Genomic DNA, 61,604 nt, shown 5'->3' on the forward strand with positions numbered 1-61,604 from the left:
ATGTACGTTATGATTTACATGACACGATCTTAGTGCTCTCGCGGTCGTTTTCTTAGGTTGATATCTAGCAACATTGGGATGGCATGAGTGTGACAAACAAAAATGACAGGACATGCCTCGTATAGACCAGAATATAAGTTTCATTAGCTTGATATACACCAGAACATACGTGCATTTACGCATGAAAAACATGTGATAGTGAACGACATGTCATGACATGAATGGCTTGATTTATCTCGAAGCAAAACAGTGCGGTGTAAGCAGCGCCTCGCTGACTGCTTCGCATTACGTCGATTCCCACAGTGCGTGGGATCAGCCGGATTTTTCAAAAAGTTCATTAATGGCGTTAGAGTATCATACGCACAAATTTCTAACTACGACTTGGTGTTAAATTTATGTAACCTATGCACTTCAAAGTGGAGGAGTGACGTGAGGGTGAGGAAGAGGGAAAGGAGGTAAAGGATAGCATAGCTGTGTATAGTATTGTATAGCAAGATAGTACGAAAGGGAAGTGAAGGTGAGGAGAAGAGAAATGATGAGAGGGAAAAGGGGGAGAGTAGAGGGCGCAAAGGGTACCACTGCATCACAAATGAACGTTTCCTTTGTCACCACGGGCGCCAAGCAGGCTGCACGCTTGGAACCCAGCGTGTGCTCGTGCGTGAATGCACGTGAACGGCAGGCGAATCGCTGCTACGCACTACCTACAGCTTTCGCGTTCAATGAAACTGCATAATTTTTATATATATTTTTAAATTTTTGACCCCCACCCCCGATATAATTTCAAGTGCTGTTCATTTTATAGCCAGTTATTGATCATATCCACAGCCCTAAAAATGAATTTTGCCACGTAACAGTCGATGCTCGTAAGTATACTTGGAATACAAAAAAAGCCGGCAGATCCCACGCATTGTGGGAATCGATGTAATGCGAAGCAGCCAGCAAAGAGCTGCATACATCGTCTTGTATGTCATTGAGGAAAATGCGTGTCATGGTTTTCATGTTAACTCCTATTATTTATGTTCGTCACACAGTAACGTCGCCCAATACCAACTTGGGGGTCGATGAACTTAGAGAAACGGCCGCCAGGGCACCATGAGCGTGGCACGTAAGTCATACTGTACATGACATGTGTGTCATGACTTTCATGTTAACTCGTGTTATTTATGTTCGTCACACAGTCACGTCGCAAGATACCAATTTTGGTGTATATCAAGCTAGCGAAACGGCCGCCAGCGCAACATGAGCGTGGCACGTAAGTCATGCTGTACATGACATGCGTGTCATGATTTTCATGATAACTCGTGTTATTTATGTTCGTCACACGGTCACGTCGCAAGATACCAATTTTGGTGTATATCAAGCTAGCGAAACGGCCGCCAACGCACCATGAGCGTGGTACGTAAGTCACGCTGTACATGAAACGCGTGTCATGATTTTCATGGTAACTCGTGTTTTATGTTTGTCACACAGTCCCGTCGCCCAAGACCAATTCCGGGGTAGATCAAGCTAGCGAAACGGCCACCAGCGCGCCATGAGCGTGGCACGTAAGTCATGCTGCACATGACATGAGTGTCATGATTTTCATGATAACTCGTGTTATTTATGTTCGTCACACGGTCACGTCGCAAGATACCAATTTCGGTGCATATCAAGCTAGCGAAACGGCCGCCAAAGCACCATGAGCGTGGTACTTAGTCACGCTGTACATGAAACGCGTGTCATGATTTCATGTTAACTCGTGTTTTTATGTTTGTCACACAGTCACGTCGCCCAAGACCAATTCCGGGGTAGATCAAGCTAGCGAAACGGCCGCCAGCGCACCATGAGCGTGGCTCGTAAGTCATGCTGTACATGACATGCGTGTCATGATTTTCATGATAACTCGTGTTATTTATGTTCGTTACACGGTCACGTCGCAAGATACCAATTTCGGTGCATATCAATCTAGCGAAACGGCCGCCAGCGCACCATGAGCGTGGCATGTAAGTCATGCTGTACATGACATGCGTGTCATGATTTTCATGTTAACTCGTGTTATTTATGTTCGTCACACAGTCACGTCACAAGATACCAATTTCGGTGCATATCAAGCTAGCGAAACGGCCGCCAACGCACCATGAGCGTGGTACGTAAGTCACGCTGTACATGAAACGCGTGTCATGATTTTCATGTTAACTCGTGTTTTTATGTTTGTCACACAGTCACGTCGCCCAAGACCAATTCCGGGGTAGATCAAGCTAGCGAAACGGCCACCAGCGCGCCATGAGCGTGGCACGTAAGTCATGCTGCACATGACATGAGTGTCATGATTTTCATGATAACTCGTGTTATTTATGTTCGTCACACGGTCACGTCGGAAGAGACCAATATTGGTGCATATCAAGCTAGCGAAACGGCCGCCAACGCACCATGAGCGTGGTACGTAAGTCACGCTGTACATGAAACGCGTGTCATGATTTTCATGTTAACTCGTGTTATTTATGTTCGTCACACAGTCACGTCACAAGATACCAATTTTGGTGTATATCAAGCTAGCGTAACGGCCGCCAGCGCACCATGAGCGTAGCATGTAAATCATGCTGTACATGACATTCGTGTCATGACTTTCATGTTATGACTTGTCATTTATGTTCGTCAGACAGTCATGTTACGCCATACCAATTTTGGTGCACATTCGATTAACCAAGCGACCAGGAGAGCACGAAGTCGTAGGCGGCTAGATAGATAGATAGATAGATAGATAGATAGATAGATAGATAGATAGATAGATAGATAGATAGATAGATAGATAGATAGATAGATAGATAGATAGATAGATAGATAGATACGGTCAAAGTCGCAGAAGTTCGCTAAGAAATGCTTCGCATTTAAAAGTAAGTAGTAAGGTGACCCTTCTCTTTGTCGAATAATGTTGATGTAAATACGTTACCTGCTACAGTTACGAAGAGGTGATGCGTACGTTACTATGGTATTAATGAGTAGCGCTTTACCGTTAACATTTACTTGTGTTACCCCCAAAACTGGTTCTACGACGCCTCGCCCTGGCGTTGACCCTCTTCTTGTTTATACCTGGTTCAATATTCGGCATTGGATGCCTGGGGTGGAAGCTACCACGTAATACCGTACAGAATTGAACTGATTTTCTATGCAGAAACATCTATTGATGTACCCGCCTTCCAGGGATACAGCAATACATACTACCAGATACAGCCCTATACACGGCAAATCTCGCTCATATGGGCAGATCAAAAACCTCTGGAACGTGCCGTCAACGCGAAGGATAAGGTGGCTTTTGCGGTACCGTTATGATTTTTTCTTTTTGCGAGCTGCAACTGAACGGAAACAAAATTGGAGTGCGTTGAACCGCAACCGAAGTGGTATATTTTGCAGATCGAGGCGCTAGATTAGTGATGCCAAAACAAATCATAGTTACCTAAGCAATGTTGAATGCCGGAATAAGGGATTCTTGTGCAGCTGCGGCTCCGATGGCGCAACCCGCAGCTTTCACGCCAGTGCACGGTCACTGATACGGAGTGTATACAAGACTTAAATTTCGGAGCGAAAGATCGAATCCAACGTTTGATTGAAGCTGCTTTCTCGCAAAAACCATCCCCTCTGTGCTAGAGCCTTAAAAGGGGCCAACGGAAAAAATTAACGCAGCTTCGCACAAGTGGTGCCAAGCCTGAAGGAAATGCGGAGCGGGGTGGCCTTCTTTGTTGCTCTTCGGTTTTCTCTTTCTTTCCTCCTCTCTTTCCTTCTTTTTCTCTTTTCCAATTTTCTGTCTTTTTCTCTCTTTCTTTATATTTATTTCTGTTTTTCTTCCTATTTTTTCCGTGTCTTTCTCCCTCTTTCTATTTCTCGCTTGCTTGCTCTTTTTTTTCTATTTTTATACGTGGTTTTGCCTGCGTAACGCCAAGCGACGACAGCATGCGACAGCCCGGGCGCCTATAGTGCTCCGCGTTTATCATCAAGGCGCTCGAAGAACAAGAAAAAGATTCCTCCTTGGCGCGAGCGCGCGCTCAATATGCTTCAGATCGCTATGCTATATGTGGTTGTGCCAGCGTTACGTCAAGCTACATGAGACGACGACAGCATACGAAGCAAGCACTGGAATACTCTGACTATTCGCGTCCCGCGTGCAATCTTACCAAAACAATCTACTACACTCGCGAAGCTTCTCGAACACTGCGGTGCGGTGAGCGTCGAGCGTTGATAACCGCCCTTACTGGTCAAACCCGAATATAACAAAATAAAAGAAGAAGCGGGCGTGACAATATATTCAATCAGATCGGTTGCCGGTGCTGCTTAGCATGGAACAATGCTAAGTAGAATGGAAGCGGGAAGTTGAAAACTTGGTTGACCGCGCCGCTGCGATCTGTAGTGATTCAGATGTTTAATGTCTTGTAATACCTTACACAGTTGACCCAGATAGTTTAAATTGGTCTGCAAATGATCCTAGGGACTTGCTTTACCGGCTTAATTGGTTTATACAAAATCGTCGAAACCATATCAGAATTCCTTGAATTACAACACAGGGGTCGTCTATTGCTTCCTCCTTTCATGTGGCAAATGCTTATAGGAACAATGGGAACTGCAACGCCACGCTACCAAGACGGACTCCCTATATCTGCACTGCATTACGCGCGTCACGCAATGCATTCCCGCCCGTCACCATGGGCAAGCCGCGGGTGTAGCGCACAGCAGAAGAGGCTGCCGTACGCGATCGTAAGCGCGAGCGCGATCGTGCCCGCAGCTAGGTCATGCTAGATCACTCTTCATGCTAGATCATGCTACCTCATGCTTGATCACTACTTGTTGAAACTGAAAACGCTACAGAGAACCACGACGCAACACCGTTCCTGCATTGTTCTCACCTTTGCAAGCAGCATCTACCACCGCGACCACAAGGCAACACTCTGCAAGTGTAACGTCGTCTGTGAAAGTGTGAGTGCGTGTGTCAAGCCCGTAGCCAGCCCCCCCCCCCCCCCCCCCCCCCCCGAAGTTTTTGTGATGTAGGTGTTGTTACCAAAAATAAATATTGAGAATAGGTCTTTTTCTCAAATAGTTAAGGTGTTCAGCAAGTGCCCCCCCTCCCCCCCCCCCCCCTCTCGAAAAAAATTTCTGGCTGCGGGCCCAGTGTGTGTAATCCTATTATCTAGAATAAGGGCTATGCAACTTAACGAAATGTGTCTTCATTCAATTTCAACGTACAAAAATACATTCCTAAACAATAAATCAAATCACATATGCATCACATCGCGTCGCTCAACATTTCTTGGGTTCATTGCGTGGTCGTTTGGCTTTGGACTTTCGATTCAGTTTCACGGGAGAAACCTTCGCGTTCAACCATCTTTCTTTAAGAAAGGAGCTTTGAGTTCTTTTTCCGTACTCACCTGATCAGGTGACGTTCGCGTTGCTGTTTCACCATTTTAGCTGCTTCTTAGACGCCGTACAGATGCGAATGAATGGCACACAAGGAATTTCAATAAGACTGTTGTCGTTCACCGTCATTTCAGTAAGGTAACTAGGTAAATTGTAGAAGCGTCTGAAATGGCCAGGGCAAGTAATAAATGCGTCTGTATGATGTCTGTAGTTTTCCGTAAGAGCTTGACTTTTTTTTTTTCGATCGACGACACGTGGCTGTTTACCTTCTTTCTGTCGGTTTTTCCTTTTGAAGTTTCAGATATGTGCTTATGTAGGCTCGCACTCTGCAATAAAGCCTTAGGTGAAAGTTAGCGCTCGTCCTGTCTTGACCTTGCCTTGATCCTTTCTTGACCCTGCCCGATCTTCATCTTTTTTTTTTTTTTTGCGCTATGGTTGTGCAGTACGACGAACAACCAACGCGCAAAACACTTCCCCCAAAGAAACGACTGCTTATTCAATTGGAGTGAACGAAAAAACTTATTACAGGCAAATGCAAAGGAATGTGAACACATATAGCAAGCATTGCCTTCGAACAAGAAAACAGTTGAGTGCGATGTCTAATGAATGCGCCAAACCTCAAGAATAAACAAGGCTTCTCATGTAACAACGTCGTATCGGTTCCCGCAGAAATACCCATAACTAGAAAAAAACATGGTCGTACAGTCCAGCGTCGATCCACAAGCACCAACAGCTGCCCTAATCCCCATCCAAAAGCTGCTACCCAGCTGCCAGTAATTCCTGTTTTCGAGAACACTTCAGAAAAAAGAACAAACGCACAGGGTTGCTTCAACGTAAGACCACTGGCACCATAGTTGGTGCAACTTCAAGCTAGCAGTAAGCTGCTGAAGATGAGGGAAACACAGAAACACAGGTTATGGGCATCGCGTAGTGGTTCTTCCATATGGCAGACATAATGTCAGTTGAAGACATCGTTACCAGACTCCAGGCTTCCTTTCAGGACAAACATGAAAGTGTAACATCATACGAGCAAGGGAAGCATACGAACGCAGACGCCCAAATGCGTTGAATTCACTGAAATGACGCTGCTTCTCCTTTAACTTGTTTCCGAACGGGGAGAATTCACAATAACGAAAGCACTCCGACAAGGTGCACGCTTTTCGTGGCTATAACTTGTATCTGAGGTCTCGTACATTTCGTGCGACCGAACCCACTCGTTCTCACTATTTGTCATGCTTGCATTTCGCCATGATAGGTTCATGGGAACGGAAGCTACAGGACATTCACAATAATCGAGTGCAACTCGTACCTCTCCAGTGTTATTCGAGCCTTTTAGGAAGGTTCAGGAACGAGCAGTTAGACATATAAAAAAAATTGACGCCTGATCACCCATTTTTACGAATGCAATAATGGTTGAAGGAACATACGGATATCGTAGATATCGTTTTGTCGCTAAATATTTCCAAAATGCAGTGCTAGTATTATGCTGCGGAGAAATTTCGCCGGGTATTAAGAACATTTTCCAGCCTCAAAAGCAGCAGCTAAAAACACAAGTAAGCACAGATTTTCTTATAGCCGCAGCAATTAGGACACAAAGCTTCAAAGAAGCATTTTTGTTATTGCTCCATGTAGTGGTACAACCTGTTACGCCTAACCATCCAGGTACATCAATGCCTCGAACTTCCACGAAATATGTGGGAAAATCAATAAATTGTTACACAAAAATTTAACATAAGCATTCATTGAACAAGTACGATTTTGTAGAAAATATACAATTGTAAATAAGTAACAGTACCTACATTTCGAGACGACTGAATTATTATCACGTTGTTGCTTGAATGAAACTTACACTTTACCCCAGTCGAACGTCGCGATTAGCTATATTTCCGCTGACAAGGACAGTCCACAGCCGAGAAAAGAAGAAAAACGTAATTAGAGGCTAAGAAAATGTGCCAAAATATATATGAATGAAAGTGCCAGCTTTCACCCCACATTTTTTTTATTTGTCACGGGACGTATCTCCAAATATTTTTGTAATAGTTAACTTGAGCAATGTCAATGCTTAGTATGAACGTAGACAGCACCTTCTGTGCTTTCTTGATCAACGGCGATCGTAACGCCTTTGTGTGAAACTCGAGTAACACGAACAACCTTGATAAGGTACATAAATGCGGCTACGCTCGAACTCTTACACGTAGCAATAATTTTTTTCTATATTTTTCAGAATGTAAATCAAAAGTACAATACGAAACCGCGACGCTTCTGATGATAAATTGGCCACTTTGAGACTCGGCGTCCTTTTAAACCTATGGTGTTCTCTGACTAGGAGTTTCTGTGCTTTTTAACTCATTGTCAAACGTTTGTCAAACCACTTCCAATGGCAAAGTCAAGATCGGAATTTGTCTTCTAACATTATACTTCCGCGTCACTTGACCCTTAAAAACGTAAGCAAGCGCCATGATGTGGCGTATCGTCTTTCTTGCGTTCTTGCTGAGACGAATCTGAAGCTTAGTATGCCTGTGCCGAAAGGTTCTTCTTTGTTCAAGCGAGTTATGCGAAAAACAACTTCCACGTGATGGTAAAAGGGCATCAACGTGACTCGGTGGCTAATAGCTTGTAGACGTCATGTACGCCTATGTAAGGGACCGGTCTATTCACGCTGTTTCGTAAAGTGGAGGTCTTGCGTTCAATAACATACTTACCCACAAAAGTAAACTAAAATGAATCGATACCTTAAACAAAGTAAACTGCAACAGCTTAACGCCGATAGAACCCTTCATTTGGCAAGGGCCAGTTATCATAGCTTTTTTTCAGAGCCTCATCTATCACAGGCAAAGTCACGTTAAAGGGAAGTGAAAAGAAAGCTTTTCAAATGTTCATTTGATGAGCGCAGCACTTGACTGTACTGTGTCTGAGCTCTACAAACAAGAAACGACAAAACGCTGCCTCATGAAATATATTGTACTTAATGAGCGATTGAAAGAGAGATCATGCAGCACAACCTGATGGCGTATAGCCGAGACCTAAAAATGACCATGCGTGATTGGTCAAACAGTCCTCCAGTGTACATTTTGGAGAAAGAAGCACCCCTATGAACAATGACAGGCTCTTATCACGTGCTCGTACACAACTGCGAAGATGCCGACATAACACTCCAAGTACATTTATCGTAAGTACGCCAAAGTTAACTCATCTGTCCAACGCTCCGGCTGTGCGTGTACCATTCCACTGGTGCGTGCGAAGACAGTTAATTTGCCCAGTCAACCCCCCTTTTTTTAAAACAAAGGTTTCAATTGACTTCACCTTCGAGAAGGCATGCAATAAATAATGATAATCAATGTTTTCGGAAAAACAAAGCACCACTCGTGTTTTTTTCTGCATTGCAAGCTTCCTTTGATTCGGAGACAGCAACTACTACTTCTCACAAAAATAAATATAAAAACTCACCGGGAAATGTTTTCGGAAACATCATCAAACAAAAAACTTATCACTATCAAATGAACAGGGAATTTCATCGCATGCGAGACTTTCCGCTCTACTTGAAGTCTTAAGTCAGTCACGTAAATATCCTGTTACAAATTCGAGAAACGTGTTTTCCTTTCTTCGGTATACAACAGTGATGACAATTAACAATACGCGCTAAATGAAGCAACGCGCTTAAAGTAAAAACAAATCTCTTCGTCAATGATTCGACAGGTTTCCTGGTCAAACAATCTTGGATATCTGACCTGTTGCTACAGCGCAGGTGGTATCCCTAACATCCAGCACCAATACGTCTTACGCTAAGCGTCTCAAACTGCACGTGCGCATCTGCACGTAGTTCGTTGGGCCTGACCGAGGCGGCGAACGCCACGCTGCAAGCGTTAAACAGAAGTTAACCGTCCAAGTTGATGTCGCCATTCCCGCCATGCTTCCAATTTGTATCCTGGCATGCAACTCTCGACATCAAATAGTCCGGCCAGTGTGGCGCCTGCCGTGTGGGCTAGGATGCTGTAAACGTGTCTTGCGGGATTAAGATCTAGCCTACATAGACATTTTTATAGCGCGCCAAAAGTAAGGTATGCTTGAACAGACACTAGCTCTGGACACAAAACGCCAAAGTCCAACAAAAAGAAGCTACGCGTCTTGGTGCTCAGTGAGAGTTGAAGGTACATACATAGTAACCTCAACGTTAGAAGGACATTAGACTACTGCGGCAAGACTTAACAGTGCACAATGATCAACGTCGAGGATAAATGAAAAGATAAAGTGCGAGGCGCGCGACAGACCCTAGGAGAGAGAGTGAGAAGGTCGAGGTGCTAACGGTGGCCGCTAGGGCTTCGAGTCTAGACTTCGGTACCGACGGTGTCCTCGGGTCGGTAGCTTCTAGGGGAATCCCGGACAGGGCTGCGGGTAAAGAATACAAGAAAAAGCTTCGTCATTCAAATTGTATCTTGTGTCTTCCGTAGGAACAGCTGCACTAGATTAGGCGAAATGCTAAACAAGAGTTCGTACTGAGATTTAATTTGCAATACCGTACCTCTGCAGCAAGAAAAAAATATATTCCAGAGATTTAAAGTGCACACATTTCGTCATCTTGCGGGCAAATTTGATGTGTGAATTTTCAACTTAAGTGGATTTTTATGAAGTTTTGCAGGGTTTCTGCAAAAGTTGTGCTATCGTATTAGGAATATACTTCAAAGTGGTCTATAATACATCGATGTTGCCCGCTCGGAATGTATAACGAGAACTTTCAAAGAAATGGTTATCGACATCTGTTACGTAAATGGACAAACACGTTACCCTGCTCGCTCCATAGATAGAGAAATTTGCCAAAATTGGAAATTATTTTCAAAGTTTCAGGTCAATCGGTAGAGCTAACCAATTTTAAATGAATGAAATCTAGAAGCCTGTAATTTGTCAGTGCCGCTTAATATGAATTCGGGGTATGAAAGAACAAAAAATTCAGCGACGATTGCGATACCGCCTAATGCGAATTCTGAGCGCAGCTTCCTATTTGGGCAAGGCCAACTGTGTTTGAAGTTTTGGCTTTCCGCAAGGTATCGACTACGCCATAAATAATAATTTTCGTGAAGTAGGACATCACCCACTACGCTATTATTCGTCTTTCTGCGGATACGTGAGGTACCCGCTACACATCTGTAAAGTATTATGTGAACTTTGTTGATGGTGCATGTGGTTGATGACGATGAAGAATTATGGCTGAGCACTTTGCAGTGGGTGGGAAGTATTAAACCACACATTCGTTGCGCAATTAGCATTGTGTGATCACTGGTTGTTATCTTACCCTTCTACCACGCTATGTTACACAGGTTCACGCGACTCCTTGCCCGACATGACGCCTGTATAGGGTCTTTTTGCAAGTGAGTTTAAAGCACCAGCTCTGTGGTAGAACCGCAGCACCAGCTCTGTGGCTCTGTGGTAGAATACTCGACTGCCACGCAGAGCGCCCAAGTTCAAATTCCATTCGATCCTTGGTATTTTTTTCTCGTTTTATTTTTCCATGTCTGTCGGTTTACGCCACCGACGGCGATGGAACGCAGGAACGGGGGCCTAAGGCTGCGCTCTAAAAGAGTAGTAGCAAACTCGCACCATGCACCTCACCAAGCAGCACTCTCTCTATCACATTAAGACGGAACCACTTTGTACAATGAATTCTCACCCATACCAATACGTGCATGCGATCGCAACCTTTACAATACCTCATATCTTACCCCGTCTGTTCCTCTTCAAGCATTGTCAACGCACCAGTTGTAAGCGAGCCCTGCCGATTTCGCACTCTGATACACGGCGCCATTTAGCAAGAACACTTTGAAACCTTTCTCTATTTGTATTGTTGCGTGCATTCAACGAATTCATTGTGAACCTTTTGATACGCTCTGCTCCGTTCTCTCGCAGTTGTGCGTACGCCTCGGATCCTAAGCATCGGTAAGTCAATGAGGGAGATTCGTGAATTCTGTATGCATTGTGTTTCCTTATAAGCGCCTACACCATCTTTCACACTATTTCGCAATGCCATGACACTTCCTTGTGCGCATGTGTGCCTTCGTCATTTGCCATCTCTGCTATGCATGCCGTATATTCATACTTTGTGCGAGTGTGTGCGTACGCTATTCCTTGAAAAGTTTGTACAGCAGTCAGAAAATTTTACGTTAACAATTTTGTGGCTGCGCCTATTCCCAACGTTTGTATGCTAACGATGACTTCAAGTTCAAATTTTGGCTCTCTCTGAGCGCTTCTGGACAGCTAACGCCACCCAAAGGATAAAACAGCATGTTTTTTTATCACTTTCGCTTGTGAGTTTCTGTTTTCCCCCGCGGGGAGATTTTTAAAGCTCGTTCGCAGTCGGGTAGGCGAGCGCTAGTTGCTTCGGACATGGCGTCGACGTCGTTCGCGGGTGCTCCACGGAAACGGCGAACTTTGACAGATTCCGAGGAATCTGAGCGGGAATTTCTGGATGATGGTAGTAGCACAGACACGGAAGACGACTTCGATTCGTCATATTTCAGTACAGTCGGCGAAAGCGCGTGAAACTGCGCCCGAACAATAATAATTGTGATTGAAGGAAGAATGAGACGCCTAATTTCTGCAGCCCTATAGGGAGCACGGCGCAGCGTCTTGCGGTGGGGGAGGATGGGAGAAAAGGGGATAGAAGTGTTATGGATCACGTATCCGCCGGTAAGTTTCCCCCTCTCATCGGGCTGTTTTATCGTTGCCGCGCGTCGATATAAACGGATCCGGTACGTTCCATAGGTGTCAACTTCATTCAGGCGGGGGCATTGGGCGCCGGCTGCAGAAAGAGCGGAGTTCTCTCCGCGAAGACGGCGCGGAGTGGACCTTGACCTAGCGCTCCGCAGTGCCGTGCGGCGGCTTCCTCGTGTTGTTTTTCACCGCAGAAGTCTTCAGAGTGATATGAAACCACACAGATAAGTATGCGTGGACGCATATTTTCGAAAAGAAAACGCACAGTGACCTTTGTTTCACCGCGTCGACAAACTGCTTGGCGCGATGGCATGAGAGGCACTAGTGCTTATATTTTTGTATGTATGTGAATAACCTTTGTACTTACAGAGCTTATATTTGCACTATTATTCTGTAAGGACTTTGCGTTCAATGTATATTTCGAGTTTTCTTTATGTTTACCCTGTGCAGTGTAGCATTGATGTGTTCATGAATTTTTTCTTCTTTTTTGATGCATTTCGTGTTTGATAATTTTTGATAATATTTGAAATAAACTTGGTTTTTCAAATTAATACTGTTAGAAAGACCAATTCTTCTTCTATTTGATACCCTGCACTTAAGCTTCATAGTAAGTTCTGTGGCAGGAAAAAAAATGTTTCCTGGACTACCCAAAAACAACCGATTTTTCATCGGTCATGAAAGTGTTGAAGACCCCGTGTCGCAGAAATTTCGGCGTCGGCATCGGTGTCGTTGCTGGTGAACGAAAAATCGTGATTATCCGTGACCTAAAAATTGCCATGAAGGTGGAATCGAACCGGGGCCTGCGGCGTGGCAAGCAGGTGTTCCACCACAGAGCCACTCTAATGCTTGGAACTGCACTGAAACAAACTTTCGTGCTACACAAACATACGCGTCCTGTGTACAGGCGTCACAGCACGAGATGTAATATCGCAGTAAAACGTGGTACACGCGTACATTGCCATCGGGCGTGGCACCATGTGAATTACATAACGAGTTGGTGGTTTAAAGCCGGCCACCCATTCCAAAAGGCACACAGTTAATGCGCGCATTCTCTTCACACACTTAGTGGGTACATTGTTGTCATAAAAGTGATGTTTAAGAGAGCGAAAACCTTTATCTTTAAAATAGGTATGTCGTGTCTGTGCGTGCGCCTGTGTATGCGTGTGGCTGGCTGGGCGACTGAACGTAGTTACAAGCGAAACGGAGCGCGATGAGGATGGGGCAGAATATCGCTATCGCGTTCAACTCAGCGTCCCCCAATTATCGATCTAATCTTCGCAATTGTCTTCGAACTTTAAACACCTGTATGAGGGAACCAACACAGATTTTTTAATATATTCCTTTCTGCATTATAAGTTATAAGAGTCTGCGGCTGCCTTGACTATGACTGGTACGTTTGTGCTGCTCCTCCCGAGTTTCTATTCCTCAAACGGCCAAACTGCCGTCAAAACAATATGGTAGATCTTGAGGCTCTCGAAAAAAAAAAAGAAGAAAACGTGAGCCACGGGAACCCAGGGACGTTGAGTGGCCAGTAGTGACCTCACCGGTAGCAGGTGCTGAGCTTGTCTTCGGGCGCGCCCCGGGGCTCGTCCTGTCAGGAGAAGCTGTCCTTGGAGACGACGGCGCCGTAGCCCGTCAAAGGCATGAACGGCAGCCCGTTCTCGCCGCTGCCAGCACCCGGAGGCACCCGGTCGTCGCCCTTGGTGCGCACGGGCTTCTTACCGCCGCAGGTCAGCGTGAACCGCAGCTCGCGGCACAGTTCCATACACACGGGTTCCTGCGAAAACAGTACAGTATGTGCGGGGTGACTGAAGCTTATGACATGGTCGACAAGAAACAATGCCGTACTCTTGTGGTAGTATTGATGATGACCTCACTCTGTTTCTCTTTCTGTTGCGACACACCGAAGACTATGACGCAACTTTCTGAAAGTCGTGCATATTTTTATGCATGCACACTGCAGCCTCAGCGAGGCTGGATAAGTTCATAAACGACAGATCTTTCTCACATTCTGCTTTACGCATTGAGCGACCATTACCTGTTTCCTTTTATAGAGGGCGTACTTGCTATATTATCGTGATTGTATTTTCGCAAATAACCATAGTTAATCCTAGACTATCACAAAGGAAGCTAAAATTTATTCAAGATATGCCAAAGCAGAAGGCGTCAGAGAAGCGAGTCGTTTGTCGGTCTATTGGCTGATAAAGACGGACGAAACTACGAAAGTCTGACGTGCCACACTGTCAGGTCAAGCATGTTCGCTATCATTATCGTTGTCAGTTCATATACGCACAAGCGATCAATATCTATCTATCTATCTATCTATCTTCTATATATCTATCTATTCTTATCTATCTATCTATCTATCTATCTATCTATCTATCTATCTATCTATCTATCTATCTATCTATCTATCTATCTATCTATCTATCTATTATCTATCTATCTATCTATCTATCTATCTATCTATCTATTATCTATCTATCTATCTATCTATCTGCTTCTGTCCTGTCTGTCTGTCTGTCTGTCTGTCTGTCTGTCTGTCTGTCTGTCTGTCTGTCTGTCTGTCTGTCTGTCTGTCTGTCTGTCTGTTAGTGGTGTTGCATAGCCTTTTTATCCCTTCATGCAGTTTCCCCAACTAAAATGATTTTTGAGACTGACATATTAACTATCACGGCAGCAGTGTTCCTCTACGTACCCTTTCTTCGGGCAGCGCCTTGCGAGAGCGCCATATGAACTCGACGACTGCCGTGATGCAGGCGATGCAGGAGCCGGTCAACAGGACGACGAAGACGCCGCCCACGTTGGCCAGGCCCAGGGCCGAGGTGCCCTTGGACGCGCTTGCCTCCTCCTTTGGGCACTTCTTGACGATGTGCCGCTTCTTCCACCAACGCTCCTTGAGCACGTGCAGGGTGCCACTCTCCTGTAGCTGCAGGATCGCCTGGGACAGCATCGTACGGTACGGGGACCCTGCGCGATAGACGCAATACACGCCTCACTGCAGGACGCCTATCAGTGTTTTTCAGGAATAATTGTCAGAAACTGTAAGGCCGATGTTCAAATCATTTCTAAAAGAAGCACATGATGTTATAAGGAAGCCAGGAAATATTGTATACAGATTTCGTGAAAGAGTGAACACAAGACTACAAATATCTAGCTTTTACTCAAACCAAATTATTTGGCAGCAGATGCCTCCCCATGCTACCACTTCAACGAAGCTACTGTAAAAAGAACCACCTCAAAGGCACCCTAGAATCTTTGAAAGCAATGAAAGTGGTGTTCGCAGCATAAATAAGAAAACGCGCTCTTGCACCCATCTGACAAAAAAAAAAGAGACAACCTGGAACGAATGAAAATGCCCAATTCGGAAATTGTTTGCAAGGATGCACTTACAAAATAACTAGAATGAGGCAACCACCAAAAAAATTATGGAACTAGAAATCTGCAGCAGATAATGAATGTGGCATTGCATTTATACGAGCAATAAGAAGGGTGTAGAACTCTCGTTTTCATGAATGCCGAGGTTTTGGAAACGCATGAAGCTGGCTACGTGGAACCATTCTCTAGGAAAAAGCTTTTCTTGGGCTAAAGAACGGCGAGGACCTACGAGAGCACCCTCCGTTTTTTTTCCGGCTGAAATAATTGAGGCGTAAAGCCTACGTTATTTCTCCAAACTCCCGTGAGCATGCTGGGATCACCAGAAGCACCATGTGTTTTTTTAAATCTGTACTATAAATGTCATATTTGTGACGTGCTCTCTACTTCTCTTCCTTCGTACTTCCTGCAGTTTGCGATTCGCTACTGTCGCTGTTTTATGCCAGTACTTCTTTACTTCGCGGTGATACGATCTCGTCTGTAGCTGGGGTAGGTTTCACCACTCAAAGTAAGAAACTACGCTAAAAGAGGGTTTCCTAACAACAGAAAAAAAAAGCAATAACCTTTTAAAATTTGCAAGTTGCTCATTTTTGTGGTCTCTTTCATAAATTTGTCACACATCATCATAACGGTCTCAAAGCCATTTGCTTGCATGCAGAACGCACTTCTTACACGAGAGAGCGTTCCTTTATTTTAAGGCTTCGGCCCTTTTTCAATTAAGGATGAACGCCAAGGGAGAAAGCCGCGAAATCAAGAAACATTGTCGTGTGCAAGAGGGTGCACTTCATCATGAGCGGGTGTCATACACGGCTGTTGGTTCTTGGATTAGAGTAATATATTTGCACACATGTGCTATAAAAACAAGGTCCGCTGCTGTAAACCAGAAAGGGTGCGAATGGAAACTGTTAGGAAGCGGGACAATATAAACTAAAAGAATAAAATTCAACCAGCTCCGCTTCATCGACGAAACAGCGAAGCTGGTGGCGTTCCCTTCGTCAGGCAAACGCATTTATACGTTTTGCAAGTCTTTCAGATATATGCTCTTTAATAAACACTCTTGTTAAGCTTTGAGGTGGTAGTATAGCCACCATCATTTATAACCACAAAGTAGCACGTGACAGTGGTGTGACTGTGGTAACGCGCACGCCCTTTGTAGGGCTAATCGTTGCCTTCTTCCTTTTTAGTGAAAGTTGTGTGTAGTGGGATTTGCCCAATTTCTGTGGCACATACGCGTTTATGATTATGATAGTTTTCTGATAGGCCACACAGATTTCTGTAGCACATATTCGTTTGTTGGGCTAACTGTTGCCTTCATTTTTAGTGCACCAATGGTGAACAGTGGGATTTACCCAATGTCTGTGGCGCATACCCGCTTATGATGCCCACGAACGTTACCACGAATCCCGGACATGAAAGGCTCGACCAAAACCATGTTTCGCCGTTAAGTGAACGATGCCCAGAAGTGGTGGCCCAGTCTGGATGGAGTGCCGAGAATTGGTTTCAATGCCTAACATTTCAGAGCCACATGGGGCTGACGACACGCGGTGGGTATGCTCACCAGGCGGCGTGGCAATGCCGTAGCCCTTGTTGTCCAGAAGCGAGCCGATCTGGGTGAGATCGCAGTTCCTCTCGATGGCGTACTCGATGGAGGTTGACTCCATCAGGTAGGCGTACTTTCCGCGGCGCACTCGTTCGATGCCCTTGTAGTTGGATTCGGTAAACACGCTGGGCCGTGCGGCCTGCATCACGTGCCACATTTTCTTGTAGGTGGGAAACTCGGATTCCTGCAAAGAAAAAGAAAAGGAGAATGCGTGTTAAATATTTGTATCGGCCATCCAGCGAGCCGAGGAAGCCGCCAAGGGCCGGCAACCCTTGGCCGATGCCTAGGCGGGATCCAGGCCTATTCCACCAATTCGCAGGGCAATCAATAAAGTTAATTGATTTGATCTGAGTACATGACTTCGCGCTATGTATGTGGAAAGCGGGATTGGGGTTTGATAAATACATTAGATATATTGTCCAGTAACATGTGGTCTTACAAATGCTTGGCTTTGGGAAAACGGTATTTTGGCCACGACCTGCTGGACTAGACAAACAAAGTCATTGACTTAGCAACATGAACCGGAGGTACTCATGAGTATCAGCGTGACGTCCGCAACAGTCCATACATGTGTACTGATTCTAGTGAGGTTGCCTCTATACGATCGCCATTCGTCAGCAGTGCGTCCCCTCGACAGTTTAACTTTGATTTTATAGGTAGAAGCCCATTCCTTAAAGACGTGGGCCGTTTTTTAAACATGCAACTTCAGCAGGTTAAACCAGCTAGAGTGCATGTAGAGCTGAGATCAAGGTCGGTGCCCAAAAAGGCTAAAGGGCATTGAGCAGGAGCCTTGATAATGCAAAAAAATTATTTATTGAATAAACACGAGCAAATTGAATATGTGAGCAGCGTTAGTAAGATAACATTAACTGACCATGCTACGATAAAACCGCGGAGGTAACAGGTTTAATATAGAGCACACAACAAAAGAAAGAAAGAAAAACAAAAAGGAGAAATGAAATTGTATGCATGCGTGAGTAACATTTAAAAAGTACGTAACTAACAGCGACTGCAAAGTGTACATATACGTACCTTAAAGAAGGCCTGGGTGGATCCAGACTGCAGGCACCCATACTGGATGCTGGTCTGCTTAGCCAGGTCCTCGACGCTTTCGATCGGAGACACGAGTCGTTCGACGGTCAGGAAGGCGGCCAAATTGGCCGTGTACGATGATACCATGATGAGCGTAAAGAACCACCACATGCCGGCCGCGACTCTGGTCGACAGCGCACGTGGGGTCACGTCGCACCCTTGCTGCATCAGGCAGCCGATGGTGAACCACAGGGTGTTCCATATGGTGAACCGGTTCTCTAGCTCGGCGGGCCTAGGGTCGCACGGGTGTGGGTTCACCCACTCGTACGGGCTGAACCGCGCCACCACAAAGAGAAAGAGGGAGACGCCCAGAAAGGCCGTGGACATGTATATCCACACCTCCAGGGACAGCGGTGCCAGGAAGGAAAAGAGCCAGGGAGGCTTCTTGTCCGCTTTCTTGTAGAGGATGCTGATGCCCAGGTTCATGAACGGCATCGTGAAGTCTACCACTTCCTCGCGTACGTACGTGATGGTCAAGTCGGCGATGGCCAGGTCTGCTTTCTGCGAAAGGGCAAGCGTCGGGGGACGTTACACAAGTAAAATGTAAGGCATATTCAACAGCTTCATGCTGAAGGTAGAGCCATACGCGTTCCAGTGTATTCACTGCAGAGCAATGCATTACAGTGTATTTTGACTGTCGTATTGCAGCTTATCCGCTCACGTGCATCATCAGCGCGCTAACGAGAACCACAGCAAAATAAAAAGATGCCGGGAAAGCTTACACTCGACATAATCCCGTTCCTTTTTTTCTAGCAGCTGTTATTGGAGGATGACGAATGAAACATTTGCAGTCGACTGTGTTAGTAGCAATGAAAAGAAACATTAAACGCCAGAAATTCGTCGGGAGGCGAGCTAGACAACCGTAACGGGAGGAGTTCGAAAACGCGTGAGGATAAAGCCCTTAGGTAACCACTGATAGCCTTCGCAATTGATGACATTACTCTCAGTTATATCCTTTTCTGGTAGTGCCCTTCCGCATATTTTCCTTTACTATTGTACACCTACCAAGAGTGCGCTCTTCATTTACTTATTATATTTTTAGAAGCACAGCACGCGATAAACATATGGCTTGTCATTTGTCATGTTATTTTTTTCTTTTCTTATTTGGTCCAGAGCTTCATCTGAAGATCTATGACCTATCCCCTCGTAGCTAGTGCGAAACAGTTTTTGCGAATGTGCTAAGTACGCTCGGAGAATACAGTCAAAACACTCATATAAACACGGTCATCGTGTGACATATAGGAAGCAATAAGCATCCGTAAGCCGGTGGGAGAGCAGAACGTGAATTTGGTGGCCAGAATGTACACATTTCACTAACCCCTTGCAGAAGCTCCCCGATCATGCCGTTCCACTCGTTCTTGTCATCACGCCTGCCGTGTGCCTTGTCGGCCACCTCACGTATCTTGTACTTGATGTTGATGTCCGGCAGCTTGGCGATCTCCTCGAGCAGGTCAATGCAATAGCCCTCGTACTTTGCATTGCCTTCCAGCTCTTGGTGGTTCTCTTTCAGCATTGTGTACGGAGGTTGCTAGGCACAGGAAAGAAAGCTGGTCTTAACTCATCTCTTATGGTACGTACAGCCTTGGACAGGTAGGAGACTATATGAGTAAAATATATGAAAAACGCTTCAGCGTCCGCAAACACGTAGTGACTTTTTATAAAGGGTGACAGCCTGTTTCTAGAGCAGGACGATGAGGTTGCCTGGACGTACGTTGAAACATGTTTAATAGCTATACAGTTTTTCAGTGCGAGTGCTGCAGGAAGCAGCACGAAGACACGTTTGAATGTAAATTACACCGCAAAATCCTCACGGGTGAGAAATTGTTGACCACACTGGCGTCGTCCAATTAGCAAATTATGCGAAATGGCATGCACATTTGCCATATATGGCAGAGAATTCACACTGTGATGTTATGGAATGTCTGTGTTGTTATTTATGAGGCGTACGGGACTGCAACATTACGCTGATACATTGCACTGAAATGACTATCGACCGGCGCAACTTCGCTTATGAGCTCAATTTATCTGTTTTTGAGCAAGAATGAAAAAAAGGGATCCATATGGAAAATAAGTTAGAGCGCAGCACGAATTGGTTTCATATAAAGAGATAAAATGAAGATATCCAGCGTAGGTGCTAAAGGCTTTTTTTAAACCTCAACGCCAATTACCGGATATGTTATTGGATCTCTTCTTGGCGTTATAACTGAAGCCATTCACCGATTTCCAATGAATAAACCAAACTATCACATATCGCACCACGACTGTCAAATGATATATGATGTACTTAATTTCCACAATGCAAGAAACGATGTCCAACTTCTATTCAAAGCGGAGAATAGCAATACGAATACTCTGACATAACGTTACAAACACGCACGGTTGCTTCACTTTTGTGCGTATGTGTGCTGCAGGTTTGCTGGACCTTCTATTGAATTTCCGAATTGGCAGAAATATTTCAAATCTCATATTCGCTTTAAAGGACGCCCTATGACGCGGAGCATGGTTCCGTGTAGTCCGATGAACGACAAGTGAAATTTACACAATCATGCGTTTTCTTTCCGAGGTTCACTAACTGTCATTATGTTTCCAAACAAATTTTCAAGTAGTAGGAAGCGGTCCAATGCATTATTTGCTTTTAGGTAAAATGAAGAAACCATAACGGCAGTCCAGAAACAGAAGGCACCGATGGCCAGAGACATGGCAACATGAGCACGTATGTTTTTTTCAAAAAATGTTTAATAGAAAAATATGATGCGCTCATACAAATGTAAACAGAAGGAAACGTACCACGAGCGTGGTGACTATAAGCGTCTTGTTCATGAGGTGCAGGCGGGCCTCTTCCAGCTGTCTTGAGTAGTCTTGTGGTGATGTTGATGCCGCCATGCATTGTCCACTCGCCTGCCTAGACATTGGCACAGAGATGGATAGAAAACTAGAGAGGTGAGGGCTGGAGGTAAGCATCGCCCAGAATAGAATCGGTTTTAAAAAATAGTCGAGACACTCTTGGTTCGTGATCTCCATGCTATTGGCGGCAGAGCAATGCCATGACAATAGATTCGGCATGTGTCGACCAGTCCCAGGATTAAAGTGACTTCCCAAAAGGCTCTATAGTACATTCCACAGTTCTCTCCGTGTTTATGCCTAGTGAAATGAAACTTACTTCTCGGAGAGTCATTGTGAGTGATCTCCATGACTGTAGCCTCAATCTCTGTCCGGTGGCCATTGGGGTTGAATCTGATGTTACCAGTCAGACCTTGACATGTTAATCTGGAATAAAAGTGAACACATTCACGTCGATGTCAGCTAAACAGGGGCGTAGCCAGAAATTTTTTTCGGGGGGGGGGGGGGTTTCAACCATACTTCATATAGGTTCGTGTCGTGCGTTTTGTAGTGTGTGTGCATATATACGTTGAGAAGTGGGTAGGTAGTGGGTACGATTATCACTAATGATGCGCACAACAGGTATGGCTATGTTCAGCCTGTCTAAACCCATGGCGTGAGCCATTGTACATTCCCCAGGTCAATGGCCTGGGATGGCCCCAGGTCAATGGTTATATGACACTCTGATGTTTATTTAGGACATTCCGTGCTGCATCCGCGGTGAACTTTACTTTCGCAAAGTAGCTAAGCAAGAGTCCATAAATAACGACCGGAACAGAGTCGATACGACTCCGTTGGATAACCGTGGAATCGTAACGTACAGTGGCTAGCAAACGTTCGAAGACCATGGCGCCAGCAAAGAATGTATATTTCTTGCGGCACAGTTTGGCATTGTCTCAGTGTATCGTATTGGTCGAATGAGCAAGCTTAGGATGAGCCACTCGATTTTAATTAACAAGGGTAGCGATGCGGGCTTGTTGGTCTGTCATAGTTCTTGGATGTGGGCGCGAAAAGACAAGGACGAAGGGAAGAAGACACACACACTGGCGCTGCGGACAACAAAAAACGTTTATTTTCAATCACCAAGCCTACTTATATACCTGTTTTTTGCACACGACATTCACGTGACCACTAGCATATACCATGAAAAACCAGCAATACAATGAACAACATGACAGGGTTGAAAACCTCCTATGACGAAATTGGCCGCTTCTGTATCACGGCAATCGGACAGACCTTAACACATGCGCAGGTAGTCTAATTCCTTTTTGCTCAAGGATAGTGACGTTTTGCTAACACAACTTTCGCCAGAATAGTCTATGTGTTCGGTTTCGATAACTAATCTAGTGATTTCGGACTTGTTCTTGTCAACTACAACAGTCTGTTCAAAATGGGTCGGCACGTGCATTTATAGCAGTTGTAGCGCTAAAAACCCGTCAGGGGGCGTCTTGCCCACTTTGTTGCTGTGCTCTCTGAGTCTTTCATTGAGGCAGCGGCCGGTCTGCCCAATGTAAAACCGGCCGCATGACAAAGGAATCCGGTAAACGACGCATGTTTTGCATTGAGCAAAAGGCTTACTGTGCTTCTTCGGGCATATTATAATAACCTTCTTATCGGGGTTAGTTTTCTTGCACAAGTTACCCAGTTTGTATGGGGCGGAAAACAGAACACGAGTGTTTAGATTAGCCTGCCTGTGTAGTGGAGCAGATGCACTCTCCCGCTCGCGAATAACACCAGATGTGGCTTCTCTGTCACCCCACGTTACCACCTTGTCACCACTCAGCACCAATGACATGCTTTCGGCAGCAGCGTAAAGACCCACACCTTGCCTTGTTGCTCGACTACCTTACCGATTCGTCTGCTGTCCCTTCGACGAGAGCGCTACACCGTCAAGCAGTCCACTTTTCCGTGCGAGACAACATTCTGTACCGCCGCAACTACATGCCAGATGGTCGGAAGTGGCTCTTTGCTGTCCCTAGTCATATGCGCTCTGACATCTGCTCGAATTTCCACGCGGATCCCCAAAGTGCTCACACCGGCGCCCTGAAAACCTACGAAAGGCTGCGTCAGCGATATTACTGGCGAGGAATGTATCGCTTTGTGCAGAAATATGTTCAGTCTTGCACTACATGCCAACAAAGCAAGACACCTCCGCGACACCTTACTGGCGCGTTGCAGCCGCTCCCGTGCCCGGCTCGCCCCTTTGACCGCGTGGGTATCGACCTCTACGGCCCCCTACCCGTACAGTGGCTCTGGAAACCGATGGATTATTGTCGGCGTCGATCATCTCACGCGCTGCGCTGAGACTGCAGCTCTCCCGGCAGCGACCGCCCGCGAAGTTGCACTTTTCATTCTTCGCAGCTTCATTCTACGCCATGGTGTTCCGCGGGAACTACTCAGTGATAGGGGTCGCGTGTTCCTGTCGGAGGTCATCCAAGCCCTCCTCGCTGAATCCAACATCATTCACCGGAAATCCACTGCCTACCATCCACAGACAAATGGTCTCACTGAACGGTTCAACCGCACACTCGGCGACATGTTGAGGATGTATACCTCCTCCGACCACACCAACTGGGATACTGTACTACTTTTGTTACGTTCGCTTACAACACCGCGACGCAAGCGACTACCGGCTTTTCCCCGTTCTTTCTCTTGTACGGCCGCGAACCTTCCCACCCACGGACACCATACTCCCGTACCGACCTGATGCCTCTGAGTGCACTCAGTTTCTGAAGTCGCCATATACGCCGAAGACTGCCGTCAGTTGGCTCGTTCCCTGACAGGTGAAGCACAAGGTCGACAAAAGACGCGACATGACGACGTTCATCACCCAGCCCCTACGTTTCCTGCTGGCTCTCTTGTTTGGCTTGTTCTTGTTCACCTGCAACTTTGGCTCACACCCACTGTGGGGATTGCCTTTGCAAACTGCCCACTACTTCGTCTTTGCGAACATCCCACTACGATCCATCACCGATCCATTATTTCACCGGCCATAAAGCCGTTATAATGAAGGGGGAACGGAAGCCATCTTTGCAAACTGCCCCACTACTTCGTCTTTGCAAACATCCCACTACTACCCCTTACCGATCCATTACTTCACCGACCATAAAGCAGTTATAATGAAGGGGGAACGGAAGCCACGTCTAGCTACCACTTACGATTAATAAAATTTCTTGTATAAATATATACAGTGTTTTGTCACCTCTTTGATGATATGCTGGGCTATCGCTTTGATTACTGCTGGGCGAAACCACTGAATATTTCACGGTGTAACCATGATTGCTTCAGGAGCTTCGCCCAAGCTCTTCATCATTCACCCGTGGATACGCTGTGAATTTTTTTTTTTTTTGCGTTCTCCCATTACCGTGTGAGAACGCGATTCGTCTCCACCGCGTAAATTGGGATAAGTTAACGCATTGCATCTGTTTAGAAGTTTACACCATGCGCGGCAGCGGAAAGATGAGCCGTGCGATGTGGCGTGCCAACATATTAGTGTTCATGTGCATATTTAGTAAGAAATCATTTCATTTTAACCTGTAGAAATAGAGAGAGAGAAACTTTTATTTGTGAAGGCCTCAAGGATTATCCTCGTTGGGTGGAGCCCTTAGTTCAGGGCCCCATTGGCTCGCGCCTTTTTTTAACCTGGGCTAGTTCTTTACGGTTTTTGAGCACCTTTAACACAGCGCGAATGAGACAAGGACACCAGAAGAGAGAAGTGCCCACATACACACACGCACACACGTTGTAACGTTACTTAGCTCCTTAATGTTCTGTGGCACTGTCATGCACGAATTCGAACGTCAGCCCTTCACACATATGATGCACCACAGTAGAGCAGTACGATATTTTTGGCTTCACAACGGTTCGTGTAATGAACACTCCATCAAAAATCGTAATGTGACTTGTATAATATGAATCAGCTGCTTGGAGAACTGGCAGCGAACAATCATCATATCTTAAGGGGCGAAAATAGTATTGATACTGACGTAGTTCGTGGCGTTGAGTACTTGCTAGCTATGAAATAAATATTTCGTCCGAGAAGACGACAACCTCGAGCATTCTGTCACATCTCTTGTAGAATATGCAGAAGCTATGAAACTTGCGTATAAGCTTTATAAGCGAGAAGATCCAGAATCTAAGCTCATTACTGTATTTCGTTATTGGTTCAAAAGCTAGAGAGCCCAATGCACCGCTGTTTATGTTTGCGCGAATTCATGGCAAGTGGTTTGGAAATTATTGGTGTGTGCATATTTTAAAATTGAAGCATTGGCCACTTTCGGTATCTTGTCGGATCACGATATCATTCCCCGCCTGCCACGGCGTCACCACCAACAGTGCAGCACCATCCAATATCATCACAAGCTCTAGCCACGGGCACGAGCCACTCACCATTCGCATGTACTTGACGAAAGAGTTTCCCTGAGACCAGGGTTCCTCGGTTTCGCACGAAAGTGGTCGCACTTGAATCTTGGGTCCATTGTTCGGTTGCAGGTCTCGAAGTGCCGTGGCGAACAACCTCACGGCGTCGTACATGAGAGCAACTTTCGTCTGTTGAGAAGAATCATGCGAGAACAAAGATACCATTAAGACTGAAACGCTTTTAACATAGAAACTCACCTTCTATACGCGTATACCCTTTACGCAAACATTCGCGTGAAATTATCTGTCTTACAACGCAGCTTATTGGTCTTAATCACTTCACTTATAATCCAAAATTAGTAAAGTCCAATGATAACGGTTACTCCAGATGAAATGCTTAGAGACTAGGCATTTCACCAGACGTTTATTCTATAGCAACTGCCTTTCAAATGTAGGTTATTGTTACCCTAGATGAAAAGAATGAACAAATGAAAAGGGCAAAGCCATGAACGCGATAGCAGCAAATTGCAATGTTATACGAAGTAAGGCTACCATCCAACACCTTTAGCATCTAGCCTAACGTAACTCAAGAAAACTATGGCGTAAGAGACGCTGCTGCTGCTGCTGCTGCTGCTGCTGCTGCTGCTGCTGCTGCTGCTGCTGCTGCTGCTGCTGCTGCTGCTGCGAGTGAAGCGAACTTCGTGCTCTCTATGGCTTCAGCGCAGACTTAGCGATTGGAAAAACTTGGAGGACGCTTGAGCTTCGCCTTCAAGAGTAGAACGCGGTAGCGAGATCGGACCCCGTCCGCATTAAATTATCAATTACTAGCCTAGCTTCGGTTCTCGGTGCATGCCTTAACCGTACCGTAAGGAAAGGAACGAATGTGCGCGTACATTGGCCGTTCATAGTATTCTAGGCCTACTGCAAGTACAGTTGTTAAGTGTCCATTGCGCCGTAATTCTTCATAATGCGAATTAGCGAAGGGCCCACTATACGCCTCCTTAAAGCCAACTCCGGCGATCTTTTGGCCATGTCAAAGTAATGGTGCTTTTATGTTCCTGAGACGCTCCTGTTACGAGCCCGACAGCACAAATACTCGGCAAATTGGAGAATAATTTTAAATAAGCAAAAAAGCGCAACACCGAAAGCGAAACCCAACCGAGTGTCCTGTCTACGTATGACGTAGACGTTGTTACGAACGAACCGGAAGTCGTGCAAGGCATGCCGGTCATGCCGGCGCGGAGTATGAAAACTGTGACAGCCGGGACGACCAGCGAAGCGCCGGCCAAACTAACGGTGTCTGTCGCCTTGTGCACAGCAGACGCTCGCTGTAGCGGCCCAAGCGCCGAAGTTAGCGGTGCCCTCGGCTGCGTCACTTCCGCCGCCTTCCCAATACTGACGTCACAGACGCAATGTTGCCAATAATTGTGGGAAGCCAGGAGGGCGTTTGCAGACAATCTTTAAAATTCATTTGCAAACAATCTGCGCGTGTCTCAAGCCTGTAATTTGGCATAAATGACGGAAACGTGCAAAGGAACGTATCCAGCGAATTTCATTGAGATCCATCGACCTCGAAAAATTGCCGGAGTTGGCCTTTAAGGCAACACGCGAACCTACGCAGCTGCTCACTTTGTTGATGCTTTTGCTGCTGATAATGATTAAATATGTCCGAGCGCTTTGTAATGGGTGGGCCTTTAAAACCCCCACTCGTTGCGCAATTCACATATTTTGACGCCTGACGCGATTTCACGCTTCTGCCACGCAATAATCATGCGTTAAGGGGACTCGTTCTACTACATGACAATCATACAGTGTTTTTTTCCAAGGCAGTTTCAAGCAATAGCGCGGGTCTGTGGTAGAACACCTGCTTGCCACGCAGACGGCCTGGGTTCGATTGTCACTCGACCCTAAGGTTTTTCTTATTTACCTTATTTTCATCTTGATTTTTCGGTCACTGACAAGATGATGACTTTTCGCTCACAACCAACGACACCGACGCCGACACCAGAATTCCTGCGGAATGAGCTCTTTAACGCTATCGCTTTAATACAGCTCCTACAAAGATATGAGCCGGCTGTTGATCCCTGTCAAGATAAAGGCGACCGCGACCGGATCAAAGTACGGAGGTTCTGCCGAAGCCACGCACCCCCACCCCTTCGCGCGACAAAATACGGCGGGCATGTTTGCTTCCTGCTTGAGCCGCGATCGCCGGTTGCCCTGGCACGCTTTCACTAGCACACAAAACATACGACGTGCGCTGAGATGTCATCAGTTTTGACTTTATACGAAACCTCACGGCAGCAGCAACGGCAACGGGAAAAGTTCGACGGGAGTGTTTATATAATTGCTATCACAATAAAACAACTGAAGAGCAAATGTATTCAATAGATTTAAGGAACACCGTTTAGCAATGCCGCAGAACACCTTGCTAGCTATATATTTCAAAAGCACACTAGTAACGCAAGCTCAGCTTAACGTAGGCGGTGCAGTTAAATATACAAAAGGAGAGATTTTGGTTCCTCAGAAATCAAATTTGTACGTACCGTTAAATTCTTCGCATAGTTCCAGGCACAAAGAAGGCGGGAAGAAAAGAAAATATTTCTTGTTAGAGACTTAACTAATAGCGTGACTTACACCAATCCTTCACTGAGTGGGAAGTTATAACAACTTTCATATCAGCGTTACCCAATAACTTCGCTGGACACCGCTTAAGCTTCTTTTCTGACCGGTGTATACGTACTCTGCACACGCGTGAATCCCAACAATATCTACAAAATGCATCTGCTTATAGAGTTGGTAAGCTTATCATGCCTTAAGGGCCTCATCTAACGATGGCCTTAAAAACGCGGTGTGCTTTTAAACGTTCACGTGACTTTGCTAAAAACGTTAAGGCTGTTAATCGGATATGGCAACTTAAAAAACCATCCTTTGCGGCCGTTTGATTTGTTCTCATTTAGGCATACTTAATGTGGCCTGATTTTGTAATTTGTGCTCGAATGAAACATGGATGCAGATTAGTATTGAGTGAAGTAAGCTGCAAACAAAAAGGTAAAACGATTAGAAGTACACCTCAGACAAAAGAGTTCTCAAATGGTCTTTGAGGGATTATTCCTCAAAGTTGTTAAGGTCTGCTACGTGGAATCCTACGCTCCTGTAGCTGAGTACTATGTCAGTCTAAAAGATGAAGAAATTGGGATCAGGCATTCTGACCACTGTACCGCGTGTGACTATTGTCATCATTTTTATGGAGCACTCATACGCTCATCTAGAGCTTCCGCATGTAGAGAGAGAACATGATTATGGCGCTATTTTCTGCAGCCCTTTGGAGAACACGTCTCAGCTCTCAGCGCGCATTCGATAACTATACATATATTCTTGACTAGATGCGTGTACGTGTTTACTACTTGCAGATTGCATTGCTAAGGTGCAGTGTTCTTAAGAAATGATTAATAAATATTGACGAGGACGCATTTATGTAACTATATAGCATTAATTAGAACTAACAGACAAGAAAGCCAAGGAAAGTATAGGGGATGTTATTTGTAGCAATTATGACGCAAAATGTGAAGAAAGTAAGCCAGTAGCCAGAAAAAGAGTGTTCCACACTTGCTGTCATGGCTACTAGCGGCGCTGAGTAACACTCCTAGATTTAAATGTACATATACACCCGATAAAGTGAACGGGAGGATGACCGCCGCCGTAGCTCGGTGGTAGAGCATCGGACGCGTTATTCGAAGGTCGCAGGTTTGTTCCCTGCTCGCGGCAGGTTCTCTTTTCTTCCAATTTACTGTCTTTAAATTTTACATCGCAATTACTACAAATAACATCCCCTACACTTTCCCTGGCCTTCTTGTCTGTTAGGTCTAATTAATGTTGTGTCCAGCAAAGAAACACGAGCCCTTAAAATTTCCCTTCTTTCGTTACTATATTAAGCAATCCTCCCGAATTTTGCTGAGCTGCCGCCACAGCATGCAATTTCTTCTTCTAGATATTTGTACGAGGGTGTATTCTACGAGGCAGACTTTTGCATAAATGAACTAATGAGAATTATGTGCGGCGCATCTGGAAACATTCGATACGAGAAGGAATCTTGGCACTATAAGAAGTGACTCAAGCGCTGACGTAAAAGAAGTTGTGCGGCAACTTTTACGGGGAATTCCCTAACAGTGTGTATGAGCATACAGAGAGAGAAAGGTAGAGGAAAGAGAGGGAGGTTAACCAGGAATATACTCCGGTTGGCTACCCTGTACTGGGCAAGGGGGGTACGAAAGAATGAAAGAGAAGGATGGAGTCGGTAACAACACTACAAAGTCCCTGTCTAAAAGCATTGTGTGAGGCCAGTAACAACTTTTCGTTCAGTCTGGTTTGCCGAAGGAACCGCAGCAACGCCCTTATAGCCGCTCGCGCTGAAGACCAGGTAGGCCAGTGCCCTAGGATTTTGCGCTCTGTTAGAGGCCGGTTGTCTAGCTGGCCCAATGCGGCTGAGAGGGCTGCTCTTTGGGTGTCGAAACGGGTGCATTCGCAGAGAAGGTGCACGATGATTTCGCTGCACCCTCAGAGTTCACACAATGGGCTATCAGCCATTCCAATGGTGAATGAGCATTGTGGCTGCATTGGTCACAGTCCTAGAAGCGTTTTCAGAGCGGAGCTCTTAGGAGTTCGTTTCCGGAGTTGAGCGTCGTCCCTTGGCCTTAGTGACAACAGAGCGAGCGAGCACAGAAAGATCTGGCTCGGGCGGCTTGATCAGTCACGCTACGCTCTTATTTTGCCGATGCCAGACGGATTGCTCTAAAACATTCGCTCCTGAAACAGAAAACAATCCGAAGCCGGAAATAAATAAGAAATGGGGATGGCTTGTAAGCTGTAACATATAGAAGCAGCTGCAGCCAAGATTGCGGAACAGCAACGACACGAGCGCGATTGCATTCGTCGTCTTCACTTAATCGCCTTTCTGGAGCATTCTTGTTCCTGATAGCTTCTAACAATATATTGAAAATAAAAATGAAAAAATTAAGGAATGGTCTATAACAGTACGTAGTACATGCCTGTCTCTCTCGCACTGTTTGCCTGAACGGATCGCCAAACGAGAACACCTGTAAAGCTGCTCTAACATTTCGCATCCGTGATTATCGTATTGTTTGTGGAACAGCGTGGTGGTGAAACAGCGACTGTGGGCCCCGAAAACAGCTGCTTATTACCCGGTACAAGTTTCCTTCGCCTTTCTGTCCATGGCGTAGTCGCCGCGTCATCCAGTCCCGGGCCACTTCATCGAACTCCTTGGCGTTGGTGTCGACCAGGCGGAAGGCCGATATATTGGTTCCGCCATACTGGAAGTCTTCCATATCCACTGTGTGGGCATCCTGGGCGACAAGAGCAACGAAGTGCTTGAAAATTGCGCAACCATGGCGATTCTTAATGTGCGTGTTTAAAAAAAAGAAAAAGATTTAGAGTATACAATGCATTCTATGGGAGATGTAAAATGCCCAAAGACGTTTCCTTCGATAAAAGTTACGTTTTCCAAAAGAGATATTAACTAGTAATGGTCCGTAGGTACAGGACTTTACGACTTCTACTACTTTAGCAAGGCGTTTAGCCACATTTCTACCAATGCTTTACAGTGAAATCCCCAAGGAACTGTAGCGTGCACGAAATATTAGGGCATGAGGCGACTTCTTTTACGCTTTCATTTTACAAAGCACACTCGTAAATTATGTCAAACGATCTCTACGTCAACGACGGCTACCACAGTCATTGCGTGTGCCAAACCTCCTTGGTGCTACAGGTTTAATGCCGGCCATGTAATGAAAGCGTCTAAAACGAGCGCACTCATGGTCTGTGGAAGAAATAAGTGGTCATTCATTTACATTGATCAGAAGATGACACTCACCAATGACGTGATGAAGTAGTTGTGGTACTCGGACATCATGTCAACCTGCTGGGCCTGTAAGTTTCCAAATGCGTGGAAATAATCATAATCAAAGCACGTACATACATAATATTGGGACAAAAATAAGCTATCTCAACGACACTGCGATCACAATGCAGTTCGTCATCTTAGAGCATCCTGCTTTACATGGCTTCTTCTCCGTGAACGTGTACGCAAGAATGCTTCTAACCGAATTCATACACAAGAATACAGCAAGGTCCTGAAAGGTTTGCTGGCGGTCACTCTTCATTAGTACTGCATATAATAATGACTGTAACTCGATTTTCTGATATTATTAAGCATCACGTCCCGTATTCACAAAAGTATCTAACTATAAAATTATTCACGAGAAAGTTTCAGCCACTCCTACTGAGAGACGTATCATTTTGGAGCCTTCTGGCCAATGCCAAGGGTATTTTGCGAATGAAAGCTTTGTGAATTCGACCCCAGAAAGCAGATAAGCTAAGGGGAGAGGAAAGGATTAAAGGGATCAAAGTGGGCCGCATACAACTCTCAGCAAGTGACCACGTATGTAACGCATACAATATATGCGCATGGTATTGGGACCGAGCGTGAACTATGCTGAACGTATAAGACATGCCCCCATGTATTCAAGAACAAAGCTCGGCTCTAACCTCTTCGTCCAGTGAGCACATATTGCAAGTGAGCTTACTAGACAGTTCATGCACAAAGAGTGTTGAGGCTCACGTGTTTGAGCGCCGTGTGGACGTGCTCGATGGGCACGTCGAGCACGATGTTCTTGATGCCGCTCTTGCCGACGTCCTTGAGCACCTTGCGGTACTCGACGCCCGGCTCGAACTGCCGGACGACAACCTTGCGCTCGCGCATCAGCGGGTCCTTCAAGATCTCCTGCAGCCGGATCAGCGCTGCACCGAGATTATTGAAGAACGTCATGTAAAATGCAGCACGTTACAGTAAGGTCCGCGCAGCACTTGATGGGATCAAAAGTGGTTGAATAAAATGTTTGTCAAACTGGAGACAACGTTTTGACAAAACGACATCTATAGCGCAGTATCTCAGCATCTACTACCGCCAGCAGTTGTCAATGGTCTTACAGATGTTCTTTTGTCTGACCTTTGGTCCTAGCCTGATGCGTCTTCTTGGACCCGTCACATCAAGTATTTAATAATATGCGATCTGCTGTCTTTTTGGGTGCAGCATTTAGTGGCGTCAACTCGCGCAAATGTCTGACCTTTGGTCCTAGCCTGATGCGTCTTCTTGGACCCGTCACATCAAGTATTTATTAATATGCGATCTGCTGTCTTTTTGGGTGCAGCATTTAGTGGCGTCAACTCGCGCCAGTGAAGCAGTACCGAGGTGCGACAAAGCTGCGCAAAAATAGGTGCCCGAGCACGCGCCAGGTTGACAAGGCTTCAGTGAATGCGGAGTACGACACTTAAGCCAAACGTTGGCCCACTACTGCAAGAGCGACCACAGTTATATCAGTTTAAGGCAGTATTCTGTCATACTCATCGATGGCCTTCGAATTCCAGAGTACCCCCTCCATATTTTGTAAAACGCCTATGGTTCCGTTATACCTGTGCAGTGAGCTCTGGTTCAAATGACTCACGTAAACTTCACTGTAGACGGCACAAGCACGTTTTCCTATACTCAACGCATAAACGAGATTTCTTAGTTGTGCAGGGAGACGGCTGCTGGCATCATCTGTAACTCTTCCTTCAGTAGCAGCGAATGCTTACCGTCGTTCTCCTCGTAAAGGACGGCGAAGGTGCGCCAGTCCTTGTGCTTAATGAAGTCCAGGTACGCCTTTCCCAGGGCGGCCGGGTGCGGGAACAGGTTGACCGAGTGGTTGTCGGGCCTCACGCGGTAGTCCCAACGGGTCTCCATGTGCGGAACGTCGAGCACGGCACATGCCGACCGAACCGCAGCGCTGGCCTCGCCCGACTGCGGTCCGAACACGGCCGCCACGCCTTCCTCGAGCAAAGCGCACACCTTGCGCGATGCCTGCGAGACACGGTGGCACGTCACATGTGATTCCCTATCACCTATCAGAGATGCGGCGATGCGCCACATGTACCTTCCCTATCAGAGATGCCGCGAGGTCAGTTGACTGTCTTAATGGACTAAGTAAACAAAGAAAGTTCGGAATACTCCCACGGAACGGAATCAAATGAAGTACAGCTGCTCAGCTGTGTTTGCCCGTCGATACACGCCACTGAACTATAGTACCTACTATATATATATATATATATATATATATATATATATATATATATATATATATTATATATATATATATATATATATATATATATATATATATATATATATATATATATATATATATATATATATATATATATATATATATATATATATAGATTTAGCCAGCTGGCCCAAGGAGAGCTAATCCCAATACCTATAGGTGTAAAGCGACAATTGTTTTCTAATGATAAGCTCGCTAGTGTGAAGAAATTCACAATTTCCACACAGGGCCAAATTTGAACTGTCTGAGTAACTTAACAAAGGAATTCTCGACAACAAATATGAGAACCACAGCAAAATTTCGCAAATGTCAATTGTCGTCGGTCCCTAATTTTGTGTTGGTGCTCGGCCTACATGTGCAACGACACGTACAAAAGCCGAGCAACCCATAATCTTCAAATGAACGTTTAATCATAATTGTCAACGGATAAAGGCATCTTCTAGTCACTTCCCCTTACTGTTGTCTTGAGCTAGCTGATACCGAGTTATGCCTTCAAATTGTTTAATTTCATCATATCGCTTGATTATCTGCCGTTTTTAACTGCGCGTTCCTTCTCTTGGCACACAATCTTTCACTTTTAAATCAACGGTTATCTGCCCAGCCGGAGGCATGGTCTATGACACTCCTTTTTCTTCTATTAATGGCAACAACAATGCCGGTTACCTTCATTCGTTCTTTAATTCACACAGGTGCCCTCCTGTATCTTAGGGTCAATGGCATGTTAATCACGGCACTATTTTTTCGAGGACTGTGTGCAATAGCCGGGTTCACCGTGTACGCGTAACGCGCTTGACCAATGGGGACAGTATGCACTCCAAGAATGAGCCGCGGAACTTCCGCGGCAGTCAGTAACGCTCTTACGGTACTGTTTGTCTGTTAGCCACTTTCTGACTCGGCTAGATTGCACCATTACTGAAATCGTTCTCTCCGTATTCGCATATCAGTTGTCTGTCAAAGCTTTACGTGAGCCTGCATCGAAAGGACATGGTGCCTTATGTGCGGGTGGCATGGGAGACTCCACATCCAGGCCACCCTCTGGCCGCCCTCGAGGACTTTTCAGGCGCGCAGGCGTAAGTTGGCGGCAAGAACGATGTCGTGGTAGCTGTTGGGTGTAGCCACGTTACCATTTTAAACTTCGAAGGCCCGAAAAATCCCTTTCTCGATTTTATGAGCTACCCGATGTAACGAAATAATTCGGGCGTGGTTATCACTTCTTTAAATCCAGTTTCAACTGTAGTAGCCTGGCCAATACCAAATTTCTTTGTGAGGTAAGAATGGAAAGGGGGCTCGGACCCCCCCCCACGTACTTGGAAGGAGTCGAGGCGCTCAGTATGCTCGACGCGGGCTAGCAGGCGTGAACCCGGGGTGACAAACTGGGCGCCGGGTTCTCCCAGGCCCATGGTGTTGATCCGGTCCACGGCCGAGCTGAAGGCCATTTCGAGCACATCGTCACCTGTCTCGAAGATGCCGCCTGTGGTAGAGATCACAGACATACCAAGGTTGAATTGCCCCCTGTTTTATGGCAACGTCTCGTCAAATCGTCCCGTTACGTGTTTTCTCAACAATAATATAGCAATACACGTGATCTGTCAATGGTGTTACCATAATATTTATTTACAAAAACACAACCTTGCGTATGTCTCTAAGAAGGACGCAATGAAAACAACCACAACTCAGTCTCATATAAACTTGATACGAACAGACTAGAACTAAGCATACCAGAATCTCCCCCTGTATGCATATGAATAATTGGAAGTAGCTTGGAACAGGCTACCAGGCAAATTGTATAGTGTCGAAGTTAAGGTTAAAACTTCACAAAGCCACGTGATTTTTAAACCCTTGCGGTGAATTACAGACTGCAACGCTACGATGAGCCAAACTACAGTGAAACACTTAGAGGACGCTTACGCTTCGCCTTCAAGAGTAGAACGCGATAACGTAATCGGGCCCGTGCCTTTTTTTATTTTCATTATTTATTTATTTGCATCTATCTTGAATTTTCACTCACAGCCAACGCGTATTTTTCGGAATTTCTGCTCAACAAGCTTTTTAACGCTCTCGCGTTCAAAATAAGTTTGCAAGTGCCAGCAATAATTATTCCTTATAGTATACAAGAATCCATCTTCGGTACAATATATATGCATGTATACTGAAGGTCATATTAGTCCTCTATCCTGAGGCGTTCGTTCAGCGTAGGCTGAGGTAATATTGACCCGCACTTAAAGGGCAATTTTTTTTGGCATGTAACGTGTTAGAAATGATTTTCAGACGATTTGACTTCGTAGCACTGAAAAAAAGGACGAGACAAAAAAGAAGCCACATTTCCCTTTTTTCTTTGTTTATGCGCTATGCATTTACGTCATAGAATACCAACTGGGCCAATCTTTAGGAATGTTTGAGGACATGTTCCACTGCAAACATAAGTAGCAGTCTTTTGCAAAGGCTTTGTTAAAGCAAACCGTAAATCACGTAATATTCTGTCTGTATTCTACTCTTTATTATATATTATCCAACGATTTGCAGCAGCTATTACAGTTCATGGCGTTTTATTGCGTTTTACTGCGGTCCTGGGTTCGGTTGAAGGAGGGCTGCTCCTTCAACTACTAAATTTTCCACTTTAGAATTCCTTCAGGCTTTGTTTCATAGCTTCATGTCATAAAAACAGGCAGGCAGACGACATTCTTCCCCATTCGATGGAGGCCAAATGTTTGAGGCCCGTGTACATAGATTTAGGTGCGCGCTAAGAACACCAGATGGTCAAAATTTTCGGAGCCATCCACTACGGTGTCCCTCATAATGATATTGCGGTGTTGGGACGTAAAACCCCAAGCCATAGTATTATTAATTTTTTTTTCTCTCCACCTCGCTGATTTTAGTAAATTCGATATCTCTTTAATTCGTTGTAAAACATTCCACTAAAAGAGCCTTTACGACTATGCAGCGAATCAAATGCTGCTGAATTAGACGGAATTGAAAATTTCCGAGGTGGCTGAATCTTCAACAATTTTAAGGCGCCTAGTACTCCTAAAGATGTCATATTAACGGAACATAGTGCACTGGCATATTTCATTGATAGGCTTTTGCCCACCTCTCGCTTGCACTATCCAAGATGGCCGCGTTCCCGCTGAAATCCTTATTTATAAAGCCTGCGTGGCGACAGGAGTTGAAAGGAGCAGGAATAGTGCCGCCAGTCAGCATGTTAACATCTTAATTAGAGTTCTAACTCTAGGTCTGCCATTTCCGTTGCGTGAAATCACAGATGGAGGCACCTGCCTTTTTTTGTTTTGTCGCTGAAAAGCTGGGAGCGTGATTAGAGGTGCGTGGATGAAGGCAGAGAATTATGAACATTAAGTTCTGTTAGTAGTAAACAACCAATTCCGTAAAATACTACTGCATTTTCTGCAAGTAGCAGGTCTGCGCCAAATAATTTGAACTTTACCGCGCTGGGGACAACAAATAATGTATACAGATGCTGGACGAAGCCCTTACCAATCTTGATGTCAGCCATGGCTGACCAGCTGCCTAGAAACGGCAGCAGCAGCAGCAGCAGCACCGGGATGTGTTTGTGCTGCCGCATGGTGGCGTCCTGAGCGTTGAGCGTCGCTCAGCCAAGCGGGGTCGTCATGGCAAGCCTGCAACATACAGAGAAATAATTTTGTCACAAGAATGTGCATATCGCTGCCCGTGATTAGCAAGATTTAGCGCAGTACCTCGCCACGATAATGCCTCGCAGAAATTTGGGCTGACCAGTTAAGTCAACATGAAGTTTTATGTTAACAACGTTGCTTCATTGTAGTGAAGCACTATCAGAAAGTCGAAGATTGGATTAACGAAGCACTGTTCCTCCTTTACTCGGCAAGTAAGACGTAATAATTCACCACCCTCGCTAAACCATCCTGACTACCGTCATCATCAGCACCGCCACCGTATTTCTGCGCACAAGGAAGGCGTAAGGAAAATACTTTGCTTGTTGCTCGTGCAATGTTCTTGCTGTTGAGCAACCGTGGCGCCATTTTCTGCAGCACTTTCTTGGTTACTTATGTGTGCTAGAACTAATCCATGGAGTGTTTATTAAACTTGCATGCACATAAAATATATGTCAGGAAACTAACGCAGAAACGAACGAAAAGAATACGGGACGTGCCACATTAATCTGACATCCATAGTTTTTTCGGCCGACTGAGTCCAGTGTCGATAATAAAGACACGGTCTGCGCACCTGCGTTCGAAGTCGCTGTAGGAAAATTTCCCGTAGAAGTGCAATGTTTGTTTAAGTAGGTCTGGAGCGAAAGCTTGCATGCGACGTAATAAGTGGGTAGGTTCGCGATCACCGAGCACCTCCAATTTAAGAGGTCGCTGTAATCGGTGTTGCTCCGTTTCGGTAGCGCGCCTGATCAGCGCCTCCTTCAGGTGGGTATAGGGGCTTTCGGCAGGCAGGGAGGCTAGAACATCCCAAACAGTCGCAGCAGTATGAGGCGGAAGCGCTCCGACGACATGGTCGTACACGGTCAACTGTGAAGTGAGGCGGTGACAACGGAACAAGAATTTTATGGTGAAGCACCAAAGTTCCGAATCCGACGACCACTACTCGGGTAGCTTGAGGATGGATACCTAGGGCTCGCGGGGTTGTCGCGATAATGACGGTACCCGACAAGCGACTATGGCTTACTAGATCGAAGACGGACTGCAGACAGCAGCGGACCCGACATGAAGTGGTATTTTCTTGACTAGGTTGAAAGTAACACTCCGGACTCACCTACAGACCTTCAACATGCGTAAAGTACTCAAGTCACCACGCACTATCCTTCATCACCGAAGTCGTGACCGAGTCGCATAGTTTCCAAATAGAAAAAAAAGCAGTGGTTGTTGCGAAAGGATGCATGACGACGGAAGACGGTTGATAACCATCGGCAGGATTGTGTCCCGATTTGGCCTCATGGCAACCTTTCCTTGTTATGAAGGTGCCCATGGTGATGCGCGCCTTCCATCCTTCGTGGAAGGAGCGAAGGAAGGATCGTAGAGGAATCGTACGAAACACAGCGTGGACGCACGTGGACCAAGTCTCAGGCGTTTCTATCATTCGTACCAAACCTCACTGTCACTCATCGATGAATCACTCCCGACGTTTACATCACTGGATCATGCTAGAAGACCGGTGCTCCTCCTTATTCAGGTATTCTTTTTACCGCACCGTAACACCGTGGACTACTCAGATCGGGGGAAAGCATCAGATTTAGTGCAACACCGCGAGCAGGTAAGGGTACGCCACTTTCCAACATCCGCTTTGGTCCTTGGTGCTGGAAGGTGCGAGACAATTCCGCTCATTGTCTTTTGATTGGCATACTGTCACTGCGGCGTCACGATTTAGACACTAAGGGTTCAAAACTGGTGGTTCGTTTACATGCAGGGTGTTTTCAGAAAATGTGATTTTTTTTTTTTAAATTGAGGAGGCGCCATAAACAAGAAACGTCCTACAGGCTGACTTTGCAACACACACACACACACAAACACACACACACACAGAGAGAGAGAGAGAGAGGCGATTTCATCGGATCAATGTTGCAGTGTTACTGCAGGATAAATCAAACAAAATTAAGAACTGTTTCTATGAAGCAAAACCTTGATACGGCGGTTAAGCAACGCTGCTCTTCCGCTGAAATAGCTTTAATCACATCGACAACTGTTGCATGCAATAGGAAGCGTGGAAAACAGTTTAGCGGAATTATCGTGTTACAGAAACGAAATTATTTCCCACCTTAAGCGTAGAAAAGCAATTTTTCTAAGTTAAAGCTGGAAAGTTTAGTGAACGTTCAAGATTTTGTTTCAGACAATGACATGCCATATTTGACGTTTCTGTCATATTTTGCTTCCTTTTCGTTCATTCACGTCAGACTCTTTCATTGGTAATAAACTTCAGAATATGTTCGCAGTGTTGTAGCCTTCGTTATCGGGACCACTTGGTGAGGAGTCCTCTTGTTCAACAGCAGGGAGCCACATCACCTCTTACGTGCCGATATCACTGTTGCTTGTTTCTTCTTCGTTTTACTGCACCTCATCAGCCCCTTTCTTCTAAGACACTTCTGTACTCAAACCCGGGTCTTATCCAAAGGCGTAATCAGTTACACCCACTAGCGCAAATCAAAGAGTTGTATTTATGCCCTTCCTCGCGATATTGGTGGGCGAAAACAAGAGTATCGGTGCCTGGCAGAGTAAGCAAGTTTACCCTGGACATCGGTGACGACAAGGCCGCATTAACCTCCCGACTTAGAGCACGTGTGAGTCTGTACACTCACTGGTAACGTCATCACGACGGGGGTTATTGGTCAGCGAGCAAAAGCCTCCATGCGCTGCATTGGTCCTTGCAAGACAGTGTACTCTAGGGCTGTGTGCAACGCAACCGGACTTCGACACGTAGTTTGGGAAACGTTCCAATCGTTTTTTCATTTGCACTGAACTGCACGCAACACGCCGGACAATCCCAGAACGCGCGAAGCAGCTATATATACGTCATCCCAAGGTCCACGTCCCACAAAAAAAAGAAAGAAAAAGAGTAAAGCAAGGAAAGAAAGAGAAAAAAAAACACGACGAAAACCGAACATAAGGCCTAACTCTCTCCATGCAGCGAAGTAAAAGTTCGCGACACAGGTGGTGATCCTTTTACTAACAGTGAAGCACAAAATACGCGACGAAAGAAAATCAAAGTAGACGGTAGAAGCGGCTATATATTCTAATGGGTTTCACGTTGTTAAACATATGCTTCACCAACTAGCCCAGGAGTGTCCTGTTCTAAAGTGTTCATTTTTATTTATTACTTCGTAATCGTGCCACCGCGAAAACAATTAATATTTCGTATTTCGGAGCATCATCCCTGTGACGTGTATATATGTAGTACGAAAACAAAGAACAAGAAGAGAGGAATATTCAAGTAAGTTGATCTGGCAACTTATACTTCGCTTCGAGAAGCACGCTTGAAAAGTCGCTTGTACAATGGCGTTCTTATTTTACGTAATGACTTGAAATAATGATTTTCGCTGCTATGAAGTCTGCCTTCTGGCTGCAATATTTTATAACGAAGCATGTGGCTCATAACGGCCTACATTTATAATGCGCATGGTTCCGTCTTATGCTCTTGCCGCCCATTTCCTCACGTAGCTGCTTTTTGCGTAACCGACATTTTGAAGATGATCAATAAACTTGGAGCAGCCGCATATGGCGGTCGACTCCCCTGCGCCTGGCCAGTGCTCAATTTACATAATATCGAGCGTGCTTTGAGTAATGATTTGAGTAATGGGGAAAAAAAAGAACGACACGAGAGAAAAGGCGACGTATGTTTATTTATTTATTTATTTATTTATTTATTTATTTATTTATTTATTTATTTATTTATTTAGTAATTTAGTTAGTTAGTTAGTTAGTTAGTTAGTTAGTTAGTTAGTTAGTTAGTTAGTTAGTTAGTTAGTTAGTTAGTTAGTTAGTTAGTTAGTTAGTTAGTTAGTTAGTTAGTTAGTTAGTTAGTTAGTTAGTTAGTTAGTTAGTTTAGTTAGTTAGTTAGTTAAATACCTTCATTTATTAAAAGCAAGCAAGCTTAAGATTCTCTAAGTATCGATGGTCGTGGTCGGCGCATTAATCCTGACAACCTGGGGGTCGGCAGCGTGTACCTAAACTGCGCAGTGCGCGTGCGTTTTGCGACTGCCGCTGCCAGTCAACCTTCTTTAAACTAGCATAACCAGTAACGCCATATGATAATGCTAATAGGTATACGATATTCTGTCGCTACACTTATTCCTCCCATTCTGAGTGGCCGTCATGAACGAGCGACGAGGCTGGAACTTTAGTGGGCAGAGTAGCATATGTAATGTCTCGAACTGAAAATTTGACAACCACAGTAAATGTCCCGCACTTGGCAGAAACATATGTCGAAGTTGGAGTATGTTCGTACACAGACAAGAGACGCGGAACTGATGTGTGCGCCGCCATCCATGAATTTGCGAGTGAGCCCCACCGATTCGCCTCACAAATATGCCCCGTTGTGATTATTTTAACAGCGGAGCTTGTTTATGCCAGCCGTTCACTCTTAAAAAAAAGTTAGGAAACAGCTTGTAACCACGAGCAAATAATTCGTAACAGCAGCTGTTACTAGCTTTCTTGGACCACTACTAACTTCTTGCTACCTTTTTCCTACCCACGTTAGTAGAGACTTAAAGGTTGCAACGGTTACTACCTCTTGCGTAACGTTACTAACTTTTTGTCATGCACCTGTTAAACGAACTTGTTAAACGAATCTTAGAAGTTATTATTATGAGCTTTTTACAACCTATTCACTAACACGGGGATCCATTCAAATTCATTGAGGCGATATTAGTAAGCTTAGTACCCCCTTCTTGGGTCTTGTATATTAGGCCATGTTGAGGAGATATTACGCAAAATAGACATAACATCTTGTTTGTCTTAATATGCTTGATTAAAAGTCCTACGCTACGTTACCTTGCGTACCTAATAAAATTGTACGCTATATAAATATAGGCGCATAACTTAAACTATTCATCCTAAAGCTTAGGTGCTCACTGGCACCAGCTGCGTACTCCAGAGGTAGGCCTATAAATAGTCCTGGAACCGCGTATGAATTATACGTGTCGCGTAGCCTTGCTGTGTGTGTGTGCTGTTCTGATTCATGACATACTGTGCATAATTACCTAATGATATATAGCAATGTTGATGCTCGCGAATTGGACCTTTATAAAAACAAGTGACCCGTGAGGCGAATGGATCACGGTTACGAATTTTTTTGGTAGTAACCATTACTACCTATTTTACTAGTTAGCAACGAGAAGGGTAGTAACCTCTACTAAGTGCGTTTGTAACAGCGAGGGTAGTAACGGTTACTAACCTCCCCGTTACTAACCGCACTTACTAACGGTGTAGTAATATATGTGACAAATAGTTAGTAAACCGAAGTTAGTGAGTACTGCAACCTTTTTTTTTAAGAGTGTTGGTTGTAATCCGTCAACAGATAACTACCACCATCAGGAACCGGCACGCGCTATGTTCGTCCTCTTCCTCATCTTCTGCTTCCCTCACAGAACTCGTGCGCCGATTTGTCCGGCGTGGGATGCAATAACTCTGATGGGCGAGAGAACGAGTACGAAGTGAGAGAAAGAAAGAGACGCAAAGAAAGAGAAAGAGGAACATTCTTGGCGAAAATGATTTCTTGACGAGGCGGGATTCGAACTAGCGTACCCGCGATCCGAAGGCGAGCATCTAACCATTCGGACACCCATAGCCTTGTATAGTATAGCATACCGAGGCGGCGGGAAACAGAAGTTAGGGTGAGGAGAGAGGTAAGGGTGAGGAAGAAGGAAAGGAGAAGGGGCAAGAGTAAAAAGCATAGCATAGAAAAAATAGAAAGAGAGAAACACAGAGAAATAAAGCTAAGAATAACAGAAAGAGAGAGAAATATATATACAGAAAGTGAAAGAGATAGAAAGGAAGAGGAAGCGAGAAATAGAGAGAAATATATGGAGAGACAAAGAAAGAAATAGAAATAAACAGAGACAAAGAAGACATAGAAAAATTAGAGAGAAGAGAGAAAAACAAAGAGATGAAGAAAGAAAGAGAAGAATAAAGAGAAACAAAGATGGCTGCCCAGCTGCGCACTTCCTTCAGGCTTGGCACCACTAGGGCGAAGCTGACTTAATTCTTTTCTTTTGCTTTTCTAACAACGATCGCTGATTCTTACAACTGGCGTTCTTCGTGCTGTGGCATTTATCACCATTTCACATAGTTTTGTCCTGTTCTAGTATACGCTGCAGTGGTTTGGAGTCCCTGTCAAAAAGGTCTAATCACTAAACAAGAAATAATTCAAACTCTCGCGGCCCGATTTCTATGTTCTAGGCACAAAAAAAACCTTACTCAGTCACCGAAATGCTAAGTTCTTGTAATTTGGAACTATAGGAAATTAGGCGACAGAAGACCAGCATAAATTTATAATTTTTGATTCTCAAAGATCATATAAATATGTATAAAAGCATGTACAGCACTCACGGGTTGAAACGGGACAATATAGGGCTGAGTAACGCGCACACTTTTATTTCCATCGTCTTCATTTTGTGTCATATCGGCGTAATTTCGACTCGAACGCGTACATTAGAGGCCACATTATATTTAGAGACCAGATTGGTCGCGACTTGACGTGGTTATCTCGAGCAATAGCGAATGTCAGTCGTTATACTAAAAAAATTTGATGTCGCGTTTGAATTTGTGAGTTCTGTGCATACGAGTACCTGGTATACTCAGTAAGAGGATAAATCAAGGTGCAACCATCCGATATTATGGCGCCCGCACAAACGTCTTTCGGTATTCGCGGTTTTCTGATGTTAACGAAAGATGGAATGGACTGCCTGCACGTATAGCTGAGTGCACCCGTGTGTAGGCGTTTGAAACCTTTCGCCTTTCTTGATAGTTATGTTCCCCGAAATTCATTCGATAGTCTCTTGATGTTCTACGTTGCTTGTCATGCCACTTTTTTACAATTTTCATATCTTCCAATGCTGTTTTGTTAAAGTTTGACGTCCCCTAAAAGTTCCTTCGATATCAATTGTTATTTGATGTTGCGTCCCTGTAATTATTAAATGCGAAGCATTTCTTAGCGAACCTCAGGCACTTTGGGCGTTTCTATCTACGTATCTATCTATCTATCTATCTATCTAGCCGCCTACGTCTGGGCGCTCTCCTGGTCGTCTCCATAACTTGTAATATACCAAGCTTGGCATAGCAGGGGATCAGTGTATGACGAACACGATTCTCTGGTCATGACATGAATAACGCAAAATACCTGTCGCGTACGTCATGAAACCCTTTCTCTCAGTCACGTGTGGCACATACCCGCATACCAGAGTTCATGTTATACGGGAATGTGCCACTAGTGATACGAAGCCTCAACCAACACAGTAACCGCGAACACACACATTGACACGCAAGGAAAGTGAAAATAACAATAATTGTTGGCGTTTTATGTCCCAGAACCACGATATGATGATGAGAGGCGCCGTAGCGAAGGGCTGCGGAATTTTAACCATCTGGTATTCTTTAACGTGCACCGTGATCGCACAGTACACGGGCATCTAGCATTTTGCCTCCATCGAATTGCAACCGCCGCGACCGGGATCGAACCCGCGACCTTCGGGTCACCAGCCGAGCACCGTAACCGCTACGCTACCGCGGCGGACGCAAGGAAAGTGAGGAAGCTGAAGACAGAACACCTCTGGAAGACGCTCAACTACCATGCACTCATCACGTCGTCCGCAACATGGACCATGTCGATTACGCGAAAACCGGGGTCAAGGCTTCCTACAACAAGTCTGCCGAGAGAACCAGGCGTCTCATCATTACGGGTAACTTCAACATTGATTTATGAAAACCCAAGAACGCCTGGTCTTTATACTGCGTCACAGACGGCTTGAATGTGGACAGGGCATCAAAAGACCTCGCTGCCACGTCCAGGACAGGAGGCGTCATAGATCATTTCATCGTAAGAGGCATCCAGGATTTCCATCAGCTGTGCTTTACCTTGCACTTCACTACACACCCCTCGTAGCTGCGATCACGAACGGATCCGATTAGCAAGCCCGGTCCAGCTGCTGGTGCTCACTGATCACGGTGATGATGACCTTGTTCAAGAACTGTCAAGAACCCCTTCTACACATACACAAGGGTTCGTGAAACCTGCGTGCGTTCTCCGTCATAATGAACAAGTATAAGCATAACAACTGTAATGCAACTGTAATAACTGCAACGGTGACTGTAACGTACGTGCAGTGCGCCTGCGCGTGCCACTCGGCTGTGTGTATGTCCAGGGGAAATTTCCTGAATGAAGCTTCGTTGCGAGTAACGCCTGTCCTGTGCATCTTCGTATTCGCGTTATGCAGTATTGAAGAATATCAGCACTATGTATCAGCTAGCTTACGACGTCTAGTGCTGGTAACACCAATGTTGCTCTTGTCATCGTTACGCAACTGTAAACAACTCGTTATATAATACATATGCGACTCTTCAGCATATGAGTGTGTGTATACCACCTCCACATTTCTCTAGCGTCATTCCGTAACGTTTCGCTCAATATGAAAAATTACGACACAGTCACCATCCCGCGCATGCTTCGCATAACATTGATTCCCACGGTACGTGGGATCTGCCGAATTTTCTAAAATGAGGGTTAAGAGTATGCTCTGAGAAATAAATAAATTATTGAGTTCAAACGCTTCGCTACAAAATAAATAAATAAATAAATAAATAAATAAATAATAGATTCTGCATCACTCCTGAAAATTTACATTCTAACATCGTATAAACCATCCCATTGCCCCCTTCCCGTTAACCAGGGGAAAATAAAGTTGTGCATTCATTCATTCATCCATATATTGGTCAATCCCTGATAATGGATAAGAGTTAAATTTCCAAATAATAACAATGGCGAATATAACAACGCACGAGAGCTTCGTAGAAAACAAAGTAAAGACACAGTACTACGCAGCAGCAGCTCTTTAGAAGAGAAGATGTCGTCTTCAAGCCGACTGCTTATCGCAGCAAATAGCGGAACCTCGCGAAGCCTCTCTGTCTGTCGGTTTCTTTTCTTGCACGTAAGTTAGAGATAGCGATGCTTTAACGAAATACGAAGGAAGCACTTGCCGAGCTCCTGTGACGCGAGTAACACCCATCGTTTCGGATCACGCCGCGTTGCCCAGCCACGCGTGGCTGGAAGAGAGCAGCAAAAATTGCGTGACACAGTTCCGTAGCAGCTTTCTTTCACGAGTCCCCGCCGCTTCGGCTTTGTCGTGAATAATAGCAGGTGTGCGAGCTTCCAAAAGAGGCGTGCGCATAGCTCGGACCTCGGCTCGTTCGTCACGCGCACAGCATCTCTGAGACAAGTGCGCTTTTGTGCAGCGAGACAGACGAGATGCAAGACGAACACAATTCGGATCTATAGCGCTGCATCAAGGCTTTCTGTTCCTTGTTACAATGTTGGTGGCAACGCGACCACGTAAAAAACTGGCAGCTTCCTCCACAGTACCGAGTAAGTCAACTATGGTACTTTGATTTCTATTTACCTATTGGTGCACCTATACTTCACTCATGCCGGTATACAGGGAAGAGACAAGAAAGCATGTACTGCACACATGAATGAGCATAAAATAAGTAACTGCATCTTGCAAGTAATGAAAGTGAGAGCACAGTAAATGTAACACAAGCACAAATATGCTTTTCAATAAACAGAGAACAAAATAGAACATATGAATCAAACATAGAATTCAGAACCCATTCTGTGACACGTTTCCCTCTCGAGGAAAAAAACACCGAACGTATAAAAATAAATCATATCTATCTATCTATCTATCTATCTATCTATCTATCTATCTATCTATCTATCTATCTATCTATCTATCTATCTATCTATCTATCTATCTATCTATCTATCTATCTATCTATCTATCTATCTATCTATCTATCTATCTATCTATCTATCTATCTATCTATCGAGCAAAGATGCGTCGGATGTTCTATGTCACATTGCGAACAGAAGTGTTAAGCGCTGTGTAACTATTAGTAGTGCAAGTTAGAGTCCTGCACAGTGAATGCTTGTCCATGTGGCGTTTGAACTTTGAGTCAGCGCAGTCATTTTCTTGGGCAGCAACCTGGTGCTCTTAAAATTGCGCATTTGATGAAACATTTTTTTAAAGTAAGAAACTAAAAAGAATGTTCGTGTCATACATTCTTGCCATCACGTACTCAGTATAATTTCGCAATGTCACGGCTGACATGTATGGCGCAGTCAGTCAACGTTAAGCGGGTGTCTCTCCTGTGTGTTCTGTCAATGTTGCACAAACCCCCACACCATACGTTGTACCAACAAGGCCACTCTTCAACCCTAGCTTACAGCACAGCTGGTATTCTTTCTTGGACATACGCACTGTCGTTTCAGGTGCAGACCACCTTTATCTTCTTTCTTCGTTTATTTTTAAAACCTCCATTCACAGCTGCGTGCGTTGCAAGTAACGTTGCTAGCACTACAATTTCCAATAATTGTTCACAATGCGCTCTCAAATTCGAAGGTCAAGACAAAATTCCGAGTTAAACAACAATTAAATGGTTTTCGTAATTTTCATAGATGCATGATATACAGTATCATCCTAAATTGGTGCGCAGCCATTTCAAGGGAAACATCTTTCTCTGTAAAAAAAAAAAAAAACTTTTTTTTTCAATGTCGCATAACGTACTACCGTGAGCAATATGAGCTGAAACACCAAATTCATGCTTATTCAACGATTAATTGTAATGTACTGGTATGAATGTGGCGTATTGTATAGCCACTGCATAGATACATTTCCGCTTGATCATTCAGTGTCAGGAACACTTTCACGCTTGCCAACAGCGTTTACTCGCTGTGACCCTTAAAAGGTAATTTAAGTGTTCGATCTCATATTGCTGGCGACTATAGATGATTTTCTCAAGAGCTCACGCTCTCTGATATCTCAAGCGTATTGGTTCGAACGACGTCGTACGCTACAGTAAACGGCCTGATGTGGGAACACCTGCACTGAGGGACAACGCGAACCAAGCGTCTAGACGGAGACCGCAGATCATTAAGTACGCGCGTGCGTGCGACACAAGCTCATCACTGCAAGCAGATGGGAACGGAAGGGAAAGGGGGATGCACAGCGATCTCGACGAATCGCGGCCTTCTACAACGCCGCAGAAATGCACATATCTGCTTTCGCTTTGGGATGTTCGCCCAAGCGGGTTCTATAGTTTCCAGGTACGCATCTGCGTCACATTGGCGATCGCGAAGACGACGTGAAGGAAGGCTTACCTGTCGGCCGGCGCGTCCGTGTCCCCGGGAGACTTCACCACCGGAGCACGGGGAGACTATACGGTTGGGTGCAGATGCAGCCCGCCGGCGATCCAAGATGGCGCCGCATCGATCGGTGCTGCCGCAGCATCCCGTCTCCCACCGCTCCTTTTGCTCTCCTCTCCCAACCCTCCCTGACGCGCCGCCAGGGAAGGAAAGGGTGCAGAGGTCGAAGCCTCGGCATACACTCTGCAGGCGTCGCGTCTTTGCTCGGGAGCCGCGCAAAGAGAGCGCAGTGTCCAGTGCGCTATTGTGAGGTCTGGTTTCACGCCAGTTCGGGTTCATAACAACGTTGCTAAGTCATGCAAAGCGGACGCTCTGAGAAAACGTCCTGATGGAACCGCTGCAATGCCAATTTATCATATATTAAATGGGACGCGTGAGGGATGAGTGAGTGAGTGAGTGAGTGAGTGTGAGGAGTGAGTGAGTGAGTGAGTGATGTGAGTAGGAGTTGAGGGGTGGAGTGAGTGGGTGAGTGAGTGAGTGAGTGAGTGAGTGGGTGAGTGAGTGAGTGAGTGAGTGAGTGAGTGAGGGGTGAGTGAGTGAGTGAGTGAGTGAGTGGGTGAGTGAGTGAGTGAGTGAGTGAGGAGTGAGTGAGTGAGTGAGTGAGTGAGTGAGTGAGGTGAGTGAGTGAGTGAGTGAGTGAGTGGGTGAGTGAGTGAGTGAGTGTGAGTGAGTGGGCGAGTGAGTGGGTGAGTGAGTGAGTGGGTGAGTGAGTGAGTGGGTGAGTGAGTGAGTGGGTGAGAGAGTGAGTGGGTGAGTGAGTGAGTGGGTGAGTGAGTGGGTGAGTGAGTGAGTGGGTGAGTGAGTGAGTGAGTGAGTGGGTGAGTGAGTGAGTGTGTGAATGAGTGGGTGAGTGAGTGAGTGGGTGAGTGAGTGGGTGGGTGGGTGAGTGAGTGAGAGAGAGTGGGTGAGTGAGTGGGTGGGTGGGTGAGTGGGTGTGTGAGTGAGTGAGTGAGTGAGTGGGTGAGTGAGTGAGTGAGTGAGTGAGTGGGTGAGTGAGTGAGTGAGTGAGTGAGTGAGTGGGTGAGTGAGTGAGTGAGTGAGTGAGTGAGTGGGTGAGTGAGTGAGTGAGTGAGTGAGTGGGCGAGTGAGTGGGTGAGTGAGTGAGTGGGTGAGTGAGTGAGTGGGTGAGAGAGTGAGTGGGTGAGTGAGTGAGTGGGTGAGTGAGTGGGAGTGAGTGAGTGGGTGAGTGATGAGTGAGTGAGTGGGTGAGTGAGTGAGTGTGTGAATGAGTGGGGAGTGAGTGAGTGGGTGAGTGAGGGGGGGGGGGTGAGTGAGTGAGAGAGAGTGGGTGAGTGAGTGGGTGGGTGGGTGAGTGGGGAGTGAGTGGGTGAGTGAGTGAGTGAGTGAGTGGGTGAGTGAGTGAGTGGGTGAGTGAGTAGTGAGTGGGTGGGTGAGTGAGTGAGTGGGTGGGTGGGTGAGTGAGTAGTGAGTGGTGAGTGAGTGAGGGTGAGTGAGGAGTGGGTCAGTGAGTGGGTCAGTGAGTGAGTGGGTCAGTGAGTGAGTGGGTGAGTGAGTGAGTGAGTGGGTCAGTGAGTGGGTGAGTGAGTGAGTGGGTGAGCGAGTGACTGAGTGGTGAGTGTGTGAGTGAGTGGATGAGTGAGTGGGGTGAGTGAGTGAGTGAGTGGGTGAGTGAGTGAGTGAGTGAGTGAGTGGGTGGGTGAGTGAGTGAGTGAGCGAGCGGGTGAGTGAGTGAGTGGGTGAGTGAGTGAGTGAGTGGGTGAGTGAGTGAGTGCGTGAGTGAGTGAGTGAGTGAGTGAGTGAGTGAGTGAGTGAGTGAGTGAGTGAGTGAGTGAGTGAGTGAGTGAGTGAGACACAGGCGTCGGGCTAATATAAACGTTGCGACACGCCTAGCTAAAACTTTTCTCGCCATACAAGGGGCAGTCTCGCTTCTTGATATTTTTGTTCGGATTCATAGAAGTTAGAAATATTACATATTCATAGTGGTGGGTGACACAATCTGTTCTAAAACTAAACCATAATGCGCATCACTTGCTCTCTGTTCGCTAATCTCTACCCTCTGAATTATTTACTCAATTTTTATGTGTCTGTTCCAGTCGGATAGGGAACGCCTAGTTAGTATTCCAACACTGATTGCAGGATAGTTCAGATGTTAAACAACGGCAACATATTGGTTATTAATAAGTATCTACCTAAAAAACCGCAAGAAGCATATACAATCGATAAAGTTAATTAAATATTGAAATCCCGACGTCTTCAACTACGCGGTCTCTGTTCCCCTTAAACCGTAGGCAACACAACTTTTGGAGCACCGCATAAGACTTCAGCTTTGAGACAGCGCCTGCATCGTCTCGTCGTATTCAGTATACCGAAGTAATACTGCTACTCGGCATAGATGGAAAATAATGTGTTAAGAGAAATTTATTATATCATAGACGGTTAACATATCAATAACAATTCAACATAACATTTCTGTGCTATAGATATGCGTTTACGAGAATCACAATACAGACTTCAGTGACATTGGCATAAATCAACACATGAAATGACGTGGAGGCAACAAGTACAATTCATGTGTCACACATTTACACACATATACGAATAATTTGTCGAAAAAAATCTGCGTACACATATGCACATTACATGGTCAAACAGAAAGCACAGATAAGGCGTGAATATGTACATTTTGCGTATTTACATGGCGTTTCTGTCGATACAAACCGACACATCAGCCTACCAAAACAAGGCAGGCCGAAGGACAACTTAACACAAAGAATAGCTCATTCGACAGAACAGATAGAAGCTCCGAGTGCAGTCGTTCTAGGAACGGGAACAGAGTGCGACGGCGACGGAATGCTGCAACGGTCACACCAAACACAGAAAGCTTAACATTTGCCCAAGAGCACAGCGACAGAGAGGAACAACACAAGGTTCATGTCTGGATTAGGAGAACGAAGGCTAGGAAGGAAGGACAAGACCAAACAGAAGAACAGACAAAGTTCATAGTTCCCCTGTTTTTTTCCCTAGTTTTTTCACTGGTTCATGTGCGCTTTTGATGATTTATTTTGACAAGGTCGGCAGATCGGTGGGTTCCTAAGTGAATGTTTTCAAAAGAAATAAACCTGTTGATAGATTGCGCCCGTCCTTGCGTTGCTCCTCTTTGTCCCCATGTTCTTGTGCAAATATCGTTAAGATGCATTATACCCTCAGCCCTTTCGTATTAGGTTCGGTTGTTGCGCCCGTCGCCGTGGCCCCCGAAGACTTTTTTGTGCTTTCAGAAAGATCCGAAGGGTTATAGCGTAAAAGCTATTGGGGGCAAGGAGTTACGGAGTCGCCCTCTATCGGACGCGCCTCGATTGTGTGCTAGGTAGGATACCGCCGGCGCGCTCCCCATAGGTTTTGCTGTCGGCGCTCTACAAGAACACCTCGCGGAAGCCCTCCAGGACATTTCTGTAAGTACTTTCGAAACGAAATGTATTCTTTACTGTCAAAATAATAATTTTCGACGAACAGATCGAAATCACAACATAGTTTACAGTCGCGGTCTCTTTGCGGAAAACCGTGCACCCGCTTCACGCGGTCACCCTGAACTGGCTTCTTGAGTGAAAGGTAGACAATCGCTGAGTGCAAATTATGTGAAATATCACGTTAGAGTAGAGTGCCTGTATAACCAAAAGGAGCATAACAGAAAGAAGCCTCAAGCTAGCGATCGCACGGGTTCGCGGCGACTGACGGTGCCTCTGCATGTATGAGCGTCAGCATGCATGTCCGTACTCATGGTTTCTCTTTTGCTACGAGCGCGTTTTGGCACCGTACTGTCAACTTTTCTCCACAAGATATGAGAATGTGTGAGTACACAAACAACTACTGCTGCGCGGACGCAATCAGAGCAGTTGACAATTTCGTTACAACTACGACTTTGGTGCGCCTATGGCAACTTTGTGATGTGCCGTCACGACGATTCAGTGTTTTTTTTTTTTTTCTGTCTAAAATCGTGTACGTTTCAATGTCGTTTCACAAGCTCCCTCGCACTGCATATTGATCGGTCTTCTCAGCGGGCAAATGCCGATGCTTGTGTTTTTTTATTCAGTGCATTCGTTTCGTTTGGTGCCAGTTATGTTTTTCCTTGTTCGTTTTCTCCTTGACGGGACTTTTCTCCTTGATGTGGGTTGAAGTCCCGTCAAGGAGATGATCGACGTCGATAAAGCAGGAGGCAGGTTGGAGGTCATAAAAACTTGAAGGTATATGCAGCGAAATATTTACAGTCATATGTACATCTTGCCGAAGCACACTGATGATAACATAGACATCAACAGCGTCTTACTCTTCTACTTAACTTTTCTTAAGTTAGAGCCTAGAACACCGTTACTACATACGAAGAACCGAGTCTCACTGTTCGACCACCAAGTGGTTACGGCCCAGACAAAAGTTGCATCGTACGGAGTCTTACTGATCGATCAGTTAAGTTATTACAGCCTAGACTGAAGGGAAATGAATTCCGTCCAGTCTTAAGTACCTTGCGGTAAACAAAGAAAAGGGGAGGTGGCCACTGGTGGTCCACCCCAACATTGCCTTATCCAATCCGTTTATTCTCAGAATAAGCCACTCCCTACTGGGCTGTCCCTAATCTCGACGGCAGTGTCTTTACAGTGCAGACAGGCGTTTTGGCACTCTTTCCCATCATGGCTCTCCCTCTCCTTATCCCACGCTTTCAGGGATTCTCACGGTCGAAATACATCGGTATGTAGCCCTGGTGCATTCACGCCATTTTCCCACACTCATCGAGCTGAACCCGCGGGGCCAGTCGTTAAACGGTTCCGGGAAAGAAAAAGGCGTTTGCGTGTCCCTGCCGCCCACGCATTCGGACCTTGCATTGTTGCGAAAGCACATGTTGGTCGTAAAGTGTCCCCTCGAGCGACGGCGGAGCGCAGGAGATGTTTGCCCGCCTCATCTTCCCACGCGTTCGGGCCGCTCTTCTCTAAGCCGGCCTCTGAGAAGAGAACGTCGCTTAACCGCAACCCTTGCTGGCCATCGGGGCAGACAAGCTGCTCAAAGGAAGCCGTTTGCTTTCCATTGATAATTGTACAGCCAAAGACCAGGCAGAGAGAGAGAGCCGAGAAAGAAGCTTTGTACGACGTACAGTGCCGCGCCGTCCCTTCTGCACGATCGACTTATGAGCGGCAAAACCTAACACGTCCCCCCTAAAGAGTACGCTGGGCTGTTTTACGCTCAGTGATACGATAAAGCACTGCCGCGATTAGGTCGCTGGACTTTCTAACCATACAACAGTCTACAGAAACATCAAACACAATTGCAAGACAACAAGATAGGAGAATACAAGAAACGTAAACAAGTACATGCTAAAAAATCAAGCACACCATTGTTGTTTCACGCAGTATGATCACTAATGTCTGTTTCTTGAATTGACAATCACACAGTCCACAATATACAGCAGCAAGTGGGCAGGAACATTCACGTCCCCCCCAATTGGCATGGCACTGTTATTCTGATGGCTTCCATAAACTATTCTGGAGCCTAGATAACGCATCCGCATTACCGTTACATACGCCCTTCCGATGTTGTACTGACACCTGATATCGCTGTAAAGCCAGCACCCATCTTGTCAATTTCCCCTGTGCGGAGTCGAAGTTGTAAGGTACGACAGCGGATTGTGGTCGGAAACGACGTTTACTATGGCACCGAAAAGCCAGTAGTCAAACTTCTTTAAGGCCCATATTATTGCGAACGCTTCCCTCTCAATAGTCGACCAACGCATCTGGGTCGGTGAGAAGCGGTGGCTTGCAAAGGCGATAGGCTTCTCTTCCCCCTCGGCTGACATTTGCGCCAAACATGCTCCCGCCGCCGTAGCTGATGCGTCTACAAGAAGACAGGTAAAAGACAAGAAAAGACAGGCAAAAGTAGAGGAAATGAGTTTGGCCATGGGACTAAGCACATTTCAATGCGAGGAAAACTCACAGGGTACCTTATGCATTCGCCTAAGACGACTCGAAGGTGAAAGCCATGTTCTCTTCTGAGTCGATGTAATGACCCCCTCACCCTCCACTCTTAAAAGCTTCCTGCCCCTAACGTGGCTTTGCACTTCCGCCAGGATCGGAGGCATTGCAAGCCTTCTGCACCTCACCTGGTTTTGCACGGCCTCCCTGATCGGCCAAATTTAGACGAAGCGACGACGTCATGTGTGACGTCGTCACGTGACATCACGTGGTGTGACGTCACAGTGATGGCGTGATATCGTGACGTCATCACATGATTTTTTTTTCATCAATCGTGTTGACGCCGCCGACGCGGGACGCCGACACCGCTGACGGTCAATTTTCGCGTTTGATGAGGCGTTTAATGCTTTCGCCTTAATCATTCGAAGTCAAAAGCTTAGAAATACTGCGTACTGCTTTCAACAAACTTAGGCACGTCTACGCTGATACGGTTCTTTCATTGCGTACAAAAAGCACCTTGGACTATTACGATGACCCAACAATTGCGCCCAGGTGCCCAAGCGACTCATTTAGAAGGATTTAGATCATCATCATAACACAGCGCACACACACGAACCCAAAAGAATAAGGAACACACGGCACAAGCGCTTACTGTCAACTGAAATTTTTATTCACCACACACATATATATATACACATTGAAGAGTCACATGATGAAACATATGACAGTAGGCGCGAGTTAGGCAAGACACACATCCTAAGCGGCCTCTAAAAAGCTAATCTCCTTTTCCAGAAGATTAATTGAGGCCTGGCTAATACAACCCCTTCCCCCCTTCTTGATGTGGAATGCTTCCTTACTCAAGGATTTAGAGCTACACCACCGCTTCTGTCTCGAGAAGTGGCTTAGATATGGATTCTATTTCGCAATCTATGCGTCGTTTAACTTTTCCTGTGACTCTTCGTTATGAGGTGGTGACAAAGAATCGTCAAGAGAGAAAATAGGAATTGGGGCCGCGAGTGGCGAACGACATTTTTAGACGGACAGCTTTGGGTTCCCCATTCGGTTTACAATGTTGTAGAAGTTTTGTTTGTTCACTCCGCTTCATTATTTTAAAAACAGCTCCACCAACAGTGCGAGTCCATGTAGTTTCCCGTCAACAATTCCCGTTTCTTTCTTTTTTATCTTGTCGCACATTGGAGCGCCAGCGTGAAACGCGCACAGAGAGTTCAAGATGCACTATATAGTTTCAGTGGCCAACGTCGTCTTCAAGCGCCGTAAAGGTGACGTCGGTGCTCAGCTCGCACGATACGTAATATTGCGTCAATCTCATGCATGATCTGTGTCAGTCCAAGCTCTGATCAACGAAAACAACCTTCAAATTGATGACAGGCCGTCAAGAGGCACTATGGAAAATGTGTAACGGAGCTTCTCTTCCTAAAATTAAACCAACAATTCCGTTAATGCGACATTCACTTATTAAAAGTTTACGCCAATGAAGATATCACACGCAGACATGTAGAATCGCTGAGTTGTTTATTGTGACACTGAAACTCGCGAACCGCTGCTGCAGTTTCGAACGCATAGGCGGTTTCCTTCAGTTGTCACGCTACGTATGAATTCCGACTCGTCAGACTTCATCCAATGCAGCCGTTGGCCTTTCTTTTTTTTTCTTCTTTTTTCTTCTTTTTTGCCGACAGTGATGCCCAGCAATGTTCGTTGTCAGTCAGACCTGTGCTCCTGGTGTCCCAACTCCTGCACAAGTATCGGCAGAATTTGTGCATCAAGACTATATAACAGACGATTGCGAAATAAGGATTCGCCTCTGATTATGAAAAGTGGACACTAACAAAGCTCCCAGTTAGAACAGGTGGTCGCGCCACAGTGGTCTAGTGGTTATGGCACTCGACTGCTGACCCGTAGGTCGCGGGATCGAATCCCGGAAGCGGCGGTTGCATTTTCGATGGAGGCGAAAATGTTTCAGGCCCGTGTACTTAGATTTAGGTGCACGTTAAAGAACCCCAGATGGTTGAAATTTTCCGGAGCCCTCCACTACGGCGTCTCTCATAATCATATCGTGCTTTTGGGACGTTAAACCCCAGATATCATTATTAACAGAATTTCAGGATGCGCTGCTTCAGTAAAAAACAGACATTTGCCAACACTGGTGACTTCCCTAACGACATAAATGTGATACAGCATTTTTTTTTCTTTTTTATAGGACTCGTGCGTATGCCCCATTGTAGTATCCGAAGCGATTTTCGTAACTTCGCTATGTTTGACATTTTTGGCGAGACCAGTATATATATATTTTTTCTTTCTATGATTACTGTGTGGGAATAGCTATAAGCCCTTCTCTTAATTACGTACATCGTCCATGTCAATTCTATACAAATATTATGGAATATTGCGAATGTACGCGAATGAATTTTTGTCAGCGTGGCGCATCAAAACAAAATTTTCTTTACATTGGCTTAACGTATGACAGAAGCTACACGTGCTTCACTTCAAAAACGAAAACGAATTTTTAAAATAAAAATAAGACGCCAGGTCTATGATGGCATGAAGTCGCCGATGTGCTACTCGAAAGCGAAACTCAGTGGCGGAAAGTGCGTGCTCCGCTTTATGTCCCCAAGCAGCGCCATTTAAAAAAAAATAAACGAATAACTAAAGCTGTGTTCCAAGGGAGATGACATATTTGTCAGACTTGCCAAGGGTATTATTTTGAAGCATTGCTAAACAGGCACAAATTGCGTGTAATCAAACCAGCTGAGACTGCTAAAGTGTCTAAGCCTACTTCGTGCGAAGTGTTTGCTAGAAGCAAATAAAGTGCAGGCCGAACTTCACTTTCTAAGTTTGAAGACCCTCTGCTGGAGCTTAGTGGTTGCGGCGTAGCGCTGCTGAACTCGAGGTAGCGGGTGCGCTTGCCCGACACGACGGCTGCAATTCTCGATGGAGCTAGGGTGCGAGAAAATATCGCGCATTTGGATTTAAGTGCACGTTAAATAACCCCCTAGTCCTTTCAGCCCCAAGAAAATCCTAACTTGGTCCCTGCAGCGCCGATACGTCATTGTGACGTCACCAATATCACAGCCTAGCTTGACAAGTCCAATATTTCGCTTCTTTAGAAGACAACGCAGCGCTTGCAAGCCATTAAAAAAAAGGCTAGGCGTGAGAAATCAACGTCAGAATACATGACGCCGCAGCAATCCTGTTGGGGATTTTCATTGGCGGTGTCTCAGCTAAGTCTTTCCTTACCGAGTCTAATCTTACTCATCAACTTTTTTTTAGAACTCGTAATCATCATCAGCCTACTTATGTCCGCTGCAAGACGAAGGCCCCTCTCAATGATCTCCAATTTATCATGTCCTGCGCGAGCTAATTCCATTTTATGCCTGAATGCATGCGAATCTCTGAATTTCGTCACACCGCCTAACCCTCATGCAGTCCTCGGCTACGTCTTTCATCTCTTGGAATCCATCCGTCGTTTCAAATGACCATCGACCTTCTGTCCTATGCATTACGTGGCCCGCCCAGGCCCAACTCTTCTGTTAATGTCAACTATAGGATAGCTGCTACTCCCGTTAGGTCTCTGCTCCACTCTGCTGTTTTCTTGTCTCTTACTGTAAAAAAATACGCCCATTATTTTCAGTTCCATCGCATTCGATTGCACGCATAAAGCATATAATAAATATTGCTCCAGCCTTTTTTACCTTGAAGCGAAGGGGAAAACGCTACGAACGGAATCCACGGAGTTATCTTTAATAACAGGAAGGAGGGCTTAAAGAGCCTGGATATATGGCTGTGATGTAGGCATTCATCTTGTTACGTATATGCGAACAAGCTCACTGTCTGCAGTTCGCTTAATTCCATACGCACATCCGAGAAGACACGCTTGTCTGAGATTTTGCACACAAACCCACAAAACTCACCTTTGACGCGGAAAGTTGAGGTAGCCAGTCTGTGGCAAAAGTCGGCGGGTAAACAGCGCTCGGTGATTGGATCAGCCTGAAAAACAAACTTGATATTTCTTTCGAGAACATTTCAAATGGATAAGCTCAGTATGTCCAGTTGCCACACACCATCATGAAGAGGTACATCGTGACTCTGCTGGCTACTTACCTTGAGATTAATTCTATGTTAGCTCACCCTACGTTGCTGGGCTAGTCGGTTCACTTTCAATGAAAAAACCACAGAAAGAAATGGATGTTTAGCGCAAAGAAATAACGAGGGAGTCGTAAAACTGCTGCTTGGGCGAGTTGGTTCTCGTTTATGACAGAGTGGCGACCAGTGCCTCAAGCCACGTTAAAATACAGCGACAATGATGTCGCGGCTGTACAAACGATGAGGAAAATACTAGCAGTTCTCAAGACCCCGACAGACCACCGAAGAAACGTGCGAGGCAACGTTGACGGTACGGAGCTTGGTAGAGCAGAGGAGTCTGGTGGACCATGTAGACACGGGAAGCGGCATTAGCCAACGGCTTTCTGAACTCAGAAAAACGCCCACCTCGGGCCAAGAAATAACACTTTTTATCCGTTTCTTACAATAAGCGTTTATTCCTCCTACTCATCTCCAGGCCATTGTTAGCATCTAAAAGCCGGAACTTTGGGACCGCGGGTTTCTCACACTACATGTAATAGTCAGAAAGTGTCCACCCGCCATTGTAGCTTAGTAGGTAAGGTGTTGCGCCGCTGAGTTCTTAAACACGCGTTCGATCGCTGGCCACGGCAGCCCCATTCTGATGGACGCGAAATGGAACAGCACAAAAGCACTTGTATTTAGGTGCACGTTGAAGGACTTCAGGTGGTTAACATTATTCCGGAGTACCGCATAACGGCGTGCCTCACATTTATACCCCGCTTTTGGCACGTGAAACTCCGGAGTGTGTCTGAAAAGTCTTTATGCCAGATAATTTTTTTTTCTTACACTGTACTCGCGCGTCTTATACTTACGCGGATCATACTGCACCTTTACTTCGACTGTATAATTTCTTTAAGAAAGAAAGAAACAGCAATACCCGCAACGGTGGTGTAGTGGTTATGATGCTCAACTGCTGACCCGAAGGTCGGGGGATTGAATCCCGGCCGCGGCAGCAGCATTTTCGGTGGAGGCGAAAATGCTTGAGGTCCGTGTACTTAGATCTCGGTGCACGCTAAAGAACCCCAGGTGGTCGAAATTTCCGGAGCCCTCCACTACGGCGTCCCTTACAATCCCACCGTGGTTTTGCGACGTTAAACCCCGACAGTTATTAAGAAAGAAAAAAGTATTGATTTCCAGGAGTATAGCAGGGCGTCATCTGTACAGTTCAACACTGCTGGAAACATAAAATTTAATGCGTTGCTAAGCCAACGCGCAACGTGGACAGAGAATGAAACTTTTCGTCGTACTACTTACCGTAATGCAGTACTGTCCTCCTGGCAGACCGTCATACCGGACAACAGCAGAAGACTGCGGGCGAAAGGAAAGACGGGGTAGAAGGCGCCACTGACTTTATGTAGAAACATATGAGAGAAAAAAAGACGCCTCTATGGTGCGGACAGACAGTGTCCCAAGCCAGTGCCTATCGAGTGACTTAAGGTCTGCCTTTACATAAGGTAAATCGACATTTCTTTCTTTCTTTCTTTCTTTCTTTCTTTCTTTCTTTCTTTCTTTCTTTCTTTCTTTCTTTCCTTCTGCTTTCTTTCTTTCTTTTTCTTTCTTTCTTTCTTTCTTTCTTTCTTCTTTCTTTCTTTCTTTCTTTCTTTCTTTCTTTTTTTTTCTTTCTTTCTCTCTTCTTTTCTTTCTTTCTTCTTTCTTTCTTTCTCTCTTTCTTCTTTCTTTCTTTCTTTACCTCTTTCTCTCTTTCTCTCTTTCTTTCTTTCTTTCTTTCTTCTGAAACATCCCACAGTGAGCTTCAAGCTTAGCATTGAAGATTACGGGCGCATACCTCATTAGGCGGAGTAGAACAGCTTCAAGAATGGTTCGCGTGCGCATTCAAGCGCAATCACTTGGCGTGTAATCACGACGCTGTAACCATTCAGTGGAATGTGGGTACAGATAACTATTACAGCGAAACTGCATATGGCTAGGGCATGCCGTCGTGCGCGGGCACAGACCTGTGGGCCACAGAAATTGGGCAAACCCGAATGCTCACCACGGGTGGCACAAACACCAATTAGGATCGTGCACGAAACGTCAGGTGCATGCGGCCGGACAGACAAGACGGGCGCATATCGCGGCAAAAAGACGCATGCTGCTTAAGCGGAAAACTTTAAGGAGCATATGCTACATTCAAAAGGGATTTTCTGGTCAAACATTTCGGATTTAGTTGCAGTGTATGTGTGCCCCGCCACTGTGGTCTAGTGGTTATGACGCTCGACTGCGGACCCGAAGGTCGCAAGATTGAATCCCGGCCGCGGCGGCTGCAGTTTCGATGGAGGCGAATATGTTTGAGGCCCGTGTACTTAGATTTAGGTGCACGTTAAAGAACCCCAGGTGGTCGAAATTTCCGGAGCCCTCTACTACGGCGTCTCTCATAATCATATCTGGTTTTGGGACGTTAAACCCCAGATATTATAATTATTGTAGGGTGTGTGATCGTAGCTAAAAAGACCAGGTAGTCTCAGTGGACAGCGTTTAGAAACGGTATCGAGCATGCAGAGGCACATAATCCATCCTGGAGGGTTTGACCACGTCGTCCTGTAAACGTTGTTGGTGAAGCTCTCAGCAACGGGGCCGAAAATTCCCAATATATTGAACATGGGGAAAACACCACTAAACTTGCGGAAAATGTAATCCATTCATAGCTGCTTTAACTAACTAGAATGCTATTAAATCACGTAATTACTTCAATATAGCGACGAATTGTCACTTTCCTAAAGCAACCTACGCTCTGCTATTGCGTGCACACATGAAGGTTTCGTAAAAGCCGAAGCAGGAAACACAGGAATGATCTGGCAGTTTTATAAATTTTCCTGGCCGATTCCTTGCTGGACAGCACGCCGGTAGAGGCATGTCCAGCACACTCACCAATCACACGTCCATACACGTCCTCTCCTGTCACAGAGGGTTATAATTTCGCTTACTTTCGTCTGACGTCGGGCAAACTTTAGCGAGTATGGAAAAGGAGTCGCCACCATTTCGACCCTGACGTGTAGCCGACAAAACGATTTCGTATATCCATCGTATCGCGCTTCAATAAAACTGATTAAGCTCATGGGCCGAGGACATGATGTGATTCCT

The 61,604-nt window shown here is 45.6% G+C and overlaps 1 long non-coding RNA gene and 1 pseudogene across 1 annotated transcript; both read right to left on the reverse strand.

Moving 5' to 3' along the window:
- Positions 1-9,700: 9,700 nt before the first annotated feature.
- LOC119395749 (glutamate receptor ionotropic, kainate 2-like) lies at positions 9,701-48,544 on the reverse strand (annotated as a pseudogene).
- Positions 48,545-56,019: 7,475 nt separating this feature from the next.
- LOC125758964 (uncharacterized) lies at positions 56,020-59,835 on the reverse strand. The gene is made up of 3 exons (XR_007416503.1): positions 59,778-59,835; positions 58,313-58,388; positions 56,020-56,135 (listed from the first exon to the last, which is right to left on the reverse strand). It is a non-coding gene; the product is annotated as an uncharacterized LOC125758964 (long non-coding RNA).
- Positions 59,836-61,604: the final 1,769 nt, after the last annotated feature.

The sequence above is a fragment of the Rhipicephalus sanguineus genome, chromosome 6, assembly GCF_013339695.2.
Source record: "Rhipicephalus sanguineus isolate Rsan-2018 chromosome 6, BIME_Rsan_1.4, whole genome shotgun sequence".
NCBI classification, from domain to species: Eukaryota; Metazoa; Arthropoda; class Arachnida; order Ixodida; family Ixodidae; genus Rhipicephalus; species Rhipicephalus sanguineus.